General features: G+C 32.6%; 2 protein-coding genes across 3 annotated transcripts; both read left to right on the top strand.

The window, feature by feature from the left end:
* The first annotated feature begins 15822 nt into the window (after positions 1–15822).
* Positions 15823–17248, top strand: LOC120069828 (zinc finger BED domain-containing protein RICESLEEPER 1-like). The gene is made up of 3 exons (XM_039021645.1): positions 15823–15910; positions 15977–17086; positions 17184–17248. Exons 1-3 carry the CDS (start codon positions 15823–15825, stop codon positions 17246–17248), a joined length of 1263 nt encoding a protein of 420 aa, XP_038877573.1.
* A 13339-nt stretch (positions 17249–30587) lies between these two features.
* LOC120069824 (probable LRR receptor-like serine/threonine-protein kinase At5g48740) lies at positions 30588–49589 on the top strand. Of its 2 annotated transcripts, none has more exons than XM_039021641.1 (16): positions 30588–30834; positions 31987–32500; positions 33283–33737; positions 34603–34714; positions 34832–34900; positions 35153–35221; positions 35529–35597; positions 35767–35838; positions 36423–36491; positions 37421–37689; positions 38779–38984; positions 40153–40279; positions 40379–40447; positions 46984–47173; positions 47606–47738; positions 49075–49589. In XM_039021641.1, the coding sequence occupies exons 1-16, from the start codon at positions 30759–30761 to the stop codon at positions 49285–49287; spliced, it is 2712 nt and encodes a 903-aa protein (XP_038877569.1). In that variant the 5' UTR covers positions 30588–30758; the 3' UTR covers positions 49288–49589. The 2 variants fall into 2 exon arrangements, with proteins under 2 accessions (XP_038877569.1, XP_038877568.1); XM_039021640.1 differs by having other exon boundaries at positions 34597–34714.
* The last annotated feature ends 22500 nt before the right edge of the window (positions 49590–72089 follow it).

Here is a 72089-nt window from a genome sequence, read left to right as displayed (position 1 = left end):
TGAATAACGAAACTTCAATATATATAGTTTAAGATTTGATTTTTTACGAGTTACACTGTTTCATATTGGATTAAGAAAAATCTATGTTTCATCCTAAATGGTGTCTATTGGATTGAGAGGAAGTATTTTGCTTATGAAGCAATAATTTTCCTATGTTTAAAGGTGTCTTGAGATATTTGAAAATTGTTTCAGATGTAACTTAATCTATTCACTTTATGCAATAATGTGATTCAAGGATTAGGTTGGAGAAAATATATAAGCACCTAGTGGAAGGAATAACATGGAATGTGAGTACATCTTGTTGGTGAACAGATGGTTCTTATTGACATAACTATTTGTATTATATAAAAGGATTCTTTAGGCTAAAGTGTGAGAGGATCTATTGGATTGTATAGGACTACAGGACATATCTCTAGTGTGCTAGGGAAAGTAGGAGAGCATGTAGAGTATAGTATATGCCCTTGGATACATGTCTCACCAGCTCATATTTTCCCAACTTTAGTGCAAGTGGGAGATTGTCGGGGTGTATGTCCTAAAGCCTCATAATTTTACGTTAGTTGAATCAATAGTTGATTAATTTTATATTAATTGTGCAATAATCCATTAATCTAAAATCCAAGGTTATCTGATATAACTTTAACATGTATGTTGATGTTGAGTTTTATGTCCTAAAACTCGCAGTTTGTAAAAAGATAAACATTTTCTATAGTCAATAAACTTATTATTGATTTTATAAATTGTATACATAAAAGTCTAAATCCAATAAACTAAGACCCATGACTATTACATGAGTACTTGAACTTTATGTGGAGACATAAAAGTGGATTAGGTTCGAGTAAATAGTCAAAATGATCTACAGTATATGAATAAAGTTAGGTGCCTTATTTTGGTAACACTATGGGATGCAGCCTACTCTGTAGTTGTTACAAAAAGTTGTAAAGTGCTACAAACGAAGTGATCCTAATTTGTACATGTTACGACATGAAGAGTGGGGGCGTCCTATGCAATGAGTTTGTATAAGATTGGACCAAGAAATAAGTCACTCTTACTTTATAACGTTTTTTAACTGACTATTTCACTTAGATGACCTAGGTAACTCGATCTGAATCCTGAGCTAACTATGAACTCATGTTTATTCGAGATTATCCTTAGATTTGCATAGATGAGGCTTGGCTCAACAACGTCAGCTCAATAAGCCTCCCATTTCAGGGGTAAGACCTAATAGATAGCTGGGGACATAGGGTGCAAGACTGAGTTCATGCCTATCCGATTTAGGGATAGGAGAAAGGTTGTTCTCTCAAGTATTGAATCCAGGTCTTGAACAAAGAGCCCCACCCTGTCACTAGACTGTGACAGTTTTGGATTAGTGACTGGATCACAAACCAGTTGTTCATTAGAGGATCAGTAGGAACTTGAGGAACAAGATGTAATCTTGGGGTAAAACAAACATTTGACCCAGCCGTTATTACAAACAACTTGTGAAGGGTTATCTTACTAATCATAGTTAAATCATATGGACATAATATATCTACAGTGAAGGGAGTCTATAGTGAAGGGAGTGCTACTATGGGTTTTGGTGGAGTGACCCATTAGTTAACGAATGAGGATTAATTTGGTATAATGAGTTTAGCCAATTAATCTCGGATCGTTAGAGTCCATGATTTGTAGGTCCGCTAGGTCCCCCTACTAGCTCGTAAATGGATTAGCTTTAGAATAATGTGATAAGTTAATTTGAAATATTTAAATTAGAATTAAGGGAATTAGTAATTATATGATATATAATTACAGGTTTAATTTTAAGAATTAAATGGAATAGGAGTATTTATATTTAAATATGATTTAAATATATGAAGGTAGATTTGTGTAAAAATTAATTTAATATTTGATATTAAATTAATTAGAATTATTTAAATTGTTTAAATAATTATTTATTAATTTTATTAGAAAAATTAATTTTGTAAAATTAATAATTTTTCCAATTTCATAAATTAAATTGATTTTTGAAATCAATTTGGAAAAGATAAAAAACACATAAATGAAATTTTGGTTTATTCCATTATTACCTTTAAAGTTGCTCACACAAAATCCATCTCCTTAGGCTTCAATTACTCCAAGCATGAACTGCATCTCATGCAGCCATTTTCGTTACACAATAGTTTGTAATATATTGAGAAGATTGGAGTGAATTTGAGGCATGCAATCAATAGAATTTTTGCTGAAAAATTCGTGGTGAAGAAGGTGTTCTTCAATTGGGTTGCTGCTATGAGCTTTTCTCAAAATTCCCTTCATTCAAGTTCATTTTGAGTCCCACAACTCAATCTAGAGCACCAAGAGAAAGTAGAAAAGATCTTGAGGTGGTCTACAATAAGATTTGGAGAAGCTTGCAGTTGAAAATCGAGTTTTGAAGAAGTTCTACAAAGGTATGTCTTGAAACCCACTTGTTTCTGCAAGAGCATGCTTTATATTCTGTCAAAATTAATGAATTAGAATGCTTAATGATCATTGTTACTTCTGCTGCATGCTGATACAATCCAACAATAGAGACATACAAGTGGATCATGTTTAAGTGATTACCTAAATGGTCTGTAGTATATGGATAAGGTTGGGTGCCTTATCCTGGTAATACTATTGATACAACTAACTTTGTAGTTGTTACAATTGTTGTAAAGTACTAGAAATGATCTGATTGATCATTTTTGTGGAGACATGTGAGCAGAGGTATCTTATACAAAAGAGTTTGTATAAAGACTAGACCATGAAATGTTAAGTCTCTCTTTATGACGTCGTTGTTAGAAGCTAGGATGACCATAGGTGACTGTAAGGCCTTTTTGTCCTTGCACAAACACACAACGGACAACAAAACAAAAAAAAGGAGGAAATAGAAATATGGCGAAAAAGAGGTTGATCTCTTATTTATAAAACATTCCTCAAGAGTCTTGTCACTGCTATAACAACAATAATAAAGATCCTCCCAAAAAAATAGCAACACCCCTCCCTTGAATACAACCAAGACTAGAACCAAAAATGGAAAACAAACTTCCCAGCACCTTTGAGAGAGTTGTAAAAAGCCTACTCAACCTTTACCTCAAATCTTCCCTGACGTCCCCCCCTCCTCCTGCTGTCCTTTATAACCGTTTTGTGGTCCCCTACTCGATATTCCCTTCTTTTGCCACCTTGGTTGCTTGTTCAATTCCTTTTCTGCCCTTGTGTTTATAAGTGTAGATGATTTGTGGTTTTACAGTGACTTGACCTTAATCCTGAGTGAATTGTGAACTCCTGCCTATAAGAGCGATCCTTTGATTTGTATGAGTGAGAGTGGTTAGATTCGTCGATTCAGTAAACCTACCATTTTTGGGATTCGTCTGATTGGGGAGTTGGGAACACAGCTACACAAGAAGGAATTCACTCATTCCCTATAGTTAGGGTAAAAAGATAAAAAGCTTCCTTAAGGGGCTGATTCTGGGACCTAAAAAATGAGGCGCCTCACCCTCTCCTGGCCCGAGAGAGGTTTGGTTATAGTTGAACTATGACTAATTGTTCATTAGAGGGATTAGTGATACTTAAGGAGTTAGATGTAACTACAAGGGTAAAATGACAATTTAACCCAGCTATACTTAGAGCGATTTGTAAGGGGTCAATGCGCTATTGATTGTAATATCCAATGGTCAAAGAAATATATTTATAGTGTAAAGAGTTCAGCTGTCGGTCTTTACCGGAGTGACCGGTAGTTAATGAATGTTGATTATTTTGATTAAAAGAGTTTAAATCAATGAATCTCGTATCATTGGAGCTCCAATCTATAGGTCCATAAGGTCTCCTCGTTAGCTCAAAGAGGACTAATGAGAATCAAATTAATTTTTGTGTGATTTGAATTGTTCATATTAATTAAAGGTTATTAATTGTGTAAGATATAGTTAAATAATGTATATTGATACATTATATAATGTATGTTGATACAGTTTTATGAGAGAAATAAATATTTTAATATGATTCAAATATTAATTATATGAATATGATTCATATAAAAACTATATGTTATAATTTATGATTCATGTTAAATTTTAATATAACTTCATGAGAGAAATAAATATTTGAATATTATTCAAATATTAATTATATTAATATGATTCATATAAAAACTATATGTTATAATTTAATGTGAATATGATTCATATTAAATTTATATAGTTTTATGAGAGAAATAAATGTTAGAATATGATTCAAAATATTAATGATATGAATATGATTCATATTAAATTTATATATTTTATTGAGAGGTGTTATAATTTGAATATGATTAAATTATTATATGAATGTGATTCATATAAAAACTATAGGTTAAAATTAATTTGATTAATTTTAATACCTTAGGTAATTTGAGAGAACAATAAACTATAGTTTATGTTATATGTGATATCACATATAGTTTAAATATATATTAAAGTAGTTAATATATATAAAATTCAAATTTGAAAAATTTGAAAAATTAACTTTCAATGGAGTTAATTCTCAAATAAAGGAGGAGNAAATTCAAATTTAGAATTTGAATTTAATTATTTCAAATTTAATAAAGGGGAGGGAGTTAAAACTCTCTCACCCCTTAAATCTCTCATTCTCTCACGTAATAAATATGGAAAGAGAAGGTTCTCTCCCTCTCACTCTTTCTATGGTTTTTCTCCTTCTCTCTGTGTTGTTTACAGAGAAGATTTTTGTTTCTCAATTTTTTTCTCCTTCCCTCCTTCCAAACTTATGTGCAAGCCCACAACTCTACACAGTTTTCGTCCCTGAGAATAATGGGAAAGACCCCATGTTGGTGTTCGATTGCGGTGTTCGTGGGATTGAGAGGTGACGACTCGAATTGCAAAGGAACACAAATAATTGGTCTTCAACGGGTAAGTGATTTCTTAATCCCTTCGTCTCTAATTTTTATTGTGGAAAGCATGCTTAGATTTATGTTTTTCATGGTTTCCGTCACTCTGAATTTTCTACATTCTGTAAAACAAAATTTAGAGATTAATGCGTCCAATTGCTTCCGCTGCGGGGAATTATAATCTCCTCAGTCACGACATATTTGTATGGATCACTTGATAATGGTATTTATATGAAAACATCAAAAGGATTTAAGATATCTGCAACATATAAATCAAATTCTCGGTAATTGTATTCAATGAAGTTACAAAGATCACTATATGGATTGAATCAATTAGGACGAATGTGGTATAATCGCCTGAGTGGATATTTGTTAAAATAATGATATCAAAACAATTCAATATATCCCTGTGTTTTTATAAATAAATCACAGTCAGAATCTGCTATAATAACTGTATATGTTGATGCCTTAAATATAGAACTACGGAAGAACTTTCAAAGGCAATAGTCTTAAAAAAGAATTTGAGATGAAAGATCTCGGAAAAACAAAATTTTTCCTTGGCTTAGAAATTGAACATTTAGTAGATAAGGTCTTTGTTCATCAATCAATTTATACAAGAAAAATCTTGAAAAGATTATATATGGATAAAGCACATCCATTAAACACTCAAATGGAAGTTCATTGACTGGATGTGAAGAAAAATATATCTTGCCCTCGAGATGACAACGAAGAACTTCTTAGTCTTAAAGTATTGTATCTTAGTTCAATTTATGCACTTATGTATCTTGCTAATAATACACTACCAAACATCTAGTTGGTTATACAAATTCTGGATATTTATCTAATCTACACAAACCTAGATCTAAATAGGTTACCTATCTACATATGGAGGAACTGTTATATCATAGCGATCAATTAAACATACCATAATAGCTACTTCCTCAAATCATACTGAAATTCTTACAATATAAGGCTAGTCGAGAATGTGTATGGCTAAGATCAATGGCTCAGTATATTCGTGGAACATGTGGCTTGTCTTCTAGTAAAAATTCCCAACAATATTATACGAAGACAATACAACTTGTATATCCCAAATCAAAGGAGAATATATTAAAGAAGATAAAACAAAGCATATTTCACAAAAGCTTTTCTACATTCATGATCTCGAAGAAAATGACAACTATTAGGGTTGATTCCCTAAATCTCGTAGGGTCCTATAGTTTGTAATTGTATTGTACAAACATTTTATTAACTACAAACCAATAAAATAACATCCAAGGTTATCTTGTAACTTAAACATGTATGTAGAAACATACAGGTGAATCATGATTAAGTGGTAACCTAAATGGTCTGTAGTAGATAGATAAGGCTGAATACCTTATCCTGGTGACATTACGAGTATGGCTCGCTTTGTAGATATTATAATTGTTGTAAAATGGTACAAATGATCTGATTCTAATTATTCATGTAGAGACATGTGAGCAGGAATATTCTATACCAAGGAGTTTGTATAAGACCAAACCACGAAATGTTTAGTCTTATTATATAACCCCATTCATAATAGAGACTTATATTTCACCAGGATGACCATAGGTAACATGACTTGAATCCTGAATGAGTTGTAAACTCTTGCTCATGAGAGGGGTCCTTTAATTTGTATGGGTGAGAGTGGCCAGATCGCCAACTCAATAAGCCTACCATTTTGGAGATTCGTTTGATTGGGGAGTTGGGAACACAGTTACACAAGAACGAATTAACTCCTTCCCCGATGTCGGAGCAAGTAGATAAATTGCTCCCTTAAGGGCTGATTCCGAGGCTTGAACAATGTTGTTCCACACCCTCTCCTAGCCCGAAAGGGGTTTGGTCATAGTTGGACTATGATTTATTGTTCATTAGAGGGATTAGTGATACTTAAGAAGTTAGATGTAATTATAGTGGCAAAACGGTATTTTTGCTCAGTTGTACTTACGAGCAATTTGTGAAGGGTCATTGTACTGTTTATTGATTATATCCAATAGACACAAAAATATATCTATAGTCCGAAGAGTGCAGTTGGCGATCTTTAGTGGAGAGCTCGTCGGTTAACAGATTTGAATAATTTAATTAAAGAGTTTAATTAATTATTCAGGTACCGTTAGAGCTTCAAGGTACAGGTTCATAAGGTCCCTTCGGTAGCTTAACAGATTTTAATGAGAATAATTTTTTTTATTAATTTGAATTGTTCAAATTAATTGAGGAAATTAGTTAATTATATGTGATATAATTAATTCTAATTATATATGATATAATTACTATAATGTATTTGATACATTATAATATAAAGTATTTATGAGAGGAAATAAATATTTGAATATGATTCAAATATTAATAATATGTATTGAATTCATACAGTTAAATTTAATATGAATGTGATTTATATTAAAAGCTATTGGAGAGAGAAAGGAAACTATAGGTTATGATGTAAATGATATAATGTTAAAACTATAGGTTATATGTTATATTTGATATAACAATCATCTTCCTATCTCAATTAAGGTCTTTCCCTTACCAAATAGCAAGAGCCCCATACATTCCTGGATTCTTATCCTAAGAATATCGAGGTCGCCTTTGTGGTAGTGAGTAATTGAAGTTTGAAGGAATTCACGTGAAGATTGGTTTCTTCAAAGGTAAGGGTTTCGAACCCAATCTTTTAATTCCTGTATTTTTTGTTAAAAGCATGTTGTACTAATTTTGTTGAATGCATAATTCCTATTTTGTTTACTGTAGAATTTTACATTCTGTAAATTTTGGGGGAATTGGGACGATCCGCTTCCGCTACAAACCCTTCACATGGATCCTTCAGTTGGTATCAGAGCCAGGTTTATGGCCCAATCTTTTCCAAAATTTTGGAATAATTTTTACAGTGTTGGTGGGTTTCTGCATTCTGTATATTTATAGGATATTTATTGATGAATGTGGTTTGAATTTAATGGATGGTTTCGGGATTGGATAGTTTAGATTCATTGCTTTAGTTTATGAAATTGGTTGTATAAAGGCCCCTGTTTTGGAGCATTATTTGTGTTGGATTGTATCAGCACGTGGCGGAAGCAACAAGGATCATTAAGCACTCTAATCCATTAATTTTGGCAGAATATAAAGCATGCTCTTGTAGAAACAAGTGTATTTCAAGACATACCTTTGTAGAACTTCTTCAAAGCTCGATTTTCAACTGTAAACGTCTCCAAATCTTGTTGTAGACCACCTCAAGATCTTTCCCACTATTCTCTTTCGTACTCTAGATTGAGTTGTGGGACTCAAAATAAGCTTGAATGAAGGAAATTTTGAGAAGAACTCACAGCAACAACCCAGTTGAAGAACACCTTCTTCACCACGAATTTTTCTTAGCAAAAATTCTATTGATTGCATGCCTCAAATTCACTCCAATCTTCTCAATATATTGCAGACTATCATGCAATGAAGATGACTGCGTGAGATGCAGCTCATGCTTAGAGTAATTGAAGTATAAAAAGATGGGTTTTGTGGGAGCAACTTGAAGATGATAATGGAAAAAACCACTATTCCATTTTTGTGTTTTTTTAAATATTTTTCAATTTTTCAATTGATTACAAAAAATAAATTTGTTTTCTAAAATTGAAAATATATTATTAATTTTACAAAATTAATTTCATAAATTAATTTTTCTAATAAAATTTAATAACTAATTATTTAAACAATTTAAATAATTCTAATTAATTTAATATCAAATATTAAATTAATTTTACACAAAACCATCTTCATATATTTAAATCATATTTAAATATCAATTCTTTTATTCCGTTTAATTCTCAAAATTAAACGTGTAATTATATTTCATATAATTACTAATTCCCTTAATTCTAATTTGAACATTTCAAATTAACTTATCATGCTATTCTATAGCTAATCCATTTACGGGCTAGTAGGGAGACCTCACAAATCTACAGATCATGGGCTCCAACGATCCAGAATTAATTGGGTAAACTCATTACACCGAATTAACTCCCATTCGTTAACTAATGGGTCACTCCACTAAAGCCCATAGTTGCACTCCCCTCACTATAGATATATTATGTCCATATGATTTAACTATGATTAGTAAGTTGACCCTTCACAAGTTGTTTGTAATAACGGCTAGGTCAAATGTTTGTTTTACCTCCGAGATTACATCTTGTTCCTCAAGTTTCTACTGATCCTCTAATGAACAACTGGTTTGTGATCCAATCCCTAAACCAAAACTGTCACAGTCCAGTGAGAGGGTGGGGCCCCTTGTTCAAGACCTGGATTCAGTACTTGAGAGAATAACCTTTCTGCTATCCCTAAATCGGGTAGGCATGAACTCCGTCTTGCACCCTATGTCCCCAGCTATCTATTAGGTCTTACCCCTGAAATGGGAGGCTTATTGAGTCAAACCTCATCTATGCAAATCTAAGGATAATCCCGAATAAACAGGAGTTCATAGTTAGCTCTGGATTAAGATCGAGTTACCTAGGTCATCTGAGTGAAATGTCAGTCTTATACAGTAAATAACGTTTAAAGTAAGAGTGACTTATTTCTTGGTCCGATCTTATGCAAACTCATTGCATAGGACACCCCCACTCCTCATGTCATAACATGTATGAATTATGATCACTTCGCTTGTAGCACTTTACAACTTTTTGTAACAACTACAGAGTAGGCCACATCCCATAGTGTTACCAGAATAAGGTACCCAACTTTATTCATATACTATAGATCATTTTGACTATTTACTCGAACCTGATCCACTTTTTTGTCTCCACATAAAGTTCAAGTATTCATGTAATAGTCATGGGTCTTAGTTTATTGGATTTAAACTTTTATATACACAATTTATAAAATCAACAATAAGTTTATTGACTATAGAAAATGTTTATCTTTTTACAAATTGCGAGTTTTAGGACATAAAACCCAACATTCACATACATGTTTAAGTTATATCAGATAAACTTGGATTTTAGATTAATGGATTATTGCACAATTAATATAAAATTAATCAACCATTGATTAAACTAACGTAAAACTATGAGGCTTTGGGGTATACACCCCGACAATCTCTAACTTGCACTAAAGCTGGGAAAATATGAGTTGGTGAGACATATATCCTAGGGCATATATTATACCCGACATGCTCTCCCACTTTCCCTAGCACCCTAAAGACATATCCCATAGTCCTAGACAATCTAGGAGATCCTCTCACACTTTAGCCTAAAGAATCCTTTTATATAATACAAATAGTTATGTCAATAAGAACCATCTGTTCACCAACGAGATGTACTCACATTCCATTATTCCTTCAATTAGGTGCTTACATATTTTCTCCTACGTAATCCTTGAATCACATTATCGCATAAAGTGAATAGATTAAGTTACATCTAAAACAATTTTCAAATATCTCAAGACATCGTTGAACATAGGAAAATTATTGCTTCACAAGCAAAATACTTCCTCTCAGTCCAATAGACACCATCTAGGATAAAACATAGATTTCTCTTAATCCAATATGAACTAGTTTAACTCGTAAAAAATAAAATCTTAAACTATATATATTGAAGTTCCGTTATTCATAAGTTTTAATTTTCAACACTCATTGGTCATATCATTGAATTCCCTGATTAAACCAATAATTTATATATTAAATATTAATGAAGTCTCATGTAAAATTGATATCCTCTTAACATTTGAGGTGTCTTAGGATCATTTTCCTTAGACATATCAACACCATTATAGATTGGTACATTAGCATTTCATCTTTAGCAATCGCATCGAACATTAAATAACTACTTTGTAAATGTAAGATGCATGAGACAAATTAAACAACATGTCCTAAACATCTATATGTGGATTTTTAATATACAAAATCACTTTAAATCAACCATTTGAAATTGGTTGAACAGTCAAAACTTGTATATTGATTTTTACTTCATTCATAATGAGTAATATCAATATAGAACATATAAATATCTACGTTTGATTTTCTTGTTTGTACAAGAATATTGTCATCACTTAAATTCAATGATTATGATACTATATCAAAAAATTTCTTTAAATTGTATAAACGCTTTGAACTCCTTTTCATAAGAAGGTATTCGTTTTTACACATCTCATATACAATAACGAATGCATTAAGACTCTGCTGTAAAACTAGGTAGAAAATTGACTCATAGTTTTCACCCAATAGTTCTAGTGCAGGTTTTCACCTGACACTAAGAGTCTTCTTTTGAAGATCTATACCTCCAAATACTACACTTTCAAGCTTTATTTTCGTAGACCCCTACATATCCTATGAAGTAACCTTATCAATGAAAGTCTACAAAAAACTAATTGAGATTAAATACAGTACTTCATCTCATAATTATGACTTTAATAACTTTTGTCAACTTCTTTCAATACTTGTCATCTAGTATGAAAAATTTGACTTCCAAGAAGTTATAGCATAGGTTGAGTCATCGCATGGCTCTCCTGCTACTGAAAGACTCATAAGTGCTCTCACACTGCTAAAAGATTCATAAGTTGTCATTTTATCATCTTATATGACAATAAAGACTTCAGGTAAGTCTTGTCGTAAAGGCGAGTTCTGTCTAGGCTGGGGTACTTAAGTTGATGGAAACATAACACCCCTACCTGGGAACTTACCTGGATAGGTGAATTGATAGATTTGCTACAAACATGCAAGTTTGATTAAAGTTTGTTGAAGAGTTTAATAGACCTTAATCAAAGTTGTTTAACTATCCAAAGACAAGTGTTGTTTTTTGGCAAGTTAAACAATCACTTATTTAAAATTACTAACCGTATTTTTCTAAGTTAATTAACCCTAAGTAAAACGCTCAGTGGGAGAAAAATGAGGTATATGATACTTCTTTTTCCCTTAAAGTTCACACCGTGAGATCTATACTCGGCCTCGAGGCACCTTGAGTATCCCCTTACAGATGACATTTGTATAGATCAATATCAAGGTGAATGGAGAGAGTGTTTATAATAAGTAGGAGAGGCACGTATGACAACACATCCTTCAGTCCCTCTCATTAGTTTGAAGTAAAGTTTTGTGCATGGCCTCTTGGCACCTTGAGTGTCTCCTTATAGAACAACATTTTTGCATGACACTTTGTTCAAATTCTTGCATTGGCAAGGTGAATGGAGAGAGTGTTTATAATAAGTAGGAGAGGCACGTATGATAACACATCCTTCGGTCCCTCTCATTAGTTTGAAGTAAAGTTTTGTGCATCGCCTCTTGGCACCTTGAGTGTCTCGTTTATAATAAGTAGGAGAGGCACGTATGACAACACATCCTTCGGTCCCTTTCATTAGTTTGAAGTAAAGTTTTGTGCATGGCCTCTTGGCACCTTGATTGTCTCCTTATAGAACGACATTTTTGCATGACACTTTGTTCAAACTCTTACAATATCAAGGTGAATGGAGAGAGTGTTTATAATAAGTAGGACAGGCACGTATGACAACACATCCTTCGGTCCCTCTCATTAGTTTGAAGTAAATTTTTGTGCATGGCCTCTTGGCACCTTGAGTGTCTCCTTATAGAACGACATTTTTGCATGACACTTTGTTCAAACTCTTGCAATGGATAGGGTTACTTTAGTAATGTCCCAATTGGTTTTTTCCTACGGTTGGCTCATTGGGGTGGAATTCTAGGATATAAAATGAGGGGTTACACTTGCAAGAATTGTTAAGCAAGTTTAACGATTTCTGGACCGAAATGGTGACTAATAGTAACAGTAACAACGAGTTATTCTATTTATTAGTTGAAATTGTCTCATTTCATTGAAGGGGCACCTGATCACCCTACAGTGACTTTTGTCCTGTCTCACTGAAACATCATTTCAAAATAGATGTCACCTAGGGTACATTAGACTATTTTGCTAAAAATTGATTGGTTGTTTTAATGGTTTAATGCAATTAGACTCATAAAAAATAATTTGTATGGTTTCAACAAACTTCTTTAAATATGACTTCCGCTACCCTAAATTTACTTGCCGCTGACAAACTAATAGGCAAAAATTACACTTTGTGAAAAAATACGATCAACATAATTTTTATCATCTATGACCTTCATTTTGTCTTTATGGAGGACTGTCCTCCCATTCCAGCTCCCAATGCTGCTTGATATGTTCGAGAAGCATACGAGCAATGGACACGGGCAAACAAGAAGGCCCAAGCATACATCTTGGCAAGTCTTTCCGAAGTCTTGGCCAAGAAGTATGAACCCATACTCACGACTTCTGAGATTATGGAGTCCCTGAGGGAAATGTTCAGACAACCGTCCGCATAGCTCAAGCACAACTCTCTCAAACACATCTTCAATGGTCGTATGCGAGCAGGGATATCTGTTCGAGAACACGTTCTCAACATGATGGTCCACTTCAATGTGGCGGAGATGAATTGGTCCGTCATCGATGAAACCAATCAGGTTAGCTTCATTCTGGAATTTTTACCTGAAAGCTTCCTACAGTTCCTTGAAATGTTGTTATGGACAGGATTGACTACAACTTGATCACCTTGCTCAACAAGTTACAGGCCTGTTTAGTGGTTCGATCTTTGGAACAAAGTCTAAAAAATCCGTGCCTTTTTCTTCCGGCACTAAAAAATGGAAGAAGAAGAAAGGTGGAAAGAGGAAAGCTAAGCCACCAGCTACTGCCCAAAAGGGCAAGAAAACAAGGTTACAAAGGGAATCTGTTTCCATTGTAACTAGGAGGGACATTGGAATAAGAACTGTCCCAAATACTTGGCGGAAAAAAAAAAAGGCCAAGCGAGGTAAATATGATTTAATTGTTTTAAAAACTTGTTTAGTAGAGAATGATGATTCGGCCTGGATAATTGATTCAAGCGCCACTAACCACGTTTGTTATTCATTTTAGGGAATTACTGATGATAATTCAGACCTTCGTGGTTCGATGAATGTCAAAACAAGGGGAGGTTTTGAATATTTCATCACCTTTACTGATGATAATTCAAGATATGGGTATGTTTATTTAATGCAAGATAAGTCTGAATCTTTTGAAAAGTCCAAAGAATTCAAGGTTGAAGTTGAAAATGCATTAAATAGAACAATTAAAACATTTCGATCTGATCAAAGTGGAGAGTTTTTAAATCTAATATTCCAGAATTATTTGATAGAACATGCAATTATATCCTAACTCTCAGCACCTGGTATACCTCAATAGATTAGTGTATTAGAAAGGAGAAATCAAACTCTGTTAGACATAGTTCGGTCTATGATGAGTTACGCTTCCTTACCTAGGGGTGGACAGCAAAATCGCTCAAACCGAACCGAATTGCTAAAAACCAAATCGAATCGAACCGATTTATAAGCAAAACCGAAAAATCTTATTTGATGCGGTTCGGTGGGCTGTTGAAATCGAATTTAAACGGTTCGGTTCGGTTTCAAGCTTGAAAAATTAATTTCTAAACCGAACCGAACCGTTTAAATATAAATAATAAATATATATATATATATATATATTATTAATATTTATTTTAATAATAAATAACTTAAAAGACTCGCCACACGCGCTTGGCGCTTTAGATTTCTCTTCTCTTCTCTTGGCTTCTGCTTTGTGCTTTCGATTTCTTCTTTTAGTTCTAGGGTTTGTTTGTTGCCGCCGCTGCCGACCCGCCGCACGACTTCTTCTTCTCTATCATCGTCGTTCTTTGTACTTCGTTCTTCATTCATGCTTGTTCGAGACCGCCAGTGAACCAGAGGAAAATTTGGTTCGTGAACCAGAGACAGCCGCTTCCGTTGGTGCTCGTTCAAGACTGCCGTCCGTTGGTGCTCGTTCGAGACCGCTGCCTGCAGCTCGTTCGAGCCAGTTCCCATCCGATTGAAATTTTAGGTAAATAAAATAAAATTTAAGTAACTAATGAAATTGTTAGGTAATCTTTATCTTATTTTAGCACAAATTTAATAGCTAATTAAAAATCAATTGGAAAGGGGAGAGATTTGATGTTGGTGATGTTGGTGATGTTGTCTTGTTGTTGTTGGTTGTTGTTGTATTTGAATTTTTAGTTTAAGTAAATGATTTTCTTTGAGGGTAATAAGTTTTCTCTCTATTTTCCCCTTTATAGGTACCATCTGTCTATCACAATGAGCTTGAGCAAAAACAATGATTGCATGATGATGTTGTTGTTATGCCATCACTACCACCACCACCACGAAAAGACGAAAGTGAGGAGACAGTTTCAAAGCATGCAAATGGACGAAAGAGGAAAAAATCATCTATGGTATGAGATCACTTTACTAAATATTCTCAATATAGTGATGATGATCCGCATGCTAAATGTAACTATTATGGTATGGTGTATGCATGTCATCCTGGAAGGAATGGAAATTCAACTATGAGAATGCATATTGAACACTACTGTAAAAAAAATCCTTATCAGATTAAGAAGTCTAAGTTAGATGTAACACAAACTAAGTTGGTTTTTAAAAACAATGAGGGTATTGGAGATAATTTACAATCACATTCATCCCTTAGTTATAAGATGTTTACTATTGAGAGTGCTCGGAGACTACTTGCTGAGATGATTATTATAGATGAGTTGCCATTTAAATTTGTGGAGAACCAAGGGTTTAAGAGGTTTGTGAATGGGATTTTGACGTTAGTAGAACCTAATTTTGTTCTTCCTTCTCGAAAAATAATTACTAAGGATATTTTGGGTATTTATGATAGCACGAAAGAGATGTTGAAGGACATTTTTGTGAAAGAAGGATATAGAGTGTCATTCACAACTGATACGTGGTCATCAATCCAAAATATGAACTATTTGGTTTTGACTGCACACTTTATTGATAAAGATTGGAAATTACATAACAGAATTCTTAATTTCACCCGAATTGATTGAGAAATGTCTAAAACAGTAGAAAACAGATTGAGAAATGTCTAAAATAGTGGGGTATTGAAAAGGTTATGACATTGACAGTTGATAATACTTCGTCAAATGATACTGCCATTGCTTATTTGAAGAAGCGTTTTAAGCATGGATTGGTGTTAAATGGTGAGTTCTTGCATGTTTGATGTTGTGCACATATATTGAACTTAATTGTATGTGATGGCCTAAAAGATATTAATGATTCATTGGTTCTAATTCGAGATGCTGTGAGGTTTGTTAGATCTTCTCCTGCTAGACTTGTCACATTTAAGAAGTGTATCAAAGAGGAGAACATAGATAGTAAAAGTATGTTGTGTCTTGATGTTCCAACTAGATGGAATTCTACTTATTTGATGCTTGAGCCTACTATAAAATTTGAAAAGGCATTTGAGAGGTTAGAAGACTACGACACAGTCTACATGAATGAGGAGAAAAAATCAACCACCAGGGATTGGGAAATTGCGAGAATATTTACCAAATTCTTGTCTTTGTATGTTTGCCAGTCCTTTGGTAAGCATACCTACAAACAAGGTCTCACGATTTGCAATACAGTCTTCCATGAGATTAGTATTGTTCAGAATTGTATAAAAAAATATTCAAGTGCAACTGGTCCTAATGATGTGCTTTTGCAAGAAATGGCAATGAAAATGCAAGAAAAGTTTGATAAGTATTGGGGAAAAAAAGATAGAATAAATTTATTCTTGTATGTTGCCTTTGTTTTAGACCCTCGTTATAAGATTAAATTTATTTTTCATTGCCTAAATCAATTATTTGATGTTGATGTGGCAAAAGCCATAGGAAGTAAGGTAGAGGGTGTTTTGAGAGCATTGTTCAATGAATACAATTTGTTACTATCAGTTGCTAATAAGGGTCAATCTTCATGTACCATTAAAAGTTCTCCATTTAGAACGACAAGTGCAAGTGTTTTAAAGATTTTTCATTTTGATTTTGATGATTTGGATGAAGATGATTCGCAAAGTGTGGATTCAGAAGTTGATATTTATTTACTGGAGCCTCGTGTTAAACGTGAAGATAACTTTGATGTCTTAGATTGGTGGAAGGGGAATTCTTCTAGATATAAGATTCTTAGAAAAATTGCTCGAGATCTTTTAGCAGTTCCGATATCCACAGTTGCTTTTGAGTCTGCATTCAACACTGGTGGGAAAGTAATTGATCCTTTTCGTACCTCATTATCTCCAACCATTGTTGAGGCACTTGTATGTGCGCAAAATCAGTTACGTTCTGAACAAATTAGCATTGGTTTACGACAATACTTGGAGGAAATTGAAGATGAAGAGGAAGGTTCATATATTCTAAACATATTTATAAATTTTTATTAACGTATTTATTCATATATTTATTATAGTAACTACTAACAAGTTTATGATTTGTTTCTTAGTTTTCATAACGGGATTGAACGAAGCGACAAATGCACAAAACAAGGAGAAGGAGAATCATGATTGACAAGCGAACAAATTTATTTGTATTAATTGGACTTTTGGAATTCAGCACTAGTGTTTAGCTTGTTATTTGCTTTTATGTGACTTAAACTTTGAAGGTAGTTGTTTGAAATTTGTGTATTATGTACTTTGGAGAACTTTTTAGGTTTTAACTTTTTATTGTAGTCATTTGGATTTATATGTTCTTACGAATTATTGTGGATTGATATGTTTTTATGAGTTATTGTGGATTGATATTTAAGAAATTTGTGTATTTTGTACTTTGGAGAACTTTTTAGTTTTTAACTTTTTATTGTAGTCATTTGGATTGATATGCTTTTATGAGTTATTGTGGATATATATTTAAGAAATTTGTGTATTGTGTACTTTGGACATGTTCTTATTATGGATTACTGGATTGATATTTAAATTATGTTTAGAGTATAAAAAAAAGAGAATATACAAATTTGAAAAAAAGGAACAAGGAAAATAAAAGGCAATTTAAATTATGATATTTAAATTATGTGAAAAATTGGTAAAATAAAAAAAGAGAATATACAAATTTCAAAAAAAGGAAGAAGGAAAATAGAAGGAAGAAGAAATTAAAAAAAAAACATTTAAAAATAGGCATAAAAAAAAAAATGAAACCGAACTGCACAAACGGTGTGTCACACCCCCTCCCAGATTACTCTTTTATTCAGGAAAAGGACATGACCGTGGTAGTTACTAACCCCTATTGCCCGCAACCACCACCAAGTCTTTTAATCTAATACCAACCTGTTACAAACACTAATAATCTACACATACAGCAAACCTCCCAAAGGGATTCTACAAAACTTTATAAACATACGCATACAGCCACAACATTACTTTTACAGGAAACAAAAAGGAAACATCCCAGAAGGCCCAATCATTCCTAAAGAAGCCCTAGTCCCTTTTACAAAACATGTGTACATAAACAGATTATCAACCTAAATCTTCTTAATAAGCCGAGACTTTTGGTGGCAAGCAGCAGCAGAATCAACCTTGAGGAAACTAATCGCTACCTGAGAAAAGAGAATACAAAAAATTGGTGAGCTAACAGCCCAGTGAGTGACTATAAAATCATAACGCAACAAGCATAGCAATACTTTGAACATGTAAACACACAAACGAGTAAACTCAACAATTGTCCCTAAATATAGTTTTAAGCCATTCTCGGAACGTCATTAAACGTTATTATTCCCTAATTGAGAACGAGCCTAAACGTTCTAGCTCCCAATGTTTACAACCAGCCAAGAGACCCATACCTTGGTCCCCATTCATAACTGCCTATGTGCACGTGGCCACTCTAAATACTATCATATTTTAGATACTTTCGCTCAGATACCTTTTCAAATTTTTCCTTCAGTATCAAGCTTCTATGATACCTTCTCATATGTCCTTCGGTATCAAATTGGCCGGATGCCTTCTCAAAAGTCCTTCGGTATCAAATTGGCTAGGTACCTTCTCAAGTGTCCTTCGGTACCTAATTGGTTGGATACCTTCTCAAAAGTCCTTCGGTATCAAATGTATATTCTGTAACACACACTAAGTTCCATAGCCTAGTATAACACAAGAGCTATTCCATTGCCACTCATTTACACAAGAATTCATTCTTCCGTAACCTTGCTTTAGAAAGCATATATCAAAATAAGAACATGGCTTTTCTAAAGGTTACACTACATACCTTGGCCTGTGCTATATACATACAAACCGAGAGACATGTATTAAGTTATTCTTCCACAATTTGTTGCTTGAGGAAGTGTAAACACATCATTAATGTCATCGTGCTTTACTTGATCAGATATGCGTGAATATTAAAAACTTAGAGTTTACTTAGTCACTCACAGTTCGTCAGGCTCCTATTGGTTTATACGCTTCCCCTAGCTCCTCTTGGCCTGAAAAGTTATAACTCCTGATTAAAACTACTTAGAATTCCTAGCTTATCTCAAATAATTTTTTTATTAAAAGAATTTCCATCAACACAGACAGCTTCACTGGCGAGATCCCCCTAACCGATGCTGGCGAGATCCCCACAAGCGACACTGGTGAAATCCTTTAGAGCGATACTAGCGATACCCTCTGGAGCAACACTAGCGATACCCTCTAGAGCGACACCAGCGATACCCTCTAGAGCGACACCAACGATACCAACACACCCGCAATACCATCTAGAGCGACACCAACGATATCCTCTAGAGTGATACCAAGCTTTTCTTGCGAAATTTTTAGCGATACTCACCTCAATTCCTAGTGAGATTTCCCCCGAGAGCGATACCCTCCTTAAAAGTCTCANATAGCAATACTATGAACATGTAAACACACAAACGAGTAAACTCAACAATTGTCCCTAAATATAGCTTTAAGCCATTCTCAGAACGTCACTAAATGTTATTATTCCCTAATTGAGAATGAGCCTAAAGGCTCTAGCTCCCAATGCTTACAACCAGTTAAGAGACCCATACTCTAGTCCCCTGTTCATAACAACCTACGTGCATGTGGCCACACTAAATACCATCATATTTTAGATACTTTCGCTCAGATACCTTCTCAAATTTTTCCTTCAGTATCGAGCTTCTATGATACCTTCTCATATGTCCTTCAGTATCAAATTGGTCGGATACCTTTTCAAAAGTCCTTCAGTATCAAATTGGCCAGGTACCTTCTCAAGTATCCTTCGGTACCTAATTGGTTGGATACCTTCTCAAAAGTCCTTCGGTATCAAATTAGCCGGATACCTTCTCATAAGTCATTTGGTATCAAATTGGCCAGGTACCTTCTCAAGTGTCCTTCGGTACCTAATTGGTTGGATACCTTCTCAAAAGTCCTTCGGTATCAAATGTGTATTTTGTAACACACGCTAAGTTCCTCAGCCTAGTATTACACAAGAGCTATTCCATTGCCACTCATTCACACAAGAATTCATTCTCCCGTATCCTCCCTTTAGAAAGCATACATCAAAATCAGAACATAGCTTTTGTAAAGGTTACACAACATACCTTGGCCTATGCTATAAACATACAAACCGGGAGACATGCATTAAGTTATTCTTCCACAATTTGTTGCTTGAAGGAGTGTAAATACATCATTAATGTCACTGTGCTTTACTTGATCAGATATGTGTGAATATTAAAACTTAGAGTTTACTTAGCCACTCACTGTTCGTCAGGGTCCTACTGGTTTGTACACTTCCCCTAACTCCTCTTGGCCTGAAAAGATATAACTCCTGATTAAAACTACTTAGAATTACTAGCTTATCTCAAATAATTTATTTATTAAAAGAACTTCCACCAACACAGACAGCTTCACTGGCGAGATCCCTCTAAGTGATGTTGGCGAGATCCCCCAAGCGATGCTGGCGAGATCCCCTCAAGCGACACTAGCGAGATCCCCACCAGCGACACTAGCGAGATCCTCTTAAAAGTCTCACTCTAATTCTCCACGTTGAACTGCTTGCTTGTTCTTCACAAGCAGCTGTCTGCTTATGCCCAATTCCCTGATACAACTTCAAAAATTCATAACTCAAAATCCAAAGCTCTTTTCAAGAAACTTCCTTCTACAAACTTGTTTAGATTTGAGTTAGCTTTCTTATCTTAAAATTTCAACTCAAAATTCCTTGTAGTTTGGCTTGAAACTTCCAAGATTCACCTTAGGTCGGGATTAATCTGTGGTTCTGCCTCTTTTGCAAATTCTCCTCCTTTATTTTTCTCCTCTTGCAATCGTTCTCCAACAGGACCACCTCGAAAACTAGATTCTCCCATCTTTCAAATGGCACCAAATTTACTAGATTTTCCTATGTCAATTTTCGAAACCATGGCTTTGAAGTTTCTCTTCCCTTTTAATCTCTCTACCACTTCCTGAATTCAAGGAATAAATTGCCACATCATCCTTTCTTAGTTCCTCCAGCCAGATAATGATTGAGTTCCTTCATTTAAGATATTTCCTTCTCTTTCTTCAAAATCCCTATAAACAACATTTTTATCTACTTTAAAAAATATATATGTAATATAGCACCCCTTTTGGCCAAAACATGCTTATCTAAGGAACCTAAGTTTGGGGTTTACACGATGTGGTTCGGTTTCATGTATAAATAAAATCAGTTTGGCTCGATTTGGCCTCCAAACCAACCACCTTTATCCTTATCTGATTCTCTTTGGGGTTTTGTAGTACAGACTGCAACATACATTTTGAATTGTGTTCCATCTAATAGTATACCAAAACACCTTTAGAATTATGGAATAGTCATAAAGCTTATTTACTTCATTTCAGAATGGGGTTGCCCAGCACATATGCTTGAGGCAAATCCAAGAAACTGGAACCTTGTTCAAAACTGTGCCTATTTGTAGGCTACCCCAAAGGAACGAGAGTTGGTTTCTTCTTCGACCCTAAGTAAAATAAAGTGTTTATATTGACAAACGCTACTTTTCTGGAAAAATACCACATAAGGGAGCACAAACCCCGCAGTAAGTTTGTATTGAATGAACTTTCCAAGGAATCTACTGAACCTTCAACAAGAGTTGTTAAAGAACCCAACACCTCAACAAGAGTTGTTAAAGAACCCACCTCAACAAGAGTTGTTGAAATTGGATCATCTAGTATGTCAAATCCATCTCAAATATTGAGGGACCCTCGACGTAGTGGGAGGGTTGCGAACCCACTTGTTCGTTACATAGGTTTAACAAAAAGAGTATTTAAGAGGGGGTATTATAAATATCATAATATGTGTGTAAAGTAGATACCCATGCTTAGTGTCAAAAGGACCGTGACATTTGCGCGTCACTCCATATGTAGACCATATGTCATAAAGTTATACATGATTAATGTCCAAATATGCTGAAAGAACCATTGAAGATCTTTAAGCAAAAATGGGATCGGACCCAAAATCCCAAACTTATAGAATGTTTAAACTTTACAGCAAACAAACATTATGCATCTAAAAAAAATTCAGCATGCTTAAAGAAAAACTACAGAAGAGAAAATGGGTTTAGAAATCCTTACCTTTGAAGACCGATCTTCAATGAAAATACCTCGGACGGAACGAACACCACCGCGAAAGTTATCTTTGTATTATCTGGATGAGAATCCAGGAGGTGTGGGCTCTAGCTATTTTGGATGAGGGAAAAGAAAGTTGGGAGGAGGAGAGATTGGAAAAAAGAAAATCACATAACGCTTCTATGTCAATTTTGTGTTGTCTCACTGTGAAAAAACATAATGTGGAAAATGAAGCAACCAACCCTACTATCACGTAGAGGAGAGAAATGAGGGGGGGCTCACAAAAAATGATTTTTAAAAAAATAAATAAAATAATTTATTTTTAATAAATCAATTAATATATATTTNAGCGACACTAGCGAGATCCTCTAGAGCGATACCCTCTGGAGCGACACCAGCGACACCAGCAATACCCTCTAGAGCGATACCAGCGACACCAGGGATATTTTCTAGAGCGATACCTGGCTTTTCTTGTGAAATTCTTAGCGATACTTACCTCAATTCCTAGCGAGATTTCACCCGAGAGTGATACCCTCCTTACAAAGTCTCGCTGTTATTCTCCACGTTGAACTGCTTGCTTGTTCTTTACAAGCAGCTGTCTGCTTATGCCCACCTCCCTGGTACAACTTCAAAAATTCATAACTCAAAATCCAGCGCTCTTTTCAAGAAACTTCCTTCTACAAACTTGTTTAGATTTGAATTAGATTTCTTACTTAAAATTTCAGCCCAAACTTCCTTGTAGTTTGGCTTGGAACTTCCAAATTTCACCATAGGTCCAAATTAATCCGTTATTCTGCATCTCTTGCAAATTCTCCTCCTTTGTTCTTCTCCTCTTGCAATCGTTCTCCAACAGGACCACCTCGTAAACTAGATTTCCCCCGCACCGAATTTACTAGATTTCCTCTTGTCAATTGTCGAAACCATGCCTTTGAAGTTTCTCTTCCCTTTTAATCTCTCTGCCACTTCCTGAATTCAAGGAATAAGTTGCCACGTCAGCCTCTCTTGGTGCCTCCAGCCAAACAATGATCGAGTTTCTTCATTTAAGATATTTCCTTCCCTTTCTTCATAATCCCTATAAAAAACATATTTATCTAATTGTTTTTTAAAAAAATATGTAATATAACACCCCTTTTGGCTAAACATGCTTATCTAAGGAACCTAAGTTTGGGGTTTACATAAAACCCAACAAACTCTCACATGGACTAAAACTTTAGTGGGGTCATTTACATATCATGTTGAAAGTGAGAGAAAAATAGAATATAATAAACTAATGCATCACATACCTAAGATTTCTCCTGCTTGCCCTAGATTTACATAACTCGTAGTCCTAGACATACTAAGTGACCTTCAAACACTTTAGCCATGAGGGCTTTTATAATCGGATAAGTAATGTGGTGCTATGAGGCTATCTGTTTGACGATCATGTCTCCTATTTGCACAATCTCCCTGATGGGATGATATTTACGCTCAATGTGCTTCCCATGCTTATGACTTCTGGATTCTTTAGAATTTGCAACTACTCTGTTATCACAATAGAGGTGATAGGCAGATGCATATTTGGAACCACTTCTAAATCTGTTAAGAACTTCTTAAGCCACATTGCTTCCCTTACCGCTTCATATACATCTACGTACTTGACTTCCATGGTGGAGTCAACAACCTTGTTTTATACTCCTCTAAACTACTGCTCCTCTTTTAGAGTGAACATTGATCCTGATGTAGATTTCGTTAAATCTTTATTGGTTTGAAAATCAGAGTTAGTGTATCCTATAAGGATCATATCCTTATCACCATAAACAAGTACATAGTCCCTCATTCTCTTAAGATCCTAGAGGATATTTTTAACAACATTCCAATTGTAGAAGTTAATCTCCTAAATCGAGTGTATCTTGTAGTTTGTAAAGACAAATTATATATCTAATAAAATAAGAGGTAGTTTATTAATGTTTAGACTGCTTTAAATCAATCTAACAAACTAAGATCCAAGGTTATTTTATGAAACTTGTAGAGGTTACAATTGATGTAAAGTGCTACAAATGATCTGATCCTGATCGTTCATATGGAAACATGCGAGCTAGGGTATTCTATACAAAGAGTTCGTATAAGACAAGACCGCAAAATGAATAGTCTCTCTATATAACACTGTTGCTAGAAGAAACTTACATTTCACTATGATGACCATAGATGACTTGATCTTAATCCTGAATGAGTTGTGAACTCCTGTCTATGAGGGCAATCCTTTGATTTGTATGAGTGAGAGTGGCCTTGTTAGTCGACTCAACAAATCTACCATTTGATGGTGTTGACAATCAACAAGTGGAAGAAATTTGGATGGTACTAAATCGTGAATGTCAGTTGCTCTCCAAGGTTGACACAATTTTCCAACTCAAGCATGCACTCGCCGAAGGAAGGACTCTAATCGTCAAGCCCACTGTATATGAAGAAGAAGGAGTCACGACTAGGGCAACAAGAAGAATTATTCAAACGGACAAAATCTAATTCAATCCAATTAATATAAACATTTTTTTAATAAGAAAGGGGTAAAACTTTAAATGGAAAGATGTTAAAAATTAGATCTTTTTTGTTCTACCACGACTACTTGAACCCGACCATTTGACTGGATGGATGGTGATGTGCAAGCGTGTGAGGAAAATGTCTATTTCCACCCCATCCACAAGTTAAGTCCCTCATCATGCCCTTTCATTTATACCATTTTAGTATTGCTAAAACTTCCAATGTGCGACAACTGCTTTCCCAATTCCTCTTCTTTTTGTTATGAGCCTTGCCCCAAAAGTCATTCACCACATAAAAATGCAAAGACCAAAATAATCATTAAAACTACTTTTTTAAATAATAAGTTTATGTTTGGTAACGACTTTATTTTTTTGTTTTTTTGTTTTTTTGTTTATGAAATTATTTATACATATTTACACTTAAATTTCATATAATGGTTTTTACATTTCTCAGAGAAACACTTGAATTCTTAGTCAAAATCTGAAAACATAAACTCCCTTTTGAAAAATACTTTATCCATCAAAATTTAAGGCTATATATATGTACCATCGGTTTCGCTTGATTTTAACTGGTCTTTTAAATAAAAAATTGAAAGGGGCCAATATATTTTTTGTTTTTTCCAAATGCAAACCAATATTTCCAATTTCAAACTAAAAATCAAATCAAACGAATTAATCTATTTGGATTGATTTAATTTGTTGAATTTTTGGTTTTTTGTTGCACTCCTAGAAGAAAATGTGGAAAAAGGAGTAGGAACATGAGTGAGTAATTGGAGAGAGGAGAGAGAGAATTTTTCCTTTTAAAAAATTTATTGTTATAATATTTCAGGTTGACATTAAAAATAATAAGAAAAATCATCCTTTTTGAAGAATATGTGTGTTCGATCCCCGAGTTTTAAAAATGTACTTTTTTTAGTTCTCATGTTTATAAGATAGACTCATTTGGTTCTTGAGTTTTCAAAATGTACATTTTTAGTTTTGAGTTTTAGAAAATAGGTTTAAAAAGTTCCTCAAATAACTTTATACTAAGTTCCTCAAATAACTTTATACTATTATTTTGAGTAATTATCATTTTAAATTAGAAGAATAATTTTTAAAAATCACATCATCTCTAAAATTATTTTTTCTATTTTAATAATCATATAATTATTTTTTAAAAAATCAAACAAAAAAAATACTTCAAGGACTTTTTAAACTTATTTTTATAAACTTGGGGACTAAAAATATACATTTTCAAAACGCAGGGACCAAATACACGTATTCTTCAAATCTTAAGGATTAAAAATATATTTTTTCCAAAATAATAATAATAAAAATGATCTATTACCGTAGAAAAGAGAAAAAGTAATATCTTTTATAACCTATTCCTCAAAACTGAGGGATTAAAATACATATTTTCAAATTTTAAAATCCCAAACGAATATAACCCAGTAAACCTATTCCTTAAAACTTAATGATTAATTTTTCCAATAAATAATATCTCTATTACTCTTTATCTAGCTTTTATTTCCCTACAAAATACCTCTCCCTCATTTTGCTACATCTCTCTCTACTCTTCTAATTTTCTACTATTTTTTTGTTTGTTAAATGTTAAAAAAAAAAATGCTATCCAAGATCTAAACTTTTTTATTTGATAAATTTTTTTAAATGTAAAACAGGAAGATAAAAAACCAAAAATTTAAAGAGTTATAAAACAAGCCTCAAAAAATTAATAAAGGACATTTATTCTCTTTTTAATTTTCATTCTCTTGATTTTTCTAAATAAACATTGTTCAACAATGATCTTCACTTTTTGTTTTGTTTTTTTTGTTTTTTTGTTTTTTTTTTTTTTAATTTCTTTTGTCAAATAATGATTTTCACTTATTTAAAAGAAAAATCTTAGTTTTTAAGAAATAATCGTAAAGTAAAATGATCGTAGAATTTGGGGAATTAAAAATATGATGGGATTTTATTGTTATTTTTTTAATTTGTTCCAAAAAGGGCACTAATCAATCATGAACTAGCTAGCATGGTATAAAACAATGGTATAAAGTAAAATTAATCATTTAAGTTCTATTTGGTAACTATTTGATTTTTAATTTTTGGTTTTTGAAAATTAAGTCTATAAACACTACTTCCACCTTTATATTTCTTTCTTTGGTTATCTATTTTTTACCAATGATTTAAAAAATAAAGTCAAATTTTAAAAACTAAAATAAGTAACTTTTAAAACTTGTTTTTGTTTTTGAAATTTGACTAAGAATTCAACTATTTTACTTAAGAAATATGCAAAGTACGAAATGAGGAGGAAATGTGCTTAATTTTTAGAAACCAATAACAAAAAAAATGAAATAGTTATCAAACGAACGTAGCTAAATCAAAGGGTGGTTGTGCTTCCAAGAGCCCATGATATATATTGCTAAGAAAAATCATTGAAATTCACTTTCCTTTGTAGCAAAGATATTACTTTGGGTTTTTTGTTTTTTTTTGTTTTCTTTTCTTTTTTTACTCTTTCATTTTTTAGTATGGAATGGGAAGTAAAGTGTATTAATGAGGAACTCCAAAAATCTTATCATTGCTGGCTTGGCTGATCCATGAAGCAAAATTTATATTCCCTTTTCAATAATTAATTCTATTTTGTACATTATCAATTAATTAGCCTTAAAAGCTATAGAGTGCTAGTTACTTAACCTAAACTTCAGTCTCAAACTATGATTTAAAACAGACAATTGGGCTTTGATTGATATTATAAGTGTCAGCATAAACTCTCTGCAAAAATTAATTAAAAAAAACTTTCACCGACAAATTTAATAAAAAAAATTTAATTAAAATAGAAATAAAGAAAGAGAAATTACAATTGCCGAGAGAGAGACGTTACATCGTATTCAAGAAGGTAATGTCGTCAAAATTGAGGGTTTGAAGTTGGGAAATTTTAGTATTACGGAAGTACGTATCATTAGGAAGCATGATAATCGAAAAATCGAGTCGGTCGATCGAATCAAAATCGGTTGATTGAAGAAGGAGAAGGATTGGTCTGTGTTGGTTTGGAAAAATTCCAAATCAAATAATAAAACCGGTCAAACCAATCGATCGACTTTTATTCCTCGATGATCGAGGTCGGTTCGAACATTTACTAAACCGACCATAATCTGTTCGACGATGGTTTGATCGGAAAACCAACTTCAACCGACTGATGCTCACCCTTACGTATCATAATTCTCTTAATCACATTAAAATTTGTCTTTATAAATATTTATAGAACTCACATTAATTTAAGTGGATTTTTCTATTTTTAAAAGTATATTGGCATGACATAGAAGAATAAATAAAAATAGTATAAAAAATTGTCCATAGGAAAATTTTCCGGATGTTTGAAACCTTGCCCTTAATTTAATTTGGACTAAAAAAAAGAAATAAACCACACCATTCTTCAAAAGATTTTATTCCAAATAATGGTAAACTTAAATAAGATGGTAAAATATGCAGAATTTGTAAAATATAGTTTTTAAAATTAGTTTTATAACACAGGCTAGGGGTATGATTTCGAAACTTCTTAAAATTAGATGTGTATTTATAATAATCAATACGTGAAAGATATTTAAAATATATATTTCTTCTTAAAATTAGATATTTCAAACATGCATTTCAAGGGTTTTTTTTTAATTATTTTTAATTTTTTTAAAATTTTATTTTAATTTTTGGTACAATAGGAGTGAGGATTCGAATGGCAAGGAAATTGTATTTCTCACGCTATACAAAAATCGTATAAAAAATGAGAATTGTATATATTAAATTAAATTGCACCTATATCATATAACCTTCTTTTGTAATGTATAATAATAATAATAATAATAATAATTCAATTTAGAAAAAAATATTTGCCACATTGTAAGTTTTAATTAGATAATTAATTGGGCTGCACAAAAATAGATGCAACTCAACTAACCTCCAATTTTTTTCTTAATAATATATTTTTCAACAATACAAAAATAAAAAGTGATATACTTTATATTTAATAATCATTTAATCAACGATACACAATTGATTTTATATATGTATACAATTGTACGTTTATCTTAGATAGGAATGTTCAAATAACATGATAACTCAAACAATCCAGACTATCCAACAAAAATTATAAAGGTTGGGTTGGGTGGGGTTAGTCTTGGGGTTGGGTTGGGTTGAATTTTTTTTTTTTTGTATTTTTCTTAGGTTAGGTTGGGCCTAGGGTTGAATGAAAAAAATTTAGGTTGATCCGACCCAACCCAACCCGAGTCACATATATATTAATAAAAAAGTATATATTTTTAGAATTGATGAATTTGTGAATTCTTTATGTTTTTCTTGAAGAATGTTTAATTTTGTATAAAGCTTGTAATAGATATTATAGATTTTTGGTATGTATGAATTTAGTTTTATGAGATTTTAGTTATTAGATATGTATTATAGATAAATAAATTAAGAAGAAAAAATAATAACAACTCGACAACCCAACCCAATTTTGGATTGGGTTAGGTTGGGAACCATGCTTGTGTCATTTGGGTTGCCAACTTGACCAATCCAAAAATAATTGGTCCAAAAAGACATCACGATCCAACCTAATCTAACCTATATACACCCTTAATGTTAGGTATATTAAATTAAACACATGTTTTAATTTCACATTTAAAGATTATCCAAAGTCTCCATTTATTTATTAAAAAAAGGGGAAAAAGAAGTGGAAGAAGGGACAAATGACTTTACAATTGAGAATTAGTTGAGAAAGAATTCAAAACCTAGTACCCCATCCATGCTTGTAAAAGTAAATATCTTTGAGTTTTTTAAATTTATTTAAACTCATAAACCCTGATTAAAAGTTTCTCCGATTTAAATGTTTCAAAATTCATACCAAGTTTTGAGAAAATAAAATAATTTTTAATTTATTTTTAAAATTTTTGAATATGGTTAAAAAATGTTTGCTGAGGGGAAGATGAAAATCACGATAAAGAAATTATGAGAAAACAAACACAATTTTTTTAGAAAAACTAAAAAACCAAATGGTTATCGAAGATCAAAATATTACTAATCAACCACCTATATTGAGTAAAGGTAAAATGACAATCATTAGGTACAACATATCCCATGCATCCTTCTTTTTGTTACTAATTAGTAACAAAATGGACAAATTGCAAAATCCACCCATAAAAGGTGGTGGTAGTTGCAGTTACACCCTCAAACTTTCAATTATAAAAATTAGACTCCTAAATTTCTACAAGTATTAAAATTGGACCCTCAAACTTATAATAATAGTAGATATTGAACCCACAAACGATAAAATTTGAACTCTCAAACTTAAACAAATGTTATAAGTTATACAATCATGTAAGTTTGAAAGTTTAAATTGACCCAATTTTAACACTCATATAAGAGTTAAAAGGGTTTAATTTTTAAAATTGAAAGTTTAAGGATGTAATTACAACCGTCACCATACTTCAATCAAGTATACAATAAATATAAGGTAAACAACATTCAAGTTATTTTCAAAGCAAAATCAAACATATACTACAAAAAGCACTTAAAATTATTTTTATTTTTACAATTTAGTGTAATAAACAAGCCACATGACCAAAATTTGCAATGATAGTTGTAGTAAAATATAAAAATATAAATGGAAATCTTTTAATAACTTTGCTTTGGGGTTTGGTTTCTTCTTTTGTGTTTGCTTTTCAACTACTTCTTCACCATTTATTAGTTATTATGACAGTAACAAAATTCCACACTTTAATCATTATGGCTCATCATTTCCATTACCATATAAAACCACTATTTTTTTTATACCTTTTATTTGTCACTCTCTTTGATTTTTTTTTTTTTTTTGTACTTCAATTCATTACTTATTTCCTTCTTCATCACTTTATCTATCTTACACTAAGAAACAACATTTTTTCTCCAAACCTTTCTTTTCTTTTTTTTTTTTCTCCTCTTTTTTAATCTCCAAACCTCTTTCTTCTCCAAGACTTCACTTGGAGACTTCAAATTAAAGTGGCAATAATGGAATTTCATCTCTTGTGGGTTGGCTTCTTCCTTTGCTCTGGATTTTGGGTTCTTACATTGAGTGATCAAGATGGTATGAATTTATATGCTTCATTCTAGTTTTTCTTTTTTTTTTTCTTCTTCTTCTTTTATTTTCTCTATTTTTAGTGGAATTATTGTAAATTTTCTAAATTAATTTGTTTGAGAAATTACATTTTAGTTCATTCTTGAGGTTCAAGAAATAGTTCTAATTGGACCTCACATTAATAGTACTAACAAAGTTCTAGTTGAATAAATGGAATGAAAATGTAGCATTGTTTATGTGGTAAGTGTTTTTTGTTCAAGAAATTGTTGGATTTGGTTCTTATTATTTTTCATAAAAACAATCTTGTAACAAGTATGAAGCCATTCACTCATATCAATGGCATTTCATTTTGTAATTTTTAGAACTTTTTGTTGCATTAGTGAATCAACTGGATGTTATTTTATTTAGTTTAGAAACATGTAGGTCTCGACTCGAAAGATTCAAACCAATGACTACTTAATCGAAATTGATTTATATTTTAATTAGTTGAGTTATGTTTAAGTCACGACTGATAGACTTTCTTGTATGGTCTCTATTGAATGAAATTAGAAAGTATATTAAGTATATCTTTATTTTATCTTAATAATGATAATAATAAAAAAAAAAAAATTGGTGCATCTCCGACTGTACCCATTTTTGTGCAACTCACCTAAGTGTCAATTACAAGTTGTCATTATGGTGAACTGTTCATACTTTTATATTTTTAATTTTTTCTCTTTGTGATTGATGGGATGCATGGAGATGATATGGTGAAAGCCAAATATTAACAATAAAAATAATATAAAATAAATCAATAAAAGGAGTATCCGATCATTTTTTTTGTTAGATAAAAGTTTAAGCCATTTCACAAACTTTAAAGATTTAATTGTTTTATTATTTTAATTATTTTACTTTTGGCCTTAAAATACTTTAATTGTCCGGCTATAAATTCTACGACAATATTAGGGTATTCATAAAGGTTTCCTATTCTTGTAATAGCACGGTTGAATTTTCGGTTCCCTAAAATCATTTTAAGAATCTCTCAACATGATAAAAAGTATTTGTTTCCCAATATTTTATAAATTGTTTTTCTTAACCAATCAATGTTCATAGGAACAAATTCTAAAACAAGAAAAACAAACTGTTTTCTTTAACAAATTCTCGATGTAAAAAATGAATCAGGTTTCCTAAGCTTATCTTGTGGAGCAACTACCACCTTCACCGACTCCTCCAACATTTTATGGCTTCCGGACGTCGGCTACATCAGCTCCGGTAACACGTCAATCATCGACAACGGTCATGCTCGGTTCTTCCCTGACCCCCGAGCGCGAAATTGTTACAAGTTGCCACTTAAAAATACCTCCTCATCAGTTCTTATTAGAGCTAAATTTGTGTATAAAAACTATGACAAACTTGGGAAGCCCCCTGCATTCTTTGTTTCTCTTGGGACAGCCATAACTAGCATTGTCAACCTTACTTTTCATGAACCTTGGACTGAGGAGTTTGTATGGCCAGTTAACAAGGAAACTGTCTCCTTTTGTTTACATTCCATTCCTCTAAGTGGTAGCCCTTTGATATCTTCGATCGAACTCCGGCCACTACCGCGAGGATCGTACGAAGATGATGGCTTGCTTCAGAGTCGGGCTCTTAGAAAGTCTTATCGAATCAATTGTGGTTACACTAATGGATCTCTCAGGTATGTATTTTGTGAAATTTGACCTAGTACATTGCTCAAATAGATATCTCTTAAGTACATATTTGGGAGTGATTTCAAAATAGTTAAAATCACTTTCGTAAAATTAAAAACCATTAGGAAATATATCTTTAATCATCAAATCAATTCAAGGATTAGTTTTAGACTTTTAAATGCAATTTTCATACTATCTAAGTTAATTTTGAATGATCAAAAGTGATTTTAATCATTTCAGTATCACTCCCCAAACTTTCAATATATAATATATATGAAATTGACGAGGACGACAAACACAAAATTTTCTAAAGCATGATGACATCATTGGCAAGTTGAAAACTCAAGATAGTATTTAAACCTATATTTTTCAAGAAACATGTTTAGATAGTTGACTTTTATTATTATAAGTACCTTTTAGTTGAATTGTACTATTAAAAAAAAAAAGTAAAAATATTATTTTGTCCCTATAATTTGGATTTTATTCCATTTTATCTCAATTGTACAGATCTAGTCTTGTATTCTCAATATTGTCTAATTCTAGTCCATGTACACTCAGTACAAGGAAAAAGTGTTTCCCCTCGAGACAAATTAAGGGGAAGAGAAAAAAATTGAAAAAATGGGATTTCGTATTTTTAAAAATTATAACAGATTTTTTTGCCATTCTATGACTAACATTTATTAAATAGAAATATTTAATTCATAAACACTTTCAATAAATCTTAAATTTAATTGTTGTACCAAATTCTTTCGATCATCTCATTATACATGTACGTTTGTCCAAAATACAGGTACCCGATCGATCCATACGACCGAGTATGGGACGCGGATCGCAACTTCAAGCCATTTCATGTGTCATCAGGGTTCAAAGTTGAGGCCAACTTTGATTTGATAGGAGTGAAGGAAGCTCCACCAGCTGCAGTGGTTGAAACAGCAAGAGTTTTGACAAGAAGAGATGAGCTAAGCTATAACTTTCCACTTGAAGAGGAAGAAGGAGATTACTATGTGATTCTTTATTTTGGTGGGATTCTTGCTGTTCATCCTTCATTTGATGTGTTAATCAATGGGAGAGTTATAGAATCAAATTACACTTTTGAAAAGGGAGAGATAAGGGCTTTATATGTCATTCAAGAACAAATCAAGAGCTTGAATATCACTCTCAAGAGTGTTAAATACTATCCTCAGGTCAATGCTATTGAGGTCTATCAGATTGTTCATGTTCCTTTGGAAGCTTCATCAACCACAGGTCTGTCTATTTATGTTTTTTTTTTTTTTTCCAATTTTATATGGTACAATTTATGGCATGTTTGAGACTAATTTTGAAATGGTTAAGAATATGATCACTTTTGTTGAGTTTAAAATCACTTTCAAACATGCTTTCATGCTCTGAGACGTTCAAAATCCATTTGGTGAGTTGGTTTAGGGTTTAGGGTGTAGTGATTTTAAATCTAACAAAATATTTATTGTTATTCAAAATCAATTTGGTGGGTTGATTTTACTCCTTTAAACGTGCCTTTTATACCCATCAAAATTAATTCTTAATTTTGTAATAATTTTGAATATGACAAAAACGGATTTTTAGCCATTTCAAAATCATTTTTAAACATTACTCTAGTTAAAGTGAGTTAAATATATAAAAGATATTGAACCTGAATAAATATCAAAATCGACCACTTTTCTAGTTATATATACATATATATGTATGTATATATATTTTAGCACCTTTGAAGTATCGGTAAATAATTAAAATAAAAGCTTAAAAATCTTGATTTTTTTATGTATGTTTTTTTCAAAAAAAATTTAAGATAATGCACAGGATTTCATTAGAAATCAACAATTAAGTGTGTTTGGGCAAAAATAATACTAAGTTGGATGATTTAAGAAGTATTCGTGTCACGACAAAAAAAAAATTAAGGGAAATTGCTCTCCTATGAGCATTCTTATTGGAGTTTAATTAGAAGTTATTTTTGTGGGAGATAATTTTTCTTTAGATGTTTGCAACATATATATACATATCTTTCATCTTGCAATATTTGCTTAAACCCAGTTCAAGTTAGGAAGATTTCGGTCGAAATTCGACGTAAACTTCCGAAAATTTCTTGTAGTTTCAGCCCTACAGGTGATTCATCAATCTACTGGTTTGAATTTGGGTTGGGAAGATGATCCATGTTCCCCAAGAACATGGGATCATGTTGGATGTGAAGGAAACCTTGTTACATCCCTGTATGTACTAAAATTTAATTGCCCATAAATATAATGTCTAATTTTCTCTTTTACCATTTTTCAACAATTCAAATGATGTTTTTCTTTCCTATCTATATCTTTTTCATTCACTATTAGAGAGCTTTCCAACATCAACTTGAGGACGATCAGCCCGACGTTTGGCGACATTCTCGATCTCAAATTACTGTAAACTCTTTTAAAACTTTGCTATGTGTTTACTTTTTCGCTATTTGCATTTTATCTCATCGTATCAAATTTTATTATATGAGATATCGGAAAACGAATTTCACTATTTTATCTGTCGGTTCGAGATAATTCTTTGTTCTGTTCTTCAAAAATAAAACCAAATTTTTATTTATTTATTTTTTTGTATTAATTGTGAATATTTTGATTTTACTTATAATTAATTCATTTTATTCCTCTAATCACTCTCTCCAGGGATTTGCACAACACTTCACTTTCAGGGGAAATACAAAATTTGGGCAGTCTGACCCATCTTCAAAATTTGTACTCTCTCTCTCTCTCTCTCTCTCTCTCTCTCTCGACATTCATAAAAGCCCACCTTAAAGGACAAACGAATTGGTAAGTCACCAAAAATAATATCCAAGATCTAATTCGGGAAGTCGAAAGACCAATTACACTCGACATCTTTCGAAATGGAAGAATTACAAAAACTAACCGAATTTGCAAAACCAGCAGCATCATGAACTTTTAAATCTCTATTTTCTTGTGAATAGTATAAACTTTTTGAGATATCATATTTTATAAAATTCATAGCTGAATTAAATTACTCTATTTTTTTCTCTCTTAAAAGGAACTTGAGTTTCAACAAGCTAACATCATTTGGGTCAGATTTGGAGAACCTTAGCAACCTCAAAATTCTGTAAGTAGATGAATATATATATATATATTATGTTTCCAACAATCATTGACTTTAACCTTGGAAATTGAGATTATATGGCTCTTATGGTTAATAATTATATTGAAGTTTAAATTCTAAAAATGAGGGTAATTCCTATATTTATAATAAAGATATTAATTTCAATATGAAGGGACTTGCAGAATAATAGCCTGCAGGGAATTGTTCCAGACGGCTTGGGAGAACTTGAAGATCTCCAATTATTGTAAGTAAAAACTTGGATGCTCCCATAATTGCACCCCAACAGTATTTCAATCAAATATTGTCACGTGATAATTTTTATTTTTTTTTAAAAAATATTTTTTTCTAATTTCATTTTTTGGGATAGAGAAGTGGGAGTATATGAGTCAAATGCTGTCTAGATTTTACTTAATCATTATTTTTATTATTTTATTAACGTGAAACATATATATACATAAAAGAAAATATGTTTATATCATATTTGATAACTATTTTAGTTTTAGCTTTTGTTATTTAGTTTTGAAAGTTGTGAATATTTCCTTAAAATTTTTAAAATATGTTTTTTTTCTCATTTTTAAAAAAATTAAAATTAATTTTTTTAAAGTTAATTTTCAAAACTTGACTTGATTTTTTAAAACAAAAAATAAAATATTTAAAAATTTATGGGATAACATCTTAAAACAAAAAGGAAATGGTAAGTAAATTTTCAAAATTTCAAAATTTCAATGATTTTGTTTATTTTTCCAATGAGGGAAATTAAGTATGTAAGTTTCATCAAAAACAACTTTAATTGTCTTTCTTAATTAAGACACTTTCAATAATCTTCAGGAATTTGGAGAACAATAGGCTGGAAGGCACCCTTCCATTATCCTTGAACAAGGGAAGTCTGGAAATTAGGTATGGATTTTCTTTATTATATATCTAGTTTATTAAATGACATGTTTAGTTTCTAAATTTTAATTTTTTATTATCAAATAATAGATTTCATAATTTTTATTTTTATATTAATTTTTAAAATTTATGAATCTATTAAACACAAAATTTAAAATTTAGGATTTAATTAGATATAGGATTTAAATACATATTTAGTAGATCATTGACTATGTTCAAGGATCTATAACATTCAATTCAATGACCTATTTGACACCTAGGAAAGTTTAAGAATTATAAGAACATGAACCACATGAAAAGTAATTTAAAGTGTGTTTGGTTTAACTTTTCAAGTGTTTAATTTTTAAAATAAATCATTTTTTTTAAAAAAATTGAAGTGCTTAGTAACCACTCAAAATAGTTTTTGAACAGTTTCAAAGTGTATTTTAAGCAATTTTTATTGAAAAGTTTAAATAATAATGATTTTTTTGAAAATTATTTTTTTATCCTAGTAAATCCAAACGACCCTTGTTTTAGTTTATATTTCAACTAAAGCTTAAAATGACAATATTGACGAAAATATCATAGTCTAAATTTTACAGAAATGTCAATGACATATCGAAAAAAATATCGCTACCTACAAATATTTCTGGAAAAATTATAAAAACAAAAAATCTAAAAATTAAATTTAAATTAACAAATAAACATTTTGTGGTTTTTAAACAAGTTGATATGTCTATTATTTATATTATATTTACACATTGGTGACATTTTGTTATTTATTTTTTATATTTTATGAATTTTTCTACGATATAATAGAAATATTGATTCACTCCTCATGTCGATGTCGAACACATTGAAATATAAAAATTTCGATGGACAAATTATCGTTGTCGAATTATCGTAAGACTCAAAAAAAGGGGGAAATTAAGAAACAATTTAATTTGTTGTTGCAGAACAATAGGAAATCCTTGCCTGTCTTTCTCCACAATGACATGCAATGATGTGTCATCAAATCCAGCCATTGAAACACCACAAGTAACAGTTGTTCCTGAAAAGAAGGAGATGAACAGCCATAATAATACTAACAATCATATAGCTATCATAATTATTGTTTCTGCAGTTGCTTCTGCTTTGCTAGTTCTCATCACTCTCTGCCTTTCACTTTTACTCTACATGAGGAGGCACTCTCAACACACAACAACTGAACTCACATACTCAACAAGTAAGGCAACACTTCGACCTCGATCGATTATTCGTTTTCTGTTTTTCGTTTTTCATTTCTATAATGTTTTCTATTTCTTAGAAAAATAAAAGGTTTGTGTCCTTCGGGTAGGGGTAATAATTACGTTTGAAAAATTAATAAGTCACTGAACTATTTTTAATTTTGTGTCTAATAAATCATTTTTGTTAACTCTATAATTACAATGCAAGTCGGAGAACATAATGGCTGAACTATTTTAAATTAACCCATCATGTAATCAATAAATAATCAAGTTGTGAGATACACACCATTGTTATTTACTAGATTTTTTCTAGTACAAGAAATATGAGATATGATAATTTGATAGTCTCTGCCGTAAGAAAAGAAGTCATGTCAATTAGTACTAAACTAATGTTCATATTGACATTACACCCATAGAGTTAATTAAACAAAAAGTTGACACATACATGTCTTACAATTTATGGGTTTAATTTCTAGAGTGTAATTTCATAATATAGGACTATATATATATATAGATAATGTCTTTATTTGAAAGTTCAAAAATCTAATATATATAACCTTTTAAGATACAAGAACTAATAGACACTAAAGTTTTATTTATTTTTTTAGATTTTTTTTACAAGAAGCAGATGGAATGAGTAGGCACATTTGGATATTTCAATTAAGTTAACACACTTTAGCATCCACATCATAAAATAGAGAGCTGGAGAGTAGCTCGATAAATTCAGAAATACAAACAGGGATAGGTTAGAGAAAACAACATATTGCTCTCTTGATGCCAATTATATTGGTGTCGGGGGATGTTGTATATCCTGACACCTAATATACTTTAGCATATGAATAAAGGACATATTATGACAGTCATTGAAAACTGTCGGGATAAGTTATCTCTCTCGGACATCAGGAGAGGTTATAACATTCAAGAGGCATTTTTATCATCGTGATATATCCTATTTTGCTCGAGCATTAGTAGAGTTAAACTTTTTTGTAGGTGTCGTCTTCTCGACCTATATATATCGGGTTTCGTCATTTCGATTGTGTATAAGTTCTAATGCGCGAAGGTTTTGAAACTTGTTTTTTCATATGTAGAAGCAGCAATGGAGCTAAGGAATTGGAACTCTGCAAAAGTATTCTCATACAAGGAGATAAAGGCAGCTACAAACAACTTCAAGGAGGTGATTGGAAGAGGAAGCTTTGGATCTGTTTATCTTGGAAAGCTTCCAGACGGGAAACTTGTCGCTGTCAAAGTAAGGTTTGACAAAACTCAACTTGGGACTGATTCCTTTATCAATGAGGTACGTACTCGTACTCGTACTCGTACACATATAAAATAAAGATTTAGGACATGTTTGAAAATGATGATTGAAATAGTGATTTTATAAAAAGAAAATTTGGTACAATTATTTTTGTGAAATTGATTTTTATATACCGTCATATTTATGTTCTGTTTCAGACTCTTAAAAGTAATTTTGAATGATTATGTTTGATTTTAAGAGTGATTTTATAATTATCAAATTACTAAAAGGTATATTTTCTATTTAAGAAATTATTTAATTAAATAATTATGATAATACTTTATATACGCATGATTGATATGTTGAGTAAGAGATTTTTTTTATAATAAATATACAACGAAAACTTAAAAAATATATCTAGTTTAATTAATTTATATACGCATGATTGATATGTTGGCGCTTGGTCAATGATTTAAATAAAAAAAAAATTGGTTTCAAATAGATAGCTAACCAATAATATTATAACACAAATGAACTAAACAGTCATTTTTTAGATTGATTCTTGGTCAATTACCTCAATAAAAATCACCTATCAACTATTTTTTTTTTCAAATTCAATTTTAAATGATTTAGAATTTCCTAATATCATTTTTATTCAAGATCGTCATACATCATCATTGTAAAGAGAAGTGATTTTGATAGTGCCAAATCACTACCACATAGTCTACAATTTTTTTGGAGTAATTTTAAAATAATTAAAATAACTTTGGTTAATGAAACATTCATTTAATTATTCATAATTAATTTAATATTTTAATGAGTAATTGCAATTGGTAGTATTTTTAGGAATAATAACCAAGTGTATAATATTATTTTTAAAAAATTGCAAATATAGACAAGTCTATCAACGATAAATTTCTATCGTTGATAGACTCTTACCAGTGAAATGATATATCACCGATAAACTATTTAAATTTGGTCATATTTGTAATTTTTTTTTTATATTATGTTATATCTACTAATACTTTGAATTTAATGTCAATATTTGTAACTGTCTCTATATTAATTTTATGCATATAAACACGATTTCATTTAATCAAGGATAAAGAACATACTTGTGAGTAATTTTAACTATTTCTAAATCAGTTTCAAACATGCTCTAAATCTTGTTTTTAAACGCTAATTTTAATTCTAACATTGGTTTTACTAAATGTTGATTTAATTATAGGTTCACCTCTTGTCTCAAATTCGTCATCAAAATCTTGTTTGTTTGGAAGGATTTTGTAATGAATCGAAACGACAGATACTTGTTTATGAGTATTTACCTGGTGGATCCTTGGCTGACCACATCTATGGTAAATATATATACGTTGTAATTCATATAGCAAATGTTAATAATCATCTATTCTACTTTGATCGTTAATTATTTATTTACTGTAGTAATTTCTTTTCAGGCATGAACAAAAAAAGTGTTTCACTTAGCTGGATTAGAAGACTCAAAGTTGCTGTTGATGCAGCAAAAGGTTCGCTCAAATACTCTTTCTATACTCTCAAAGCTCCAAAACATATAGAAATTAGGTTGAATGACCTTTTTAGTCTCTTAATTAAGCAATTGAGTGTGTTCGGTCTCTACGATTTCAAATATATCATTTTAGTCTTCAAATTTTTAAGTATAGGTTTAAAAGATTATTGAGTGAATTTTTATTATTATTTTAGATGTTGACATCACATTTTAAATTCAAAATAATAATTAGAGGGGAAGTGGGTAAAAGGAGGAGAGAGTAAACTTTTAATGTAAAAAGTTAAAATAATAATAAAAATTTTATCCTATTAAATATATTCTTGTTACATAATCGAGAATATAAAAAACGTAAAAGATATCAACACACCGATATATGTGGTTCACTAATGGTTTGTTAGCTATGTCTACGAGGCAGAGGGAGAACAATATTATTAGAGGGATGTTTTCTGAATACCCCAAAACGGTGCTTCTAAGGATTAGAGAGTTCATATAGTATACTACTCTAAGTCCTAGGATCATAATCGTCAATAATTACAAATAAACAAATATGCTAAATACGAATTCAACGAGCCCCCCGTATTTGGTTGTTCGAAGAGCCGACAAACAAATTCAAGGCATTCCAATGAATCTCCACCTTGACTTGAATTCTCTCCCAAATAACAGATGTACCAGATGTAACATTCATTAACATTGTTAGACGTACTTAGACTTCTCCCTCATGCCTCAAAGTCTCCCACAAAGGGGGCTACTAACAATTCAAAACATTCAGTAAGTCCAAACAATGTTAGATCTTGCCTTGTGGAACCAGTTTGGTGAACATATCAACAGAGTTATCAACAATACCAATTTTCATCACTTTAACTCTCTGGTTACCTCTTAAGAAGCGATATCTTACATCAATGTGCTTAGATCTCTTATGATGAGCTTGATCTTTGGCTAGGCATATTACACTCAAACTATCACAATATACAATAGCTTGGTCATGATGCAAACCAAGATCGGCAACTAATCCCCTCAGTCGTATTCCCTCTTTAGCAGCTTCTATTAAGGTCATTTACTCTGCTTCAGTAGTAGACAAAGTAACTGTAGGTTGTAAGGTTGCCTTCCAACTAACAATAGAACCACCCAGAGTGAACACATAGCATAGTCAGAATAAGAATAACCAGTCACCAAACACTTTGTGTCATTCTCATAAACAAGATCAATATTAAACATACCTCTAAGGTAATGAAAAATCCTTTTAACTACTTGCCAATGCTCCTTCCCATGTTGACCAATGAACTTGCTGACAACACTAACAACATGGGCAAGATCAAGCCTAGTACAGATAGAGATGTCCAATTTTCCCACGGGGAAAGGGGGAGGGAGTGGGGGAAAAAATTCCCTATAAGCTAAACGGGTACAGGGACGGGGAAGGCCCCGACCCTGTCCCGTTCTCCATCTTCACCCCGATTAGGTTTTACATATTTATTTGGTATAGTTATCTAATGTTATCTTATTATTATTATTATTATATAAATATTACATTTAAATTTCAAATTTGATTATTTATTGGGAAACATAATGAATTTGTTTAAATTGAATGTTTAAATTTAGATTATATATGTAAATAATTTGATTTATATTTATTTCTTTCTACTAAAAAATTAATTAGCTTTTTTAGACCAAAATTTGAGTAATTTATCTTTAAATTCAAATTGTCATATAAAACTAACCATAATAAACAATTTAGTGACAAAGTTAATTATTTAATTAAAATTTACCCATATTAGTGATTTAAATTAATTGATTTTTTACAAAAAAAAAAGTAACGAAAAAAAATTCTCTACGGAGAATCCCCGCCCCAATCCCCCTGGGGAATTTTACAGGGATGAGGAATGAAATGGGGAGCATGGATCGGGATGGGGAATGGCATCCCCGGCCCCGCCCCACCCCGTGGACATCTCTAAGTACAGACCATATTATACATCAAACTTTCTACTCCACTAGCATAAGGAACTCGAGACATGTACTCCTTCTCAGCTTTAGACTATGGTGAAAGCACAGATGACAAGCGAGCATTTGCAGCACTCGGAGTATCTATAGGCTTAGCTGATGAAATACCAAACCTGGACAATATTTTCTGAATATAGCCTTTCTGTGACAAGAAGAGCTTATTCTTATCTCTGTCTCTATAAATCTCCATACCCAAAATTTTTTTAGCAACATCCAAATCCTTCATATTAAACTCAACACTGAGAAGATTCTTCAATTTCAGAATATCAGACTTGGACTTTGCAAGTATGAGCATATCATTTACATATAAAAGTAGATACATCATTGAACCATCATCAACTTTGTTGTGATATACATAACAATCCTACAGACTCCTGTTATAACCATGTCCAACCATATAGTTGTCAAATCATTTGTACCATTGCCTTGGAGGTTGCTTTAACCCATACAAAGATTTTTTTCAACTTGCAAACATAATCTTCTTTACCTAGATATTGAAACCCATCAAGTTGGGTCATATAAATTTCTTCATCCAACTCTCCATGTAAGAAAGATGTCTTCATATATAGTTGCTCAAGTTCCAAATTCTGATGTACTACTATAGCTAGTAACACCCTGATAGAAGTATGTCTGCCTACTGGTGAGAAGATCTCATTATAATTAACTCCTTCCCTCTGTGTGAACCATCTAGTAACAACTTGAGTTTCGTAGTTAATGCCCTCTGAAGGTGATATTTCCTCCTTTTTCTTGAAGACCCATTTACAAGTGACAAATTTTCTCTCCTTAAGTCGTTTAACTAATTTCCAAGTCTGATTTTTTTCAAGAGATTTCATCTTATCCCCCATAGCAGCAAGCCATTGAGCAGACTCACTACATGACACAACTTCTCTATAGGTGAATGGCTCATGAGGATCCACCTCTTCAGCAACCTATAGCGCAAAAGTAACCATATCTTCAAAACCATACTTCACAGAAGGTCTAACACCAACTTTTCTAGCTCTGTCACGAGCTATACTCGATTGATCTACTTGTGAGCTAGAATTCTCAGGAAAAACAATTTTTGATGTTTCTGGCACATTAGTTTTTGGTTTCACATCAGTTTCTGTAGTAACATGTTGATCTTCTCCACCTTAGTGTTGTAATTCATTCACAGCTGAAGTGAATTGCATCTCATGTTTATCAACACTATTACTTTCTCCCACATCAGTAGACGTCACAAAAGGCTTCATAGTTTAGTTAAGCATAGAATTTTCAAAAAATATCACATTCTTACTAAGTATAACTCTATTCTCAGAAGGTGATCAGACTCTATATCCCTAACTTCATCCCCAAAACCCACGAATATACCCTTTTTAGCTCTTGGTCCTAATTTACCCTTATTAACATGATAGTAGACAGTACAACCTCGTAAGGTATTATACAATCAATGGCTATGTGAGGTCCACGATTGATCAGATAACATGATGTATTTACTCCTTCTACCCAAAACCTTCTACCCAACCCTGCATTAGAGAGTATGCATCTTGCTCTCTCTAACAATGTCTGATTCATACGTTATGCAACCCCATTTTGTTGTGGAGTATCCTTGACAGTGTGATAACGAACAATTCCCTCAACTTTACAAAACTCATTAAATTCAGATCCACAGAATTCCAAACAATTATCAGTTTGCAACCTTTTGATATTCTTCCCAGTTTGATTTTCAATCAATATCTTCCACTGCTTGAAATTTTTGAAGGCTTCACTTTTATGTTTCATCATAAAAACCCAAGTCTTTATTGAGTAATAATCAATTATAGTAAAATACCTACTGCCTCCAATAGATTCAACTTTGGAAGGTCCCCAACAATTTGAATGAATGTAATCAAGTGTCCCTTTAGTACAATGAACACCTCTCGGAAACTTGCTGCGATGAAGCTTCCCAAATACACATTATTCACAGAATTCAAAATCCTGCACCTTGTGCCCACATAGAAGATCTCTTTTTGATAAAATTTTCATTCCTACTTCACTCTTATGACCAAGTCTCATATATCATAACTTGGTCATATCATCCTTGTGAACGACAGACAAAGCAATAGCAATATAACCTGTTATTGTGGAACTTGATAGGAAATATAGTGTTCAATGTTTTATGCCTTTTAGAACTACCTCAGAACCCTTGCAGACATACATTGCTCTACCTTTACCTTTAAAAATGTAACCCTGCTATCTAATACACTAAATAATATCAAACTCTCTATCATTAATGGAACATGCCTAACCTCATTTAAAGTGTAGAAGACACCATTATGTGTTCGTATCTTGATTGAGTTGATTTCAACTATATTACACCTAACACCATTGGCATGCTAACATTCCCTTCATCTATTTGTTGATACATTGAGAACCACTCTCTATTTGGGCACATATAATAAGATGCTCCAGAATAAAAAACTCACACATTATCAGAATGTGAATGTTCATTCACAACTAAAGCTAGATTTGCTTCAGAATCGATCTAGACTTCTTCAGGATCAATCTTAAATTGTGCAACAGAGACAGATACTTCCTTTTTGTTACTCTTTTCCATATTTTCCCGATATCTTTTTATCTTAGGACATTTGATTTTCCAATGCCCCTTTCCTTTACAATAGCGACAAACATCATCTGACCTAGAACCTTTTGACTTCGAAGACTTATTATCTGGTTCGACTTTTGCTTACTAGAATTCTTATGTCCCTTGCTCCCTGTAGTAGCTAACCCAGATGTCTGACTTTTTGTACATGAACTTCCTTCATTCTAACTGTCCTCTCTCATAAGCAACATGGACTTTGTATCTTCTAAAGTTAAAGTTTCTTTCCCTCCATTATACAAGTCAATGAATGTCTCATACGACGGGGGCAAAGTCATCAACAAAATTAGGGTAGCATCGTCATCATCAATAACCTCTATGTTACGCAGATCTAATAAGATTTTATTTAATTGGTCTAGATGATATCGTAGAGACGTACCTTCCTACATACGTAGATGATATTCTTGGTTAAAGATTTTGTCATGTAATGACTTTCCAACTTCAACCAAAGACCATCGACATTTTCTTCATCTATGACTTCGATGATGACATCATCAACCAAACATAGCATGATCGTCGAATAAGCCTTCTTCTTAAGAGTCTACCATTCTTCATCATCAACGACAACCTTCTTTGACTTACCAATCAACAATGCCCACAGCCCCTGCTGCTTTATTAGGACTCGTATCTTGATGTGCCATAAATCGAAATTGTTCCTCCCGGTAAATTTGTCGATTTCTACGTTCACGCTAGACATCTTCAATTATCAAACAAATGCAGAATTTAAAAAAAAAAAAAACTAACAAGGCTCTAATACCAATTTATTATGGACGATTGAACTCCAGATATCTCCACAATGGTATGATATTGTCTACTTTGGGTATAAACCCTCATAGATTTGCTTTTTAAATCACCCCAAAAGGCTTCATACCATTGGAGATAATTGTCCTCTCTTATAAACATGATCATCCCCTGTGGGACTTTGATCGCATTCCCACCCAACAATCCTCCCCTTGAACAAAGGACCACTAAGTGTTCCTTCAAACAATCATCTGATCTCCGTGCTAACTCAACCACGGAGTAGTCATCCATTCGCATTACATTTGAGCACACTGCCTGTTTAAAGGCTCAACTACAAATGGATACTCTGAACATGACTACATCTTATTCGATAATTGAGGATTTTTACTACCGAGGCATGGCTTTGAAATGGTACATTATGAAGCTCTAGGAACCAAAATGGTAATTTTCCTAGAAATTAAATACATAAAATACATCCTAATGGCTCTTTTTTTTTTTTTAACACAATTTTTGCTACTTGTTTTAGTTATGCATAGTTTGATGTTTTAATTCTAGTTTCAATTTTGTCTTGAGTTTTAAAGGATTCATTATCATTTTTTTAGTACAACAATTGTCGGGATGGGAGATCGAACCTTCGACTTCAATGATTGAAAGACATATCAATTATCGTTGAACTAAGCTTGCTTTGGCCATTATCATTTTCCTTATAATAAAAGCTTACTTGATGAATTTGCATATAATTCGTGAGGAATATTGCCATAAACTCGACATGCAAAGTAATTAATTTGGTACATATGTGGACAATTAAATCTTATGATATGAAATTTTATTTCAATGTGATGGGGTTAAATCAACAACTCCATCTAGGTTGAAAAGTGTTAATTAGGCTTAGGATTTTAAACCATTACTATAATAGAAAAGAGGAAAAGAAAAGCTAATAAAAAACTTTCGTGACTTCTTTCCCTTATACAATCACAAATAATTTATCATATTGTTGGGGTAAATTTGATGAACACATTAATCAATTGATAGGGACCATTACAAAATGTTTATAGAAAATAAATGTGTTCATATAATTATTGTTAATTAATTTGTACATTTTTTTTTTTTGTGAACTCACTGATCACTCAACCTTTCATATTCTGCTTAAAAAAATTGTATTTTTTTTGGGTAAATGGTTATATTAGGGTTGGACTATTTACACAATGGAAGTGAGCCAAGAATAATCCACAGAGATGTGAAGTGTAGTAACATTCTTTTGGATATGGAAATGAATGCAAAAGTTTGTGATTTTGGGCTTTCCAAGCAAATTTCACACCCTGATGCAACTCATGTCACCACTGTTGTCAAAGGCACTGCTGGCTATTTGGATCCTGAGTATGTTTTTTTTCTTTTTCTTTTTTCTTTTGTTCATAAAAAAAAAAAAATTAATTGAGAAATTAAATTTGATAGTGTTTTTCCCGACAACACATAATAGATCGTGTATAAGAGAGATGCATCCAAATGAGAGAGATCTTGAGAGATTTTCACTGTCTGATAGATTTCTATCTGTCTCTATCAATGAAGATTAAAATTTTGCTATTTTATGTAAATATTTTCCTTAATTTTTCTATTTTTGAAAATTTTCTAAAGAGAATTTGAAAGCACTCCTAAAAGAATTGATGTCAAAAAGTAGTACTTTTATAAAAGCCATAAAATGATTGTTGGCATAAGTACTGTAAAACTAGTTTCATATGCATAATTGAAACAAAAACAAAACAAAATAAAAAGAAATCATAGTTACTATAAATAATTTCCTTTTAATTGTAGGTACTATTCAACTCAACAGTTAACTGAAAAGAGCGACGTGTATAGTTTTGGAGTTGTGTTGTTGGAGCTCATTTGTGGAAGAGAGCCCTTGAGTCGCACAGGAACTCCAGATTCTTTCAACTTGGTGCTATGGGTAAGATTTCATACTTTTATATTTTACTTTCTGCTACTTTTTTATGATAATTTTTTAAGAAACTATAGAATTAAATGTTGGGTCAATCGGTGATTTAAGATAGTCTTAAAATACGTGGTTCAGAAGATCATGTGTTCATCCTACCGTGTTATTGTCCTCAATTAATTTTGATCGTCACTTATGGAGTCCTCTACATAGTTTAATTCCACGAGTGAGAGAGAGTTAACTGAAAAGAATAAGTTTGCTCGCATTTTCTTGATAATTGTTTTTGGAATCCTATTTTCTAACAAGGAAAAATTAAAAGTAATTTTTTTTAATTGTTTCTTACTTAAGGTCTGTTTTGATTTACTAGAGAAAAAAATGTATTTTTTTTTTCCAAAAATCAATTTTATTTAAACTCTTTTGATAAAAAGAGTCTAACATACACTTCAAAAGTGTTTAAAAAACTATTTTGAGTGGTTACCAAATACATCAATTTTTTTTCTAAAATGAATTATTTTCAAAATTAAATACTTGAAAAGTTAAACCAAACATACCTTTACTATTTTTCTTTTTAATTAAAAAATATTATTATTTCTGGCCATTGTTTTCTATTTCTTATTTTATGAAGTTTCAAATTTTAAAATTAAAATTTTTAAGAATTCTTTTTAAAAAATAAAAAAACATCCGAAACTATTATGTTATATGTAAATTATAAGGTTTATTATGCATTTTTAAGTTAGGAAAAAATAATTTATGCTTGTTTGATCTTCAATATTCTAATATGTTTGATTTTTTTTTTTCTATATAATCCCATTAACAATGTTAAATATATCAGAAGTAGCAATGATATGATGAAAATAATTTTTGAGCACACTTGCACTATGTCGAGACAAAATTGAAACTCTCAAAATAGAAAACAAATATAGAGGTAAAAAGATATATGTGCGTATATGTATGTGAGTATATGATTTAAACAACATAAGCATAGAAAATAGTTTTTTTTTTAAAGAAAGAACATTTTTTTTTTTGAAAATAATACTAATAATAAAGGAAAATTATAAATATAGTATATAGGTTCAAAGTATTAACAGTTGTAGCACAATGAAAATAAATCTATAGATTTAGCTAAATTTAAATCTAACTCTCAGAGTCTATCAGTGATAGACTATATCGTTGGTAGGAATCTATCGATGATATAACCTATCGCTAATAGGAGTTTATAAGAAATATAGTTTATCATTGATAGATTTTACTATATTTACTATTCTGTAAAAAGTGTTGCTATACACTTAATTAGTATTGTTAAAAGTGGTGTTGATTGTAATTTTCATGATAATAATACATTTGTAAGCAGGCAAAACCCTACTTACAAGCAGGTGCATTTGAGATAGTAGATGAAAATTTGAGAGGAAGCTTTGATGTTGAAAGCATGAAAAAGGCAGCTCTTGTTGCTATAAGGTGTGTGGAAAGAGATGCTTCTCAAAGGCCTAATATAGGACAAGTTTTGGCAGACCTAAATGATGCTTATGATGCACAAATTGCATATCTTTCTAATTTTGACCATTGAGAGACTTTATTTTAATTTGGAGGCAATGGTAAGGAATATAATCTATCGTCTATTGTCTATTTATTTATATCTATACTATAAATTTGTACAAGATTTTCTTTTTTTTACACATGTAAAATAAGATAATGTTATATTATTAGAGAGTAAAATGTTATGATCGAAGGACAAAATGTTATGTGTTAAAGTTCTTCGATTCGTATATGAAGGAAAAATTTGATTGGGTAATCTTGTTTTCTAAAAATATTTGTAAATATGTATTTTTATGAGAATATGATTGATGTAAAAATATATATTTTTTTTTGTTGCGGAATTTTATTTGACATAGCAATTGATTGGTGCACAAACTGGTAAGAAACCCTTGAACCATATCTTGGTAAGAAGTGATACTAGCTTGCATGGCAACGTAGAACATATAGCCAACTTATTTGCCTTAATTAATGTGCAAAGAAAAAAAAATACAAGTGAATAACATCATCAAACACCTCATTCATATTCACAATGCTCCTATTGGAATGCTTTGAATTTGTATTTTAGCATCCTGAATGACCAAACATGGAGTTTCGTTGCCTAGTTAGTGGTTGAGGTCCAAGTGTGACACGCCCTAGTGGAGGCTCAGGGACAACACCCCCAAAACGTAAGTTGTATATGCATTTATGTTATTTACGATTTTGGGCTTATTGTTTAGGGGAGTGGCTATATATAAATCTTCTAACTTTAAAATCACCACTCTAATATGTATTTCAAGATATTTCTCTCTAATAATAAATTTCTCTCTCCCTCCATTCGTCGAGATAGCTAGCATGCTATTAGTGAACCATGTAAGTCTATGTGTCGATTTTTTATTGTTTATGTTTTTCTCGCTTTCTTTGATTTTCGGTTTCATACTAGCTCGAAACATTAAAAAAACAAAAAAACTTTGATAAATGAGCATTTGAATGTTGGGAATGTCCTAAAACTCGCAGTTTGTAATTATGGAAACATATTCTATTTATCAATAAAACTATTGTTGAAGTATTTATTCAATAAAAGTGTTATTGAAATTACACTATGTAATAAAAATCCAATAAACAAATCCATGGCTATAGTATGAATATTGTAATTTTATGCAGAGATATAAAAGAGGATAAGTTATAGTATATTGCCAAAAAGGTCTATAAGTATATGGATGAGATTCGGTACCTCGTCTTAAGGACACTATGGTTGTGGCATACTTTGTATACTAATACAAACGATGTTATCCCAAAATCGTTCATGTGGAAACATGAAAGTAAGGGCATCCTATGCAAAAGAGTTTTGCTAAGACCAAACCACGAAATAGTCAATTCTTTTTATAACAATCGTTTACTGTTAAAACTGACTATTTCAATTCGAGGACCTAAGGTAACTCGATCTTAACCCTGAGCTAAATATGAACTCCTGTTTATTCGAGATTATACTTTGATTTGCATAAGTGAGAGTAGTTCAACAACATTGTTCAACAAACCTCACATTTTGGGGCTAAGACCGAATAGGTAGCTTGGGACATAGTCCTATAAGATGTAATTCACTTCTACCCGTTTTAGGCTAGCAATTAGGTTGTTCCCTTAAGTATTGATTCCTGGTCTTGAATAAAGGGGACCTTGAAGGAGTAATCTATCATGCAACGGAACAAATCAAAATCAACAAACACTCTAACTACTCTTAATTTGAGTTTTAAACATGCTATTCTGGTGAAATTCATAGAGGGTTTGAAGCAAACATTCCCTTTCAAGGTTTAATCCACGAATTTAGCAGTAATAGTCCAAGATTGAGCTTGAAACTTTAACAAGACCACATCAAGATCTTCTCTATAAAGTTCATGAAGGGATATGTGGTGGAAACACTCAAATCTAGTTGAATTGGAGAGGGATTTTGATAGGTTTGTAAGGGTTTTCAATTTTCCAACCTTTCAGTCAATTTTTCATGAAATCCTCTCTATTTCTCTACATGAAGCATGTATATATATACTGAAAACATGCAGGATCATAGGGCTGTATAGAAAGAAGCTCCTACTTGGAGTATTTGATGGAATTTGGTGAGTTACGACTTAAAGAGATAGTGGATTTTCCCCAAAATTTGAAAAATTCACTTTCTCTTTAATTTTGTTGTAAAATCAATTTTCCAAAAAATAAATTTTTGTTTTAAATAAAACTATTTTATTTAAATTTTGTTTTTATAAAATCAATTTATATAAAACTAATTTTATTTTAATTAAACCTTCTATTTAGAAAATTAATTTAATATCTTAATAGTAAATTAATAAAACACCAATTCCACCAATATGATTCGATTTCATAATTAAATCATAATTTAAATATTAATTGATTCTCCAATTTCATTTAATTTCATCTAAATTAAATGTTTTTTTTAATTGTATCAATACAATAAATTGAAAACCTTAATAATTGAATTTGAACATTTCAAATTCATAACCCTAATTCCAAAATTCATCCAATTAATACTCAATTTGCTATTCCAATTTATGAACCAGTAGACGGACCTAATGGACCTACAGATCATGAGCTCTAACTATTTTTAATTAATCAGTTAAACTCTTTAAACTAAATTAATTACTATTTGTTAACTATCAAGGCACACCACTATAGCTCGATAGTTGCACTCTCCTAACTGTAGATATATTTCTGTCCAATTTGACCATAATCAGTAATTTGATCCTTTATAGATCGTTCGTATTTTCAGCTGGGTCAAAATTACTGCTTTACTCCTGCAAATACATCTTGCACCTTAAGCGCTTACTGACCCTCTATTGAACAACTAATTTGTAATACCATTTATAAATTATATCCCTCTCTACCAAGAGAGGGCGGGACCCCGTTGTTTAAGACTAGGTATCAGAACTTAAGAGAACAACCTATCTGCTAACCCTAAGTCGGGTAGGAGTGAATTCCATCTTGCATAACTATGTCCTCAACTATCTATTCGGTCTTATCCCCAAAACGGAAGGCTTATTGAGCAGTGCTGTTGGACTACTCTCACCTATGCAAATCAAAGGATAATCCCGTAAACAGGAGTTCATAGTTAGCTCAAGATTAAGACCGTGTTATCCTAGGTCATTTTAGTTTGAAATAGTCAGTTTTAACAGTAAACGGTTGTTATAAAGAAAAGTGACTATTTCGAGGTCTAGTCTTATCTAAACTCATTGCATAGGATGCCCCTACTCACATGACTCTACATGAATGATTTGTGGTCACATCATTTGCATCAGTATACGAAATGGGGTGCATCCAATAGGGTTACCAGGATGAAATACCCAACTTCATCCATATACTTATAGACCATTTAGGCTATATTCTATAACTTGATCCTGTTTATGTCACTATATAAAGTAAAGTATTCATACTATGGCCATGGACTTGTTTATTGGATTTTTATTATAAAATGCAATATCAATGACTTTATTGAATAAAATACTCAATGATATTTTATTGATAAATAGAATGTTTAACACAAAATTTACGAACTGCGAGTTCTAGGACATTCTCAACAATCTTGCCCTCTCATGGTCGAGAGGGACATAGTTTATTAGTTGGACTATAAACCAATTGTTCAATAGAGGATCAGTGGGAGGTTAAGGAGCAAGATGTATTTACAGGGGTAAAATGGTAATCTTGACCTAGCTATAAATACGAACAACTTGTGAAGGATCGACTTATTGATTATGATTAAGTCAATTGGACAGAAATATATCTATAGTAAGGAGAGTGCAACCATCAAGCTATAGTGGTATGTCTCAGAGGTTAACGAATATTGATTAACTCGGGTTAAAGAGTTTAACCAATTAATCTCAAATCGTTGGAGCTCATGATCTGTAGGTCCATAAGGTCCCTTTACTAGCTCGTAAAACATCACACCTTAGATTAGAAGATTGAGTGAATTTGAAGTGTTCAAATTCAAAATTAGGGCTTTTAATTTGAAATGTTCAAATTCAATATAGGGTTTGGATAGTTATATCTGATATAATTAAACGTTTAGTTTATTGAAATTAAATGTAAATTGGAGAGTTTAAGATATTTAATATTGATTTAAATATAATTTGCATGAATAGAGATTCATGTTTAAATTAGGTGTTTTATTAATTTAATACTTGATATTAATTAATTAATCAATTAATTAAAATTAAAATCATTTTTTTTCATTTTTTTAAAATTCAATTTATGGAAATTGAATTAAGTTTTTAAATTCCTCTTAATTTGAATTAATTTAAAAATTGAAAAAATGAATTTGAAAGTAGAATTATACAACATTTGATCTTGTTAGTGGATTCATCCCATTTTCAATACCTAGGCCACTCACTTAGTGCTAATTGAAGTGTCAATTAGCTGGTTAAGTGAATGCTTGTATGTATTAACTTAATAAAAGCCTCAAACTTCTGTGAATACAGATGATGCATGCTAAAATTTGAGAAATTTCTACAGAAAACTCTTGAATGCTCAAATTATCTCTAATCCCTTAACCAATCTATCTTAATCTTGAGTTTCGACCACTCAATCCAAGGATGATGATAGTAGAGAAGATTCTCATGGTAGTCTACTAGAGTTTTGGAGGTTCAATTCGTGGAATTTAACAAGGAATTGAAGTGATTCTACAAAGGTATACACTCATGAAATCCTCTTTTTTGTAAAACTATTTTTTAGCATGTTTTGAACTCAAATTAAGTGTAATTAGAGCTGTCTCTTATACACATCTAGATGTGTATAAGAGACAGACCTTAATGTATGATTAAGGGTCTTTAATTTTATTGGAGTCAATAGAGTTAAAACTAGATTGTAATCGAAGTTTGAAGCAAGCAAGGTCAGCTACAAAAATTGGAGAAGAAGCCACTTCCAGGCAGCATTGTGATGCTGCCCTTACAGCGTTGCGATAATGTTCTTCATGAAGCCGAGGTGTCACAATATTGGGATGGAGCGTTACAACGTTGCTCATCCCAGCCCATAAACGTGCGCGCTTGGGAACCTGTTTGCAGGAGCGTTCTAGTTTGACCGGTTCGGTGGCATGGGGTCCAGTTTGACCTGATTTTGACTGATTCAGCCTCATTTTGAGCTTTGGAGGGTCGATCCGAGTGGTTCAGTTCTAGTTTGGGTTGGTTCGTGCAGTCCAGAGGCAACTTGGAGCTATTTTTAATTAATTTTGTAATAAATTAGTTTATTACTTACTTAGGATGCCAAAGTTGATCTATGTCAGTGTTGTTTAAATATTTTATGCATGTGATGTATGTTATATTTAAATTAAACATGTACGTGCATATTGTATGCCATGTAGATTTAAAATCCCACCATAGAAAATCATGTTCATGCATTAATATATGTTATAAATTAGTTATAATATATAGTATGCATGATTAGGGTTTCATAAGTTTACTATAATTGTTATATTAATGTATGAAATGCTTATGTGAATGTTATAACATGTCTATAGTTTTATAAGAGTTATAAAATAGGTTAGACATTTAAAATCTATAACAAAGATAAGATGCATGCTCACTTAGATTTAATAATAACTTGTTCTAATAGTTAAAATAGGTCGTTATCTTATAAAACACGGTTACAAACTCGAACGGTCTATAATCCTATCTAAGCCTGGAGGTACTTGAGTTGATGGTTTACGTAATACCTCATGCCTGGGGATTTTAACCGAATTACTGAGTGTGGTTCGTCTATTTTATGAGCATGCGTGAGTGGTATGAGGTAATAAAATGGTTTTATCACTTAGACATCGTAAGTTAAATTGAAATATAAACGTTATGCTTGGATAAACCACATAAACTTAGGATATTTTTTAGCTAAAATATACCTAAGTACAAGACATATCCAAATAATTAGAACACTTCAATGGGAGATTAATAATATATACGATATATTATTTTTAGCTCTTACGTCCCTAAGCGTTTACACCGTGAGATCCATACTCGGCTTCGTGTCGCTTTTACTGCGACTACTCCATTTAGAAAGTGATTGCATGGGTCAATATCAAGGTGAATAGCAAAAGTAGTTCAAAGTAAATGGGTGCAAGAAATATGTCAACATATCCTAAAATCTTTTCTATTTGTTCGAACCTTGAGATTCTTATGTTGTGCATGTTGTCGTTTTTAGGTGGAATAGCTAGTTATTTTTACGGGGTCCCCTCGGAGGGTTGTAACATAGGATTCGGAATAACCCATACTTCATAAATCAATAGGGTTTCTTAGTTTCGGTTTGAACATTATCTTCTTGTTTGGGGAAATATTCATACCATTCTATGAAATCTGAAAATGGAGGGTCACACTTACAAGAGTTACTAAGTGTTTGTAAGTTCTTGTCCGAAAATGGTAACTAAATGACTACAAGAATAAGAGTTATTCTGGATATAGTATTTGGTTAAGATTATCTTACTCTAGTGAAGAAGTATTCGACTGCCTCTTGATGCCATCTATTCTAACTCACTAAAGTATCGTTGCAAATAAATAATGAAATACGGGTACTTTATTAATTTGCTAAAAATAGATTTAGATGCAATTTACTTATAGAATTTGTTTATGTTTCAACATGTCAAACTCAATTATACAATTGTTAGCCCCCAAAAAATTCAATGGAGAGGGTTATTCAAATTGAAAGTCAAACATAAACACAATACTAGTAGTTGATGATATGAGATTTGTTTTAACGGAGGAACATCCTCCTCTTCTTAATCCTAACGCAACCCAAAATGTTCGGGTCCGTGCTAATGAAAGGTCCGAGCCTATATTTTGGCAAGCATATTTGATATGCTTACAAAAAAGCATGAAACCATGATCATCACAAGAGAGATCTTGGAGTCGTTGCAAGGGATGTTTGGACAATCGTCCTCATCAACATGACATGATACTATTAAATACGTTTATAATTCGCGTATGAAGGAAGGGACCTCTGTTAGAGAACATGTCCTAGACATGATTGTCCACTTCAATATAGTAGAGGCAAACAGGGCTATTATAGATGAGAAAAGCCAAGTTAGTATGATAATGGAATCTTTTCCGAAGAGTTTTCTAACTTTTGTACGAATGCTATAATAAATAAGATCAATTACAACTTGACGACTTTTTGCAATGAACTCTAGACTTACCAATCTTTAATGAAAAATAAGGAAGGGGAAACAAATGTTGTTTCCTAAAGGAAATTTCAGAAGGGTGATTCATCTATTTCAAGGCCCTCTGAATAGAAGTCTGGATCTTCGAAAAATAAGAGTTTTTAGATGAAGAAAAAGGAAGGGAAGAAATAGTCTCCTACTAATAAAAACAAGACGAAAGTTGCAAAAGGAAAATGTTTCCATTGTAACATCGATAGACACTAGAAACGCAATTACCCAAAGTATCTTGCGGAAAAGAACGCTGAGAAGGAAAATCAAGGTAAATACGATTTACTTGTCATAGAAACTTGTTTAATGGAAAGTTCTTACTTAATTTGGATATTGGATTCAAGCACTTTCTTACAGGAAACTAGTTCTTGGAAGCAGCTATTAGAAAATGAAATGACTTTCAAGGTGGGAACATGTGAAGTTATTTCAGCAGAAACAGTAGGAGATATCAAGTTATTTTTTTTTTTAAATTCTTTCATTTTACTTTAAAATGTATATTATATACCTAGAATGAAAAGGAACTTAATCTCTGTATCTTGTTTGCTGGAACATATGTATAACTTTTGATATAAATGAAGTGTTCATTAGTTCAAAAGGTATTCAAATATGTACAGCTAAACTTGAAAATAGCTTGTATGTGTCAAAGTCAACTGAGGCAAAAGCCATTTTAAATATAGAGATGTTTAAAATGACAGAAATTCAAAATAAGAAAAGAAAGGTTTCTCCTAACGCTTATGTTTGACACTTAAGATTTGGTCACATAAATCTCAATAGGATTGAGAGATTGGTAAAGAATGATCATCTAAACTAGTTAGAAGACAGATCTTTACCTCTATGTGAATCATTTCTTGAAGGAAAAATGACTAAAAGATCTTTTTCAGAAAAATGTTTTAGAGCCAAAGAACCTCTAGAACTTATACATTTAGACCTTTGTGGTCTGATGAATGTTAAAGCTCGAGGAGGATCTGAATATTATGTTAGTTTCATTGATGATTATTCTAGATATGGCTATGTTTATCTAATACATCATGAGTCTGAAACTCTTGAAAAGCTTAAAGAATATAAGACTGAGGTTGATAACCTATTAAGTAAAAGGATAAAAACACTTCGATCAGATCGGGGTGGTGAGTATATGGATTTACAATTCCAAAACTATTTAGTAGAACATGGAATTCAATCCCAACTCATAGCACCTGATACACCACAGCAGAATAGTGTAGCAGAAAGGAAAAATCTAACCTTGTTAGACATGGTTCATTTAATGATGAGCTATGCTCAGTTACCTCAGTCCTTTAGGGGGTATGAAGTACAAGTTGTTGTACATATACTTAACATCATTTCCTTAAAAAGTGTTTCAGAAACATCGTATAAACTATGGAAAGGACGTAAGATAGTTTATATCACTTCAAAATTTGGCGATGTTCAGCACACGTGTTGGTACAAAATCCTAAGAAGTTGGAATGACGTTAAAAAATATGCCTATTTATAGGAAACCCTAAAGGAACAAAAGGTGGGCTATTTTATGATTCTAAAAAAGATAAGGTATTTTTATTGACAAATGCTACATTCTTAGAAGAGGATAACATAAGACGTCATCAACCTTGCAGTAAACTAGTATTAGATGAGATGTCCAGAGAATCTACATATAAATCAACAAGAGTTGTTGATCAAGTTTGTCCTTCAACAGAAGTTGTTGCTTCATCACATCCTTCTCATGAGATGAGAATGTCTCGATGTAGTGGGAGGATTGTTCAACAGCTTGATGGCTATATGGGTTTAACGGAAACTCATGTCATCATACCTGATGATAGCTTAGAGGATCCATTTACCTTTAAACAAGCAATGGAAGATGTAGATAGAGATTGATGAACTGAAGCAATGACCCTAGAAATGGAGTCGATGTACTTCAATTATGTTTGGGAACTTGTAGATCAATCAGATGGGGTAAAACCTATTGGTTGCAAGTGGATCTACAAGAGAAAATGAGACCAAACTGGTAAGGTGCAAACCTATAAAACCAGACTCATGGAAAAAGGTTTTACCCAAAGAGAGAAGGTAGACTATGAGGAAACATTCTCTCCTGTTGCCATGATTAAATCGATTAGAATATTTTTATCCATTGATCTTTACTATGATTATGAAATCTGGCAAATAGATGTCAAGACAATATTTTTTAATAGTTATCTTGACAAAAGTATTTACATGTCTCAACCAAAAGGATTTATTGAATAGGGTCAAGAGAAAAAGGTTTGCAAGCTTAATAGATCCATTTATGGATTGAAACATACATCTCGATTCTATAGTATAAGGTTTGATATTGGGATCAAATCTTATGGCTTTGAACAGAATGTTGACGAACCTTGTGTTTACAAGAAGATAGTTAACAAGATTTTAGCTTTCTTGGTCCTTTATGTTCATGATATCCTACTTATTGGGAATGAGACAATTTCAAATGAAAGATCTGAGAGATGCCCAATATGTTCTTGGAATCCAAATTGTTCAGAATCATAGGAACAAAATGCTAGCATTATCTCAAGAATCTTATATTGACAAGATGTTGTCAAGATATAACATGCAAAATTCCAAAAAGGGTATGTTACCTTTTAGACACAGAATTCATTTGTCTAAAGAACAGTGTCCTAAGACACCTCAAGAAGTTGAGAAAATGAAAACAAATTCCTTATGCATCAACAGTTGGGAGCTTGATGTATGCTAGTTATGTACACGTCCCGACATATGCTTTGTAGTTTTGTAGCAGGTTTCAATCCAACCCTGGACATAACCATTGGATAGTTGTTAAGAACATCCTCAACTATCTTCGGAGAACGAGGGTCTATATGCTCGTGTATGGTCCTAAGGATTTGATCCTTACGGGATACACTGATTCTGATTTTCAGACTGATGTAGATTCTAGAAAATCCACTTCAGGATCAGTATTCATTCTTAAGGAGGAGCAATAGTGCGGAGAAGCATCAAACAAAGTTGTATTGCTGATTCCATGATGGAGGCTGAATATGTAGTTGCATGTAAAGTAGCTAAAGAAGTAGTATGGCTCAGAAAGTTTTTTTTATAGATTTGGAAGTTGTTCCAAATATGCATCTGTTGTTCACCCTGTATTGTAATAACAGTAAAGCAGTTGCTTACTCAAAGGAACCACAAATGTGGGAAACACATCGAGAGAAAGTACCATCTCATCCGAGAGATAGTACATAGAGGAGATGTGATAGTCACGAAAATGGCTTCTGAAGATAATCTTGCTGATCAATTTACAAAGACCCTCGTAGCTAAAGTGTTCGAGGGTTACCTAGTCAGACTAGGACTACAAGATTCATAAATCTAGGGCAAGTGGGAGAATGTCAAGGGTATATAGATGTCCTAGTTTATTGTATTTTCTCTTTTCTCAACATTATGTATCTGTAACCAACTTGAGTTTTTTAGTCCATGTGGGAGATTGTTGAGAATGTCCAAAAACTCGTAGCTTGTAATCATGGAAATATATTCTATTTATCAATAAAAGTGTTATTGAAATTGCATTATGTAATAAAAATCCAATAAAAAAATCCATGGGTATAGTATGAATACTATAACTTTATATGAAGACATAAAAAAGGATCAAGTTATATTATATAGCCAAAAAGGTCTATAAATATATAGATGAGTTTGGATACCACGTCTTGGGGATACTATAGATGCAGCCTACTTTGTATACTGATACAAACAACATGATCCTGAAATCGTTCATGTAAAGACATGCAAGTAGGGGCATCATATGCAAAAGAGTTTTGCATAAGAATGATCCACGAAATAGTCACTTTTTCTTTATAACGACCATTTACTGTTAAAACTGACTATTTCAATTCGATGACCAAGGGTAACTCGATCTTAATCTTGAGCTAACTATGAACTCCTGTTTATTTGGGATGATCCTTTGATATGCATTAGTGAGAGTAGTTCAACAACACCTTTTTAGCATTCTTGGGGGGGGGGGCGGGGGAGGAGGGGAGGGAGGGGGGAGAGGGAGGAGAGGAGGGAGGGGGGGGGGGGGGGGGGGGGGGGGGGGGAGGGGGGGGGGGGGGGGGGGGGGGAGGGTGGGGGGGGGGGGGGAGGGGGGGGGGGGGAGGGGGGGGGGGGGGGCACCTTGCGCTGAAGGAGAGTGGTATTAGAGACCTACCTCTCTCTTTTACTGCTCAACAAGCCTCCCATTTTGGGGATAAAGACTAGATAGATAGCTGGGGGTATAGTCCTCGAAGATGAATTCAACTCCTACCTCTTTTAGGGCTAGCAAATAGTTGTTCCCTTAAGTACTGATTTCTGGTCTTGAACAAAGGGGCCCCTCCCTCTCATGGCCAAGTGAGACATGGTTTATTAGTTGGACTATAAACCAATTGTTCATAGAGAATCAATGGGAACTAAAGAAGCAAGATGTATTTAAAGGGGTAAAATGATAATTTTAACCTAGCTGTAAATACGAACAATCTGTGAAGATCGACTTACTGATTATGGTTAAATGAAGTGGACAGGAATATATAATATATAGTAAGGAGAGTGTAACCATCGAACTATTGTAGTATGTCTCGCTAATTAAAGAATGTTGATTAAGTCGGATAAAGAGTTTAACCGATTCATCTCAATTCGTTGGTGCTCATGATCTCTTGATCCATAATGTCCCCTACTAGCTTGTAAAACATCACATCTTGGATTAGAAAATTGAACAAATTTGAAATTAGGGTTTTGAATTTGAAATGATCAAATTCAATTTAGTGTTTGGATAAATTATATTCGATATAATTAAATGTTTAATTTATTGAAATTAAACATAAATTGGAGAGTTTAAAAATATTTAATATTAATTTAAATATAATTTACATGGGATTCATGTTTAAATTAGGTGTTTTATTAATTTAATATTTAATATTAAATTATTAATTAATTAATTAAATTTCTTTAACTATTAATTAATTAATTAATTAAATTAAAATCATTTTTTCATTTTTTTTAAAATTCAATTTATGGAAATTGAATTAACTTTTTAGATTATTCTTAATTTGAATTAACTTAAAAATTGAAAAATGAATTTGAAAGTAGAATTATACAACATTTGATCTTGTTAGTGAATTCATCCCATTTTCAACACCTAGGCCACTCACTTAGTGTTAATTGAAGTGTCAATTGGCTGGTTGAGTGAATGCTTGTATGTATTAACTTAATAAAAGCCTCAAACTTCTGTGAATACAGATGATGCATGCTAAAATTTGAGAAATTTCTTCAGAAAACTCTTGAACGCTCAAACTCTCTTCAATCCCTTGTCCAATCTATCTCAATCTTGAGTTTCTACTACTCAATCCAAGGCTTAGGATAGTAGAGAAGATTCTCTTGATAGTTTATGAGAGTTTTGGATGTCCAATTCGTGGAATTCAACAAGGAATTAAAGTGATTCTACAAATGTATACACTCATGAAACCCTCTTTTTTGTAAAGTTATTTTTTAGCATGCTTTGAACTCAAATTAAGTGTAATTAGAATGCTCAATAAGTCTGCTAGCTCCCGCTTTATGCATGTTTATCGCATCATTGAATTCTACCAGTTTTAGAATGTATTACGAAGCATCAATTAGATCAAGTTAAATTTCAACCTAATTTAAATATTTTCTCAGTTCTTTAATGGTAAGGATCTTTCTAGGGTGGATGGGAGATGAAGATTTGTATCTTCATCCTTGTCCTAACGTAACTATCCCCTATTTGCATCACCGTCTGCTCTTAAAAAGAAACGTTGTTTAAATTTTAAGGGATGACCTAGATCTATGATTATTTAGAGAAACTTCGTTCTTGTAAGATATTTTCTTAGAAGTGGAGGATGATGATTCAGGAGGCTCCCAACCCTTTATATAGGCCAAGGAGGTTGAGAAGTAGCTGAAAATCATGCCCTGAATGCCCTTCAATCAATTTTGTATTGAAAAACGACTATGGACCAAAAAAACTAGCAAATACAAATGATTGGGCACGATCTAGAAAATCAAAGTTTTCGATGCGAGCGCATCGTCCCATCAATGTAGGCACATTACTTCTTGATTTCTAAAAAAAAAAAAAAAAGGTTAAAAGGCACACTATAAAAGCTTATAAAAGTGGTCCAAAACGATTAAAACTAACTTAAAGTGACTCAAGGACACATATTTACTCATTTTACTCTTCTTAGGCCATTTCAAGGTCAAAATATCATACAAAAGTTTACTTTTATCAAGGTAAAGTAACCAAATATATAGTGAAATTATGCATCTTTTGACATTATCAGCTACCTTATTGTCTAAATATACTTCGTTATAGAAGAAAGAGAGAAAAGTTTGTGAGATTCAAACCAAGAAATAAACTAGTTTTTCAAAATGTGAAAGAAAATGAAGAGTCATCCATAAAGAATAATGAAGGAAAACCACTTTAAACTACAAGAATTCATTTCTTTTCTGACATCAAAAAGTGTTAGCATAGATAAAAAAAAAGTTTTAGAAAAGAATATGCCGACACAAAATGCCCGTCAGGAGAAACTGTCGGCATACTTCTGTTGGAGAATAAATTTTCGACGCTAAATGGATCGATATTGGCGTAAAGAGCTCCTACTAACAACAAACCAACATTGGTTGAGAAAGATTTTTGTTGATATCTTTGATTTCATGTCGGTATATTGATTTGATAGCACTGAAAATTTTCTATCTTGCTCCACTTAATAAAGGATTGTTCTTAAATTTTATGTGTTTATTTTGCTATTTTAAGGTTTCAGGCACTTAGGAAGTAGAATTGACTACTTCGAGCCATTCAGGATTAATTTGGAGTAATTTGGAGCTAAATTCAACATCTGGACTTCAAATGATATAAATTACCAAAATGCTCGTGAAGAGAGTGTTGCAACCCTCTACCGAGCATAGAATTATGCTCAAAGACAGATTGAACGCATCGCCAGCAGCATTGCAACGCCTTCCTTATGCTGCATTGTTACACTACAGAGCAATAACCGATATTGAAGAGAGCATTGAAACGTCTAACCAAATCAACTAGCATTACAACACTGCCTTTACGCACGAGGTCTACACTCTGATTGGAGCGTTATAACACTGCCCTCCACGTTGCAATGCTGTGACAATGTTATAAATACTTCTCTTATCAAATTAGGTAAAACAGAGGAGAGGGGAGACAAGGAAGACAACGGAGATTTGATTCTAGTCAACTTCTACACTATTTTTCTCCACCCTTTTTCTGTTATTGGTTTGAGGATGTATCAAAATGATTCTTTGGCGTTTACCATGAATATTATAGGCTAAATTAATCATTTCTAGCTTGAGTTTAGGATTTTTCTACTTATTTCGATGTATATTGATGTATTTATGAGTTTTTGAAATAGATTACTATAATTATCGGATTCAATTATGTTCTTGAATGATTATGATTATAATATTGGACGCTTGCAAATTTTATAATTATTACTTTTGATTGACATTTGATACATGACATATAATCTTGTGTTAATCATTTAGAAGCAAGAGGTTAGGTTAGCTTGCGAATTAATTTGAGTGAGCATTGTTCTAACCAACTTAGAATTAAATCCACGAATATTTAATTAAGGTTGTTCCTGTTAAATGTTTAACCTGACTTAGCCCTAGATCTTAATGCAATTAAGCCAACTTAAACTTGTATGTTGTTCATCTATTCAAATTGGTCTAATTAGTTGATTATGCCAAATTAACTGGCTATTCCAATTAATTCGGTTAGGTATAAACAATTATTTGACTCTAGTAATGAGAATTCTATTATCGAATACATTGAATAGGAGAATTTTGAAACAACCCAACTAGGCTTTGTCAAATTGAATTTCAACACTTTATTTTATTTTATGCATTTAAATTTATTTGAAACAAAAAAATTTCACAAAACCCCCATTTGATTACCCTTGGACAAAAAACAGTTTAGTTGAGAAATTCGAGGACTCCCTGTGTTCGATCCGTAATGCCGCTACTACATTAGTTTTGAATAGATACGATTAAATAATTTGTTGACGAGCCAATTGAGGTTGTAAGTGAAGATAAAGCTAAGAATATTGAGGAGCAGATTGCTAGCCAGTGCATAAAACGAAGGGTAAGATTTGATCCACCTTTAAATTTAAAAGCTAATATCCCTCATTCTCCTTTTTCCTAACAGCTTGGTTGTTGCTAAAGAAGTTGAGCACAAGGAGGAGGTGAAATCTTTCAAGTCTTCAACTGGAAAAAGCCTTACTATAAAGGTAGGAAATTTTAGATGGAAGTTTCTGAGGAGAAGGAAAAGAAACAAGAGGAAGAGGTCGAACAAGAAGTGATACTCTCAGGCAATCTTCTTGATAAGCAGGACGACCCAGGTATGTTTTCTGTGCCCTGTTTGACAGGCATTAGAAAATTTGAGCATGGTATGCTAGATTAGGGTCTGTAATAAACATAATACATGCTTCTATGTATTTTGACTTTTTGTCCCACATCCTACACCCTGTTGATATTTTAGTGTAGTTAGTTGACCATTCACTTGATAAACTAGTTGTTTGGTTAAAGATATGCTTGTTAAAGTTAATAGCCTAACTTTCCCTAATGATTTCAATGTGATTAATATGAATGTTGATTCTTCTTCTTCTTCAGAATTTCCTGTGTTATTAGGTTGACCCTTCTTAAAGACTGCTAGGGTTGTTATTGATGTTGATCAAGTGTCCTTAACTCCATGGCATGAAGAGAATTGATTTTTTTTTTTTTTTTTTTTTTTTTGTGATTAAGTCTCCTACTATTGTTCTAGTACTCATATTTTTCAAGACAATGACCAACCTCTGAAGTTAAAGGTCGGAGATGTAGACTTGGCGGTCTATGGCGGTTATGGTTCATGGAGCCGAGTCGGGTCAAGCATACTAATCTTAAACAATTGCTCTACTTGGAAGCAACCAGAATTTACATTTTTATTGCTTTCTTAGTTTAGGTTTCCTTTAAGATGTTTTAATTTTTCTTAAGCTTAATTCTTTCAATTTTTTTTGAGTTTTAGATTTTTGTTGACCATGAAAAGATGGAGAGAATTCATTTTTGATGAGCCAAATATTATCGCCAACCAGTGTGCCAAATTTCAGGGAAGTTCTATGTTTCCCTTTTATTTTGTCCCATATTTTTCTTTTATTTATCACATTTGGACAATGTTAGATTTTAAGTTGCGTTTGGGATATGTCTGTGTTTTGACTGGACTCCTTGAGCATCTGAGTTCGACTACTTTATTCGTATGCTTATATGCATGTTTGCTCATGTTAATTGGTTCATTATGATGACTAGTCTATGACACACTCCCTTATGATTTTAATGACATGATGTTTGATATAAATAATAATGATTTTTAGCCCTTTCTAAAAAAATTTCTTACTTCTCATGCATGCTTAAGTTCTTTGTCTGCCTACATTAAGCCTTGCATGCTTAGAAACATACTATTTAGTTTGTGTTTTAGTTTGTATTTTCTTGTCACTTCGATATGGCTCACTGATTAGAAAGTGTCTTGCATGATCCGTTGTAATGTAATACTGAAGGAGAAAATGATTTATGTGCCTGCTTTAAAAAAAAATCAGCTAATATATACTTGCATTGAAAAGAAATATCATGAAATTAAAAAAAAAAATGAACTTGTAATGTTATGCATGACGGGTATAAAAAGAGCTACATTGCGACGATTAGTTAGGACACTCACGAAAAAAGAGTGAGTATAATGCCTCGTAGTTTCATGTGAAAGTTAATACCCCTAGATAAAATAAATGCATATTGGGATCCTAAAAGTTAAATTTATAGCACCTTAGTTGAAATATTACCGTCTTGATTGTTTGGGTGCTTGATAGTTGGTGCATGAGTCAGTGTAAGGGGAATATAAATTGAGGGTCATCTAAAATCATTTTGGATTGTTAGGACTTAATTAGAAGAGCTTTGAGCATACTCTTGTATGAATAAGTTTAAAATCAATTTTAAATTGTGCTTCATTGACTGATAACTAATTGATTTGATTGTTGAGTGCATGTTAAATCCTAAGAGACTGTTGAGGCTCGAATAATGAACCATACAATTTGAGTGAACATATCATTTGTATAACTGTATGTTTTATTCTACCTTTCTTGAGGATGATCAAGAACTAAGTTGGAGGCATTTGATAGCACCGAAAATGTGTGTTGGGTGAAAATTTAATTTTGTCTTTTTTTAAGAAAAAGAAAAAACTAAAGGGAACCAATCTTTGGTTGAGAATCATACATTGATAAATTTTGAAAGGGAAGTATCCTTTTTGTACTACAACCTTGAGCTATGGGTTTGGGCCCCAAAGAGTATCCATGTTTTAGAGGGAGCGAGGAGATAGACCAATGTGGGTTTGGTGGACGTCCCACATGCGCACCTCGCCACGCCCGTAGGCACGCATGTGTGTGATTATTTTTCAATAAAAATATCATTTTTTCATTATTTTTTATTTATTTAAAAGAAAAAATTTCTTTTAGTTGTTGGCCATCCGCACGTATCAGTCTTCCACTCGGAACTTCTGTGCGCATGTTCAGAGGCTAAACGTGTTTCCCTCTCGTGGTAGTTCAGTGCTGAAGGCCTATAAAAGGCGCATCTCTCGACAGTTTTTTACACAGAACATTCATTCTCTATCACTCTCCTCTGTTTTCTTTTTCCGTTTTTTGAACATTCAATCAGAAAGATGCGTGTTCCGGTTGGTAACGGTGCATTTTCGATCGAGTTTTTTGGGATATTTTATCTTGAGACCGACGTGGCAGTATTCCTGATTTTCTTGCACACTTGCACAGAGCTGAAAACATCTTAAAGATAGCGAGCTCCGTGACTTAGCCTAGAACGAGCTTTTGTTTTGTACGTTCCCTTCCAGACCGTTTGCTGTTGTCTTGTTCATCATTTGAAAGTGTTGTCGTTTCCAACAATTTAAGGCATTCCTCTGCCAATTTGCTAATGGCCTTCACTAGGAACAACGACATTATGACATTCGACCTCAACAGTTCATTTCGGTAGGAAGAAGCGAACTTCAAACAGTGGAAACAAAAGATGTTGTTCTTTCTTACCATCAAGAAAGTTGTCGACGCATGTACCAGGGATAAGCCAATCGTCCCGTTAGAAGAACCAACTGAACAACAGATAAAAGAAGCTGCTGACTGGGAGGAGAAAGATTTTCAATGTAAGAACTTTATATTAAATGGTTTGACTGATGATTTGTAGACTACTACAACACAATGAAGACAACAAAAGAGATTTGGGATGCCCTGCAAAAGAAGTACGACACTGAGGAGACTGGGTCGAAGAAATATGTTGTCAGCCATTATCTCAAGTTCCAGATGACGATTGAAAAATCTGTAGAGGCGTAGTCCCACGAACTGTAGAAGATAGCCCAAGAGATAATATGAAGGTATGTCTTTAGATGAACAATTCCAAGTTACTATAATTATTGATAAACTGTTCCCTTTGTGGAAAGATTTTAAGAACATGTTGAGGCATAAGACCAAGGATTTTTCCTTGGAGAGTCTCATCATCGGACTAAGGATTGAAGAGGAAGCCCAGAAGCAGGACCAGAGGGAGGAGGTGAACACCGTACCTAGGAGATCCGTCTCTGCCATGGTAAAACCTGACGAAAAGTCAAAAAGGAGAAAGAGAAAAGGTCAAAACCGTGGTTCTAGCAACTAGAACCAATAGAAAAAGCAGAAACCCCCTTCAAGAGAAACAATACAGTTCGTTTGCTTTAATTGTAATAAACCTGGACACATGACTATGAACTATAGGGATAGGCATCGTCCCACTAGTTAGGCAAACCCGACAGAAGAACCGTTAGTTGTTATGATCACAAATGTAAATGTGATCGGTGGTTCTGAAGAGTGGTGGATAGAAAATAGTGTTATGAGCCATGTCTGTCACAACCTTAGTCTCTTTAAAACTTATACTAAAACTAAGGATAAGAATATTTTGTTGGGGGATCACCACTCCATGAAAGTTGCTGGAACCGATGAGGTGGAGCAAAAGTTTACCTCCGGGAAGACTATCATGTTGAAGGATGTCCTCCACACTCTGGAGATAAGAAAGAACTTGGTCTTGGGCTATCACCTCAACAAAGCCAGATTTACTCAAACCATAAGAGCATATTTATATACCCTTACCAAAAATAATGTATTCGTAGGGAAAGGGTATGCGACTGAGGGAATGTTCAAATTAAATTTAGACCTTAAAGAATAAAATCTTCTGTGTATATGTTGTGTTCTATGAATGTTTGGCATGCTAGACTTTGTCATGCTAATAAGAATTTAATTAGTAACGTGATTAGATTGGAAATGATACCTAAGTTATCCATGAATAAATTTGATAAATGCGAGTATTGTAGTCATGTTAAAATTATTGATACTCCGCATAAATCTGTACTTAGGATTTCTAAGCCTCTGGATTTAATTTATTCTGATTTATGTGAATTTGATGACATCTTGACTAGGAACAGTAAAAGATATTTTACTACTTTTATTGATGATTGCTCTAATTTTACTTTTGTATATTTGTTGAAAAACAAAAGTGTTGCGCTTGATACCTTCAAATTATTTGTTTCTGAAGTAGAGATTTAATTCAATAGAAAGATTAAAAGACTTTGTAGTGATAGGGGAACTAAGTACGAGTTTAATAGCTGTAATGAGTTCTTTAACTCACATGGATTAATACATGAAAAGGCTACACCTTACTCTCCTGAAATGAACGGAAAATTTCGAAAGGAAAAATAGAACTTTAGCTGAGCTAGTAGTTGCTATTTTATTTAGTTCAGGAGCTGCGTCTTATTGGTGGGGTAAAATCTTCCTTACCATATGTTATGTCCTAAATAGAATCCCAAAGTCTAAAAACACAACTTCACCCTATGAAATCCTCAAGAATAAAAAAACCAAACTTTTCATATTTTAGAATATGGGATTGTCTAGCTTATGTAAGGGTTCCATACCCTAAAAGAAGAAAGTTAGCTAGTAGAGCTTATGAGTGCATCTTTATAGGTTATGCCATAAATAGTAAAGCGCATAGGTTCTATAATCTAGTAAACCAAGTTATCATTGAGTCAAACGATGCCAACTTTTTGGAGGATAGATTTCCTTTTAAATTGACAAATAGTGGAGGTTCGAGATCCAATAGTCTAACCCCTATTAGAAATCCTATCTCTACAGAGGAAACTGACCCAAAACCTAAAAGAAGCAAAAGAACTAGCATCACCAAGGATTTTGGGGTTGACTTCCAGACCTATAATGTAGAAGAAGATCCCAAAGATCTAAAAGCTACCTTGTCCTCTATAGATGCCAACTTATGGTAAGAAGCCCTAAATGATGAGATGAACTCTCTTGAGTCAAATAGGACTTGGCACTTAGTAAATCCACCCTAGGTTGCAAGGCAATAGGGTGCAAATGGATCGTAAGGAAGAAACTTAGACCCGGTGGAATAGTTGACAAGTTTAAAGCAAGGTTAGTGGCAAAGGGCTTTAGACAAAGAGAAAACGTAGACTTCTTTGACACATTCTCCTCTGTCACTAGAACTACCTCAATTCATGTCCTGTTTTCTCTCATTGCCCTTTATAATCTCGTAGTACATCAGATGGATGTAAAGACCGCCTTTCTAAATGGTAAACTTGAAGAAGAGATTTACATGGAACAACCTGAGGGTTCTGTAGTCCTTGGTCAAGTAAATAAAGTTTGTAAACTAGAGAAATCTCTCTATGGTCTGAATCAAGCTCCTAAGCAATGACATGAAAAGTTTGATAACCTAATCCTATCTCAAGGTTCTGAGGTTAATGAAAGTGACAAATGCATCTGCCATAAGGTTGAAAATAACCTTTTCATTATCATGTGTCTTTATGTAGATGATTTGTTAATCTTTTGATCGAATTGCACGTCATAAACGATGTGAAATCTATATTGAATGCAAACTTCGACATGAAAGACTTAAGAGAAGCTAGTGTAATCTTAGGCATAAAAGTGACTAAGTCTGGAAAGGGAATTTCTTTGGATCAATCTTATTATGTAAAAAAGATTCTAAAGAAATATAATTACTTTGAATGTAAACTAGCCTATACTTCTTATGACCCTAGTGTGAAGTTGTTGAAGAACACTAGTGACAGTGTTAATCAATCTGAGTATGCAAGCACATAGGTAGTCTTAGATATGCTACTGACTGTACTAGGCCTGATATAGCTTATGCTGTCGGATTACTTTACAGGTTTACAAGCAGACCTAGTAAAGAGCATTGTGTTGGGATTGGTGTCCTAATTCTCTTGGAGTCTCGTTGTTTTGTAAAGATACACATTGTTCAATGAATAAAATAAGTGTTATTTAATTCTAGCATTTACTCATATCAATAAAAGACAAACAGACTCGTCTGGTGTTATTATCGTGTATGTGATTTAAGAATGTATATTTGATATAGGACAAGGTGGATCATTGTCTATAGTGATAACCTAAAATCGGTCTGTATGGTATAGAGTCGATTAGAGGTGGGATACCTGATCCTGTGTGACACTCTCGGTATACGGCCCGCTTTGTAGAGGTTTGCTAGAGTGTGTTAAACTACTACATAGATGGTTGATCCAACTCTACCATTTCAATGTTGGAGACGTGGAGCGGGGGTGTCCTATACAAAAGTTTTGTATAAGACCTGGACCACAAGATGACTAGACTCTAAATATAACGCCATTGATACTAGAGACTTGCATCTCACCTAAAATGGACCATAGGTGACATGACCTCAATCCTGAGTGTTTTGTGAACTCCTGCCTTTGAGGGGCGTGTCCTTTGATTTAGCATGGGCGAGAGTGGCCAGATTGCCAACTCAATATGCCTCTACCTTTTGGGGGACTTGTCTAACCTGGGAGGCTGGGAACTCAAATCACATATATATGGAATCTCACTCCCTTCCCGAAGTTAGGGATAAGTAGAGAATTTGCTCCCTTAAGGACTGATTTCCGTAGGCTTGAACACTAGTGGCACAGGTTTTCTTTGGAAGAGAAAGACTCAGTTCATAGTAAACTACTGACTTATAATTCATTAGAGGGATCAGTGGTACGTAAGGAGACAGTTGTAACTACAGGGGCATAACGGTTATTGGTCTATGTTGTACTTACGTGAGCGATCTGTGAAGGGTTGTCGCACTACTTGATTGTTAAGATGGACACATAATATCATCTTGTAGTGAGAAGAAGTTCAGTTGTCGGTCTGTAGATTGGAGTGCCTGGCAGTTAACAGACGGTGGATCCTGTGACTAAAGAGTTTAGTCAGTTATTCACGTACTTGTGTGGAGCTTCAGATCTACAGGTCCATGAGGCCCCTTGGTAGCTTGGATTCATGTTGCAGGATCAGTTCTTGGTGTTGATTTGAAATGTTCAAATTGACAAGAGATATTTTGATTATTTATGATATAATTGGTATGATGTATAAGAATATATGTAGAGGAGATGTAAATGAGATTTACATTAAGTACTATGGAATAGGAAAAGAACTATGGTTAATATGTTTCATGAGATGAAATATTAAAACTAATAAAGTTATAAAATATAGTATGATAAGTTGGTTATCATTTATGTTTATAATAATATATTAATTATTAGATAATTAATACCTTTTCTTTTAAATAATCAAAGTTAGTGGGTGGTTTAT

This window comes from Benincasa hispida, unplaced genomic scaffold (assembly GCF_009727055.1).
Source record: "Benincasa hispida cultivar B227 unplaced genomic scaffold, ASM972705v1 Contig618, whole genome shotgun sequence".
Lineage (NCBI taxonomy): Eukaryota > Viridiplantae > Streptophyta > Magnoliopsida > Cucurbitales > Cucurbitaceae > Benincasa > Benincasa hispida.
The sequence above is the reverse complement of the archived record's forward strand: the minus strand, read 5'-3'. Positions and strand labels throughout refer to the sequence as shown.

What these genes read in the sequence shown, in the direction of transcription:
- LOC120069828 (XM_039021645.1), top strand. Translation starts at nt 15,823, where the DNA reads ATGACATTGACAGTTGATAATACTTCGTCAAATGATACTGCCATTGCT. An exon ending in GCATGGATTGGTGTTAAATG is followed by an intron (nt 15,911 to 15,976) that starts GTGAGTTCTTGC and finishes ATGGCCTAAAAG; the next exon opens with ATATTAATGATTCATTGGTT. An exon ending in AATTGAAGATGAAGAGGAAG is followed by an intron (nt 17,087 to 17,183) that starts GTTCATATATTC and finishes TTTGTTTCTTAG; the next exon opens with TTTTCATAACGGGATTGAAC.
- LOC120069824 (XM_039021640.1), top strand. Translation starts at nt 30,759, where the DNA reads ATGGAATTTCATCTCTTGTGGGTTGGCTTCTTCCTTTGCTCTGGATTT. An exon ending in ATTCTCGATCTCAAATTACT is followed by an intron (nt 34,901 to 35,152) that starts GTAAACTCTTTT and finishes CACTCTCTCCAG; the next exon opens with GGATTTGCACAACACTTCAC. An exon ending in CTTGAAGATCTCCAATTATT is followed by an intron (nt 35,839 to 36,422) that starts GTAAGTAAAAAC and finishes AATAATCTTCAG; the next exon opens with GAATTTGGAGAACAATAGGC.